The sequence below is a fragment of the Diospyros lotus genome, chromosome 15 (genome assembly GCF_014633365.1).
Source record: "Diospyros lotus cultivar Yz01 chromosome 15, ASM1463336v1, whole genome shotgun sequence".
NCBI classification, from domain to species: domain Eukaryota; kingdom Viridiplantae; phylum Streptophyta; class Magnoliopsida; order Ericales; family Ebenaceae; genus Diospyros; species Diospyros lotus.
This window is the reverse complement of record NC_068352.1, coordinates 14,682,388-14,754,476: the sequence shown is the minus strand read 5'-3', so window position 1 is coordinate 14,754,476 and position 72,089 is coordinate 14,682,388. Positions and strand designations below refer to the sequence as shown.

Sequence of the window (72,089 nt, the reverse complement as noted above, 5' to 3'; positions counted from 1 at the left end):
CAAGGTGAGCTACAAAGCTCAGCAAGTAATAAACTGGAAAGGAAAAACTGAAGCTGAATCGAGAAATATCGATACTGATTAAAACTTACTAAACTTGTACTGAGAGATATAATAATCACTAGATGGCATTATAAGATGTAATGTACATAAACTATAAACTAAATGCAGGTATGCAGCTTTGGCACGTAGGCCCACATAACTGTAATACATACCTGGCTGATCTGAATCCTGCATACACAAAAACTGTAAGCACATACTGTGGGCAATATGCCCTTTGCTCCCTGGTCGACAACAGGCGAGCAAAACTAAACTGGTGGGATCCCCGCGGGCAAGCCGCCTGGCGCGCTTAATGCAATGTTGTGCACATATATATGCTGGCACACAATATGTAGTGCTCCATATAAAATTGTGCCAAATGTTCATACCAAAAATGTATGCACATAATCTCACAAATAATGCTGACCATGTCATAATAATATACTAAACATGTAATCTAATCTTCAATGTATTAGAATACAAAGATTCCATGAACTATGTATTATGGTATGGGCATGATTAGCTCAATATAATCTGGCATTTAAATTCAATAGGTGTATTGACTATTTTATTGAAGTTAAACTTGAATTGGACTTTCTGGAAGCCTACTTGAAATTCTGAGGGGACCCATTCGGATACTAGAAAAAAGGCATACGGATACTCTGAAGGGTATTTGGATAATCTGGGATAAAGGCTTTCGGATACTAAAAGAGACAACTTTAAGAAAACACGGAATTCGGGACAGATTGTTACCCTTTCGTATTTTAGCCATAACTCTCTTCTCTGAACTCTGATTGATCTGATTCAAATTTATATGGATAGAAAAGAGGAAGAGCTACAACTTTAACATTTTTCATTTTGCGAGATTCAGGCTCCATAAAGGTCAAAATTGGCCCATAAGAGAACAAAAGCTTTCTGGAATGCTGAGTGGACAGATTGATACCCTTTTGTATTTTTGCCATAACTCTCTGTTCTAAACTCAGATTGATCTGATTCAAATTGATATTGAAATATTAGAGGAGGACCTAAAACTTTCATGTTTTGTTTTTTTCTAGATTCGGGCTCCATCAAGGTCAAAATTGGCCCGCAAAAGAACAAAACTCAAAGAGACAACTTTAAGAAAACACGAAATTCGGAACAGATTGATACCCTTTCGTATTTTTGACATAACTCTCTCTTATAAACTCCGATTTAACTGATTCAAATTGATGTGGAAATAAAAGAGGAAGAGATACAACTTTTATGTTTTTAAGTTTCCGAGATTCGGGCTCCATAAAGGTCAAAATTGGCCCGTAAGAGAACAAAAACTTTCTGGAATGCTGGGTGGACAGATTGATACCCTTTCGTATTTTGGCCAAAACTCTCTCTCATGAACTCAGATTGAACTGATTCAAATTGTTATGGAAATAAAAGAGGAAGACCTACAACTTTTATGTTTTGAAGTTTCCGAGATTCGGGCTCCATCAAGGTCAAAATTGGCCCGTAAGAGAACAAAAATATTCTGGAATGCTGGGTATCCGAATACTGAATTCTTGTATCCGGATACCTTCATCTCCCAAACCCAGAAACGAGACACGGACAGAGACGCCATGGATTCAATTTAAATCTAAATAATAACACCATTCCTAAAGAAATCTTGGGAAAACAAGTCTCAATTGGTAAGAAACAATCATATGAATGAACAACGGATTGTTACGCTGATATATATGTATGTAAAAACTGATCTGCAATTCAATATAGATCCTACAAAAGTTGAGTTTGATTTCTACACATGCTCTCGTAAGAATGATTTACAAGGAGAAGAATTTGCCTTTTGATTTGATCAATCAATCGATGAAGACCAACGGATGGAACTTGGATGAACTCTAGGCTTCTTCAATTTGTTTTCTTTGTTCTTCACGACGTGACTCTATGCTAGAGTTTAAAGGCTTATATATATGTGCATATAAGTTGGAAATACAACCCTAAATCCCATAACTCACACTCCTTTAGTAATTAGGAGACTATAATTTAATCCCTCTTCTCGCAAGGATTCTTCCAGCATAATAACTCTAAATTAAATAATTTAATTATAATTAACAAACCTCTAAAAGACTTCCATGTCCTTATATTCAATCCTCACAATTTAATAAGAATCTAATCTATTTAAATATTATTTTCTCAAATAGAATCTCAATTTCCACATTAAGTAATTAACTCGCAATATCTTAAACTAAAAATTAATGAAATAAATTAATCAATGCTAAATAAATACTAAACCCTCTGATGGGTCGTTACAATACTGGTCTTCTTATGAGATAACCGTGACAACCTCAGGTCCAAGGATTTGTTACACCCACCTTGTATGAGAATTCCATCAACATATAACCAAAATGAATTCTCATGGCGAGTCATGTCTGGTGACACGTTCTCCAACATTGATCACCTATGTACTTGTCTAGACATCCCCATGCCTATGGGTGTGAGACCCCCATTGCTATCACATAGCAAAAACATAGCACATACAAGTCTTACCGCAATTATCAATGTCCATTCTTAACATTGGTACAACTTGGGACATTTAATGATGTCTAGAAACTATGATGCATCATCTCACATTTTTATAGATTAATCACAGTATACATCATATGGACTTCTATCTAGTTTCAATCGGTTATTACATTAATAACAAGAAACTAATAGAATGACTTCTTGAGAATTTGAACAACTCCTTATTCAAATAATAAATATGATTACAATTGTCAGTGTACAACATGCCCAATCTGATTGGGTCTAGAGCACCTACACTAACATTCTCCCACTTGCACTAGAGCCAATCACTCATGTATCTTGTACATGATGATCGAACATGACTTTCATGTTTCTCATGGGACAGAGCTTTAGTCAAGGGATTTACGACGTTATCATCCGCCGATACTTTCTCTATATATGTCACCTTAGTTGATAATCTCCATTATCATATGGTGATGTCGCAATACAAGTTTGGTCTGTTGATGAGACCGTGGTTCCTTCACTTACGCGATGGCTCCATTGTTATCCCAATAACTGTTATTAGATCAACAATGCTGGACACCACTTTAAGTTCATCAATGAACTTACGGATTCATACAACCTCCTTAGCTGCTACGAAGGTTGTTATGTATTCGACTTCAGTTGTTGAATCTGCCACTATCTTTTGTTGGAACTCTTCCAACTCATGGCCCAACTACATAGACAAAATATGAATTTTGACTGTACGTGATTTAAAATCATCATGGTTGAATTGGAAACTAGCATCCACGAACCCCTTCATGGTATGCTCTCATTCTCCATATGACAAAAACATCTCTTTAGTGCTTCGCAAGTACTTAAGAATGTTTTTTACAGCAATCCAGTGTTTTTCACCTGGATCAGCTTGATATCTACTATATATGCTCAAAGTATATGTGATATCAGGCCTCGTACATAACATGACATACATGATCGAGCCAATAGCCAAGGTATATGGTGCTTAACTCATCCTATCTCTCTCATCTTGTGTCTTCGAACACATAGCCTTGGAGAGATGTATTCCATGTGACATGGGAAGACTTCTCCTCCTAGAATCTTCCATGCTAAACCTCTTTAGCACCCTGTCAATGTATACGCTATGGGAGAGTGCTAGCAACCTCCTGGATCTATCTCTATAGATCCTTATTCCCATAATATAGGATGCTTCTCCCAAATTCTTCATGGAGAAAATATTTTGAAAGCCATATTTTAACTAATTGCATCATGGGAACACCATTCCCTATGAGCAATATATTGTCCACATATAGGACTAAAAGGACCACCACGCTCCCACTAACCTTCTTGTAAACACAAGGATCAACTTCCCTTTTGTGAAAAATCAAACTTTTGATCTTTTCATCAAAACATTGATTCTAACTCCGGGATGCTTGCCTTAGTCCATAAATGGACCTTTGCAAGTTGCAAATCTTATTTGCATGTTTATGAGTAACAAAACCGTCAGGCTGTGTCATATACACATCCTCGACCAGGTTTCCTTTAAGGAAAGCTGTTTTGTCATCCATCTGCCATAACCCAGAGTCAATGTCAGACATTGCCTCATCATAGGTAGTAGGCTCATCGTTCTCAGCTAGAAGCACATCTCCATGTGCCAAGATGAGAAATCCATATCTCTCTTGCTCGCAACGAACCCTTATCGATCTACAAGGTTCTTGTGTAGAAGGTTAGGGAGTTGACACAACATCTTGTGTTTGATCTTTCTCGGGTTCCTAGAGGGGAGTATTTGTTTGTGGTTCGCCTCGAATTTATTCGAGCTTAACATTCCTCCCACTAGCTACAGCATTTAAGAATTCCTTCTCAAGGAATACCACATGCTTGGCAATATAACACCTTTTGTTCATATGGGTGGTAAAAGTAATATCCATTTGGATATCCCACAAACAGATATCTCGTCCATTTGGGTTTTAACTTATTATTATCAACACGTTTGACATAAATTTGACAACCCCAAATCTTAAGGAAAAATAGATTTGTCTTCTTCCCTTTTCCATATTTCATATGGATTATGAGTAATTGACTTACTTGGAACCTTGTTCAAAACAAAGATCGCGGTGAGGAGTGCGTATCCCCAAAATGAAATGAGGAGTTCAGTGCGACTCATTATGGACCATACCATGTCTAACAAGGTCCTATCCCTCCTTTCAGACACAACATTCATCTCTGGTGTTCCAGGTGGAGTCCATTGTGAGAGAATCTCATTTTGCTTTAGATGATCTAAAAACTCACTGTTTAAGTATTCACCCCTTCAATTTAATCGAAGTACTTTGATGATTTTCCCAGTTTGTTTGTCTACTTCAAATCTGAATTCTTTGAACTTTTCAAAAGCCTCAGATTTGTGTCTCATAAGATACACATAACCAAAACATGATCTATCATCAGTAAAAGTTATAAAGTAGACATACCCACCTCAAGCCTGGGTGGATATGGGCCCACACACATCAATGTGAACAAGCCCTAGCACTTATGTAGCCTCCCTTTACTTTAAAAAGAGACTTAGTCATCTTACCAAGTAAACAAGATTCACAAGCAACATATGATTCATAATCAAATGTGCTAATATATCCAGCTCTATACAAGTTGTATGTGCTAGTCTCATTTATATGGCCAAGGCAACAATGCCATAAATAAGTGCTATTTAAATCACCTGATTTAAGTCGCTTAATATTTATGTTATTGATAGGAGTATTAACATCAATGACATACAAACCGTTACATATTGTTGCTTTACCATAAAACAACTTAGTTTTATCAAACGAACAACTATTGTCCTTAAATAAAAATGAATATCCATCCTTGTCAAACAAGAATTAGAAATTATATTCCTAGTCAAACTAGGATTGTAGTAACAGTTATGTAATTCCAATACAAGGCCTGTGGTCAATGTCAATAAATAGGTCCCTACAACTAATGGAACAACTCTTGATCCATTTCTCATGTGTAGGTACACTTCTCCCATTATTAATCTCCTCGTACTCCTAGGCCCATACACGAAAGCATAAATATGAGCACTAGATCCATTATCTAATACTCATGTGGACTGATTAGAAGTAGATAGATTAATTCCAATAACATAAATACTTGAAGTGTCATGAGTAGAACTCTTCTTATTCTACACCTATCGGTTTATCACAGTGGAGATAGATTGCATCCTCTTTGCCCTTTCGGGTTTTGGTCTTCTGGACTTTTCCAGATTGCGCTATGGAAGAACTCTTCTTCCTTTTGGCTTTCTTACTCTTGGGTTTGCCCCTGTGCGCCTTGGGCCCTTCAACTAAGAGAACACTTCCCTTGGCCTATAATCAATTTTAGGCTTGGTCTCCCTAAGTATGGACAACCACTCTCCAAGAGTCTTTTCCATAGCCATTAGGGAGGGACTGTAGCACCAAATCTAGGGTAAGTTTCGGCATCCATAGATGATCTTTAAGCCTAGCCATGATCTCATAGGCATCATAACTCTTATGTTACAACCTATGTTTTGGGGTCATGGTAGCCAAGATGATACACCAAGCGATGATCATATCACCCTCGTGCATCGTTCAGGCCTTATGTGCTACTATTTACTCAACTGGTGGCTTCGTAAGAAGAGATCTCTCTATCGCATAGAGAATCTTATCATATGTGAGGACTATCCTCAAGATGATCTCCCAGTTATAGAAATTAGTCTCGTTGAAGGTATTATTGCCCTCGAGTATCGATCTTATTGACATGTTTCCAGACATTTTGGATCAACAACTGAATAGAGATATTATAATCATATTGAATTACGAAATCATAAATTGCAAGAAGTAACATTTTATGAGTGTTCCCACTATTTTCTGTGAGATTGCCACCCTCAAGACATAACTCGGGAAATCCCGTTGAAAGATTTCCTAGCAGGCTAGGATCCCATCTCCCCTTACACAACCTTGAGTGACTCAACAAATTATGCTAGGATCGATTAGGTAGGTACTTGCTACCAATTGCATCTCCATGTAACTCCTAGATTCATTGGGTTGACAACTCCTTGTCAAGCACATCTTATGTGACTCCCAATCTTTGCCTCTATACTCAGTAAGCCCTTGAGTGACTCAACGAACCCCACCTTTCTAGTTAAGTCTAACCCATCATTCAGGGACATCTCATGGCTCATGAAACACAGGTATCATAGGTGACACATAACCTTGAGTGACTCAACAAATCAAGTGCCAGCTCTATAATCCTAATGCATCATAATGATGGAAGGCAAGTTGTTTTAATATTAATGAGGGATTTATTATTTATTTATTTAGGTCTCATCACATGCAATTAATCAAATTAATAATGCATAATAAACGACTCAAACCGGTGTATGGTATGGATAACTACGGCTAGCCCCCTTGAACCATAGAAGGGAAGCTAACGGGTCAAACCTAGGTGAAGAATCACAACTTGCTTCTCAAGCACATTCTTCAAGCCTTCATTGGTCTTCGAATCTTGTCTTCAATTTGGCTCCATCTCTTTCTCATCATACAAACTACAACTATCACTACTCTATTCTATTCTACATACATTACATAGAATCAAAAATCCTGAGTTACATTCGGGGGGAGTGAGATGAGAAGAGAATGTACATCAGAGTATAAGAGAGGCAGGACACGTAGGCCCTATTTCAAAAACCAAATTTATAGCATTCATTCCCAACATAAAATAAATGGTCGACTCGATCCATACCATACACCCATGCAATCAATCACATTGATTTATTCACAATTATGTTAATTAATTGTCGCATTTATTTCAATTTTAATGAAACACTTTCAATAAATTTAAAATTTGTATAATTTTGAAAAAACAAACTTGTTTTAATTGTGTTGGGCTTGGGCTCCGTCCATTAGTCTAACTAACAAGGCTCAACAGGCATTGGATCAACCAATGTATGTCAAACATACACTAGCAGCCCAATAATTAATAAATAACCCAATTAACGGTCTTGGCCCATTTATAATCACGGCCCATAGGTGTTATACACTCATGGATCGAATAAAAATAATTAAAAATAGCCAAACAATTTGGCCAGCCCTACCTGAGGGAAGGAAACGCATTGGGCCACCGAAGGGTCGACCCGGGTGCTTCACGTGAACCCCGGGGAAGGGTCAAACCGAAGCTCGAGGGAGTGGGAGGGGCCGGGAGGCGGCTGGTGATGGCGTGCATATTTTATATTATTTATCCCTCTTATTCCATCTTCATTGCACTCTATTTATGTTATTTCATTTGTCTTATGTTTATTTTATTTTATTGGGCTTCACACTATTTTTATTCTTATTTGGCAGATTTGGGCCGCAGATTTGAGCTATTTCGATAGAGGCGCAAGTGGGCTTCGCAAAGTGGATGGACATCGATTTTGAAAGAGGCAACCATACTTCATTATGGGTTATGGGAGAATTTAGAATCCCTTGGGCCCTATTTAATTAATTAAATTATGGGCCATATGTAATAAACAATCCCTAAGCCCATTTAGCCTAGGTTTTTCTTTGCCAAAACCCTATAAATAAGAGCTAGCAAAGAGGCATTAGGGTGGCCGATTTTGGAGGATTTTCACCGCTTCTATGGAAGGCTAATTCATTTGTAATCTGCTACATTCCCGTACCCCTTGCTCGGTTTGAGTCTGGTCATGTAGTCGAATCCGGTTTGGAACTCGATTCTTAAGTTCTTATTGATGATTTCATTTCTTTTCCTTCTATAATCTTATGTATGTTTCTTTTACGCGGTTGTGTGAATGCATGCATGGTCTTTGGATAGGTTTAATTGACATACTCGATTGAGGCTTTGATTAGAAAGAAACGGCACATTATTGTATGAGCGATTGCTCGTTTTGATTTAATCTTTTACGGTTGTAGAAGAGTAGAATCAAACCAAACAGATTATTTTCATAAGTGAGACGGGGATTACCGCGGTAAGGAGGTAGGGTTTGTAGCGGGTTACGTTTTAGTTGGTCAGGAATTCCTCTTTGTTTCATTCTTGAGTGTTTTTAAGTTCGATTTTCATCATAACCCCCCCTCATTTAATCTTGTTTTGACAGTTCGTTGACAGTTCGTTGGGAGACGACCTGGGGAGCATCCTAGCTGCAAACCAGTCCTAATACATACACTAATCTGATCGGCTCGACAGCTTCGATCAGCTGGGCAGCCCAAAAAAAACAAGGGGCGCAGCTGGGGCCGCATGGGGCGCGCTTGGCGCACGCAACCGCGGGCGGGTCGGCCACGGGTGCGCGAGTCGCACCTGCGGGTTGCGCTCGCACCCGGTAGCGCCTTACGCGCGCGCGACCGCGCCTGGCAGTGCCCCAGCGCTCGAGGCACCGCCGGGCTGAGCCCTGCGCGTGCCTAGGTCGCCCTAGGCTGTGCCTAGCCTGTGCAGGCCCCGCTTGGCTGCGTCTTTCGATGCCCCGGTGCATCCGTATGCACCCCGAACCCTGTTTCGCCCTTTTTTGTGTCATACACGATCTTTTACCCTTCACCAAAAAATGTTTTGCAATCCAAAAAATACAAACACAACAATTAATTAATTATTTCTCAAATAACAACATAACCGAATCCGCACGTAAGGAATTGAAATATTTCGACAATGGCTCTGATACCACTGAAAGTAAAACAAGGTCGCTACGGGGCAAGCAGCATGGTTCAAAAATTTTGAACCTTACCTCGATCCCGACGATTGGATCGACGTCGAAATCAAATCATTCACAAACAAATAAATAAATCTAACCTTTAGATTATTGAGTCGTTCGTGGATTCGAGCCGTCCAAACGTCCGGCCTCTAACTTGTGATACGCGGCACGCGTCTGTTGGTAAGGAGAGTGGAATAGGAGTGCTAGCTCCTTCTCCTTTTCGCGACTTGTGTATGGACGGAAAAAGAACACTCTCGTTTCGTATTGATGCCAAAAGAAACAGGGGAAGAGTGAGCGACAATACATTTTTCAACTCTTGAAGAACGACACCAAAAACCCCTTGTGTTTTGGGCAACCCATAAATGGGTATTTATAAGGAGCTCTAGGGTTTCTTAAACCCTAAAGGATATGGGCCGGCCCATTTAATTTAGTTCAATTAAGAACTTAAATTAAATGGGTATATTCTAATCCAACTAGGATTATAATTAAATGGCTCAATCCTTTTATAGGTTTAAATATAATATTTTGGCCCAAATCTAATTCAAGCCCAAATATAATATTTAATATTTGGCCCAAATCCAATTTAGTCCAAATATAATATTTATTTTAATATTTGGCCCAAATCCAATTTTATCCAAATATAATATTTAATTTAATATTTGACGCAAATCAAATTTAGTCCAAATATTAACTTAAGCCCAAATATATTTTATTTCCTATTTGCCACTCCAACAAATAGAAAATTATTAAATTAGAAACTCCTTCCTAATTTAATCAATTGCCATTTTAGGAAACTCTTTCCATTATGACGACTTCTCGTCATATCAACGTCATTACATCTATTTGTTCTTTTTCCGTGAGAACCTACGACAGCACAATTTCTTACCGAAGTGTCTCACTTAACCATACGTCCACTCTCCTGGTTTAAGCCAGGGACCGTGCCTATTACGTATGACACATTAGGCTTCTGAATATGTTAGCAATGTGTTGGTACGAACACATAAGACAAGATTGGCCTCTAGCAAGGCATTATGCCTACCCAATTATTTAAAAGGATTCATAATCCGCAAATAACCTTTCACGAGCATGGTTACCGTGTAATTCGATCCTCTCGTCAATGTATCCTATGTGATCTCAAGTTGGCAATGTGTTGCTTGATTATGATCACATAAGTTTTTCTTCGGTCATCCGGATATCTTCACTTAATAGAAAGTGAATCAATAACTCCTTATTGTTCTCTTTCACCATGGCCATGGATTTAAAGTGAGTATCCACCGAAGGCGCCTTAGATACATCATCCTCTATCAAGGGATAGACAAGTCCCATCTTGGCTATGCACCTATCTCCATAAGCCTCACGATATACCTAACGATCGCCCACGTGCAGCCTTTGTCTAGGCCCATCGAAACGATGTCAAAGCATACCGGTCTTCTTATGAGATAACCGTGATAACCTCAGGTCCAAGGATTAGTTACACCCACCTCGTATGAGAATTCCATCAACATATAACCAAAATGGATTCTCTTGGTGAGTCATGTCCAGTCACATGTTCTCCAACATTGGTCACCTATGTACTTGTCTAGACATCCCCATGCCTATGGGTGTGAGACCCCCATTGCTATCACATAGAAAAAACATAGCACATACAAGTCTTACCACAATTGTCAATGTCCATTCTTGACATTGCTACAACTTGGGACGTTTAATGATGTCTAGAAATTGTGATGCATCATCTCACATCTTTATAGATTAATCACAGTATATATCATATGGACTTCTATCTAGTTTCATTCGGTTATTACATTAATAACAAGAAACTAATAGAATGACTTCTTGAGAATTTGAATAACTCCTTATTCAAATAATAAATATGATTATAATTGTCAGTGTACAACATGCCCAATCTGATTGAGTCTAGAGCACCTACACTAACAGGCTCCTCTCGACTCATGTATGTCAGCATATTCTCTAAAAATCGCTCCATTCGTTCAAATCGGTCCTCACTGGAGCTCGATTCCCCGACATATCTTCTGTTATCTCCTGAGTGATTCCTGCGATCACCCTGATCTTCAGGATTATTTTCCTCTCTTCTCCCATTTCCATCGTGAGCTGCATCTCGGAGTCTTCGTGTATTCACGATCTGAAGTGAATAACGAAAATAAGTTATGCACAAGACATGATCATTTCTTTACAAGAGGGACAGTTTTATTTCTTAACAGTGTCCCACAAAACATAACAGCTTAGCACAACCAAAAAGGAAATAGACATAACATCTTATTATATTATATATATATATATCTTCCTTCATCCTGTAGTTATCTCTTCAACCTTGTTCAGTAGTCCTTTGGCCTCCAGATCCACGACTCCTTGTGGTCCCCGTCACTGTCAAACGCCACCGAGGGTCCTTCGTCATCAGCTTGAGACTCCTGAGATTCCTCATCGGAACTGATGTCGATGACCTCATTCTCGGGATTTGCAAGGCCTTTTTCTTGATCTTCCTCATCCATGGCCTCCCCTTGCAGCTCCACATGCTCATCTTGCATCCTCGTATAGAATTCATGTTGGAGTCATATTCCTAGTCCTTCCATAACCACTGAGCAAAAGTCTTCCACTCCCCTTCCATCTGGTTAATAAGAAAACCGATCTGGTATTCCGACAGATCTATCAGTAGTCGGTAACTTGGAGCTACATCGTCAATGATTTCCTCCATCGCATTCAGAAACATATTCATATCTTCGTTTTGCGGGTTTCCACGTGCGTCGATCCTATTCGTCCAGTGTGATAATAGCACTTGGTCTACCATGGCTTGCTAATAACACACAAATGCTTTCTCAGTAACCTCGAATATGTGTTTCCTAGAGTTTCCATATGTCACTTAGAATCCATAACCCTATTCTAAGTTAACAATTCTAACCATGCTAAGTTTAATAACCTAGCCTAACCATCCTAGGGTTTTAACCTAGGGCTCTGATACCAATTGTAACACCCCGCCTTACAAAGATGCGTCACTATAAGGGAATCCCGAAAATCTTTTTTTTTTTCAAGTCTGTCACACGCGGCGCCATGAGAACCATCTTCACATGAAGATGAAACACTCGTCGCACACAATGGCCGGCGCCCGCCGTGAGAACAATCTTCACATGCAGGTGAAAATCCCAAGAACCCCAGTCTTACTCGTTTAACTAACAAGATCAATAGACTTAAAACTAAACGAGATATAATATAACACAATGGAATCATTAACATCAAAATGTCATGGCCTACCACGAGATTCATACAAGGTGTTCCCACACCGAAATTCGTGTTACAATGTTACAAAATGATAACAGCAGTATCATATAACTGTTCATACATATACCAAAATAAATACTGACATCTTCGAAAAGGTATAACAACTATCAACTAAACACCGTTGGCCCCACCGGCCACGTCCTCGACTTCGCAGTAGTCCCTGGCTGGAACGTTGAATGTTCCAGGGGCATAACCCAGGTTAAATGATAAAACATCTAAGTGATGGCATGAAATAGTTTACACAATGCATGAAAGACATATAAGGATGGCATATACAGACAAACGACAACAGGCAACATGTCTAACTTGAGAAATCTCCCTAACATACTCAACCTCCCATGGAAAACCATTCCACACACCATTGGGGTTGATCTTGCCGTGACATACTTAATCCCTCAAGTGCCCTACCGTGTCACTGGTTCACCAGGATTAACCTTGTCCCATTTCAAGAAGACCCCATCCCGTCCCATACGGACCCAACAACGACACGAACAATTGACACCCTGGTGATATGAAAATCAGACACCATGCACCGACTCCTTTGTAAGAAAAATAGTTGATGCAACAAACCCATGCTCAATATTCAAAAGATGTCACAAACACATAGGAGAAACGCCTTTGTAAAATAACCCAAGTTCTGGAGGGTATAACCGCTCACTAGAACTGGTCCAATCACGAATATCCTAAGTTCGGGAGGGTAAAACTGCTCGCCAGAACCCACTACACACACTCCAACACACATTCAAGAAAAGTCAAAGCTAGAATTAAACCACTCACCTTAATTCGGAAATGTTCAATTTTTGCCTCAAAAAAGTGTCATGCCTCGAAAAACATGCAATCCATCTTTCCAGCACACTAATCATCTTCTATTCACCATTAGGACCTTAAAAATCAATATTTCTATTTTTCCTCAATTTTGTCTATTTTTCTTCATTTTTAAACCTTTCTTACCTTCAAAAATTCATAAAAAAATACCTAACATCAGATTTCACCAAATATTTTTTCATGATAATTCCTAAAATAATTTACCAAAATTAAAAAATTAAAATCAAGGAAAAATCGTACCTCACGAGCCACCCAGGGGCTCGACGAGTGCAACCCACACCAGCCGGCCAAGTCGTCTTCTCAAGCCTTCTTCTCTAGCTTCGGCGATCTCCAATGCTTCAAACGAGTATAGGGGCTTGTAGATCTCTTCAAGACGACCTCGATGGTGTTGGAAATGTATGCCCTAAAGACACATTTTGTTTAATTTATGGTAATGATGTTTCTTTTATTCAGTTTATGGCACATATATTATTTGCATTTAATTGTTGGAAAAGTGTCCATGCTATTAAGTAAGTGATTCATGTGATGGGTCGTTCTTCACAGTTAGGCATGAATCATGGGTACTTAATAAGCAAGAAAATATAACTCTTGATCTTTTGATAGAACTGGGCATTCTATCATGATAAGATCATTGTGCAATAGATCCTAATGGAGGATGGCTTGCCTTAGCCAGTAAACAGTCTATTTACTCTAATTGTACAAGCGCATTTGAAATGCGTAGAGTGGACCTGTGATAGAAGCTAATGACAAAGTACTAATTATCATGGAACTAGTCTATCACTGCTACTACGTGGACGAGTACTCTAATACTTGAGTATTAGTTGGTGGTCTAGTGAACCTAGAGCTATATTCTTAGATTCATTGTAGGTGAGGTCTGTCAAAGATCAATATCCTTTTGAGTTGGGAGTATGGTTTCTAATTAGCTAAGACAGACTAATACAAGATAGTTTCTGTGATTCACCCCCTTGTGATTGTCCAAGAATAATCGAATAATCCAGGGCCCTGGGAACGTGACTTAAGAGTGTGTGCTTTTGGGTAGCTCCCAGTGATAAGCAAGTACATTCGAGTAGTCACGGATTATTGGACTAGTGATCTAAGGATGGTAGAAGTCATTTAGAAAGGTGTTAGTACATTATTCCTTTCTAAATGATGGGTGTTACGCAGAGGGGTATTTTCGTCATTACACTAGTAGGTCAAAGACATGGCATATGCAAAATTATTCGTGGGGTCAGTGTTACCATATGGTGATAGTTGGAACACTTAGAATGACAAAATATAGCTACTAGGTAGTAGGGATATTTTGGTCATTTTAGTAGCCGTGAATAATTTGTCTTTTGGTCCCCGGGGTAGCTCGATGTAACTCATGTATTTTTAATACATTTGGCTTGTTGGATGAATCACATTGAGAGAGAATTATTTTATTCAGAATGGTCAATTGGGCTAGAATAAAATAATAGTTCATTAGGGTTTTTAATTAATTAATTGGGCTAACCCAATTAGAAAATTAATTAAAAGATCTTGGCCCATTAGGGTTTGGCCCACTAGGGTTTTAACCCTATGGTTCTCCCTATATATATCTCTCTTTAGTTGTTTTTTCATCTAAGTCGTTTTTCATTCTTCTTCACCGAAGAAAGGCCACGAGTTCGAGTCATACTCCGGAAGATCGAAAGGGTGCGTTTGAGTTCTGATGCGACGAACTCGAAGGCTAGCAGGACAGCCGTCGTCTCCACAACGCGAAGAAGCTCCCATCGCTCCATTCCGTCCGGTAATCTGCCGCAAAAGTAAGTCTCCTAGATTCTTATCAATACGAGGAACGGTTTTGATTTTAAACCGCTTCCGCTGCATGCTTTGTTTCCTCGTTCATGATCCTTCAGTTGGTGGCGCTCGATTGATTGCGCCACCTGATGACTCCATTGTGATTAGGCTCGGGGTTGAGAGTTGCCACTTCTGGTTGCCCATAGAATTCAAAGTTCATCGAGGTTGGTTGGCGACTTTCTTCCTAGTGAATCGGCAAACGGTCAAGGTTGTAGTCCTATTGTGATAGCATGTAAAGAGACCACTAGGTTAGATCCTTGATTTGGATCGCCTCTCACTTAAATTGATTCATGAAGGCCCGAAGTGGCTCGCGTTCTCCTTATTTCAGGTTAATCAAGCCGGTGGAAAAATGTGTAAGGAAACGGATTATCAACTCGGAGAAGTTGTGAATGGAGTTCGGTTCCAAGAAAGAGAACCATTATAATGTGGACTTTTTGAGAGTACTGGAGAAAGCTCGGCACATGATTGGATCGATGCCTCCACTTAGAAACATCATGGAGTTAAACATGGACAAATGCTCTTGGGGGGTCGGTGGTGCCATCATATAGTTCCAATGTGTCGGGGAGGCGAAAACCGCCAGGTAAGGGTACAAACATGATGAACTCTGAAAAATGATGACTTGGAGTATACAAGGTGGTGGAAGATGGTGGAACAAAGGTATTGTAATACCCCGGAATTTCTTAAAGTTATAAATGATGTTTTATAAAGGGCATAAATGGTATTTTTTGAAAAATGAGGCTATAGGGTACACTATTGCAGTTTAAAATGACCAAAGTGATTGGAGGGAGTACCCTAGACCCTAGAAGATTAAGGAAAATGGTATAGTAAGGACGAGTGATTCAAGTTATGATTTTAGGTGATAAAAGAAATGGGATCAGGAACAGTTTTCGGTATAGTTGTCGACCGGGTTGAGAAAACTGAATTGACGTAGGGATCATCCAAAAAGTCAACGGAGCATGTTGGGGACCAATATTTTATGTATAGAATAGCCCTTGAGTGATTTCAGGTTGAAACGAACAGATTTAAGGTCAAATCAAACAATCGGGCCTAAGTGTAATTTTCTAATTTTGCCCGAGAGAGGTCAAAAAGGTAATATTTTAGGAATTTCGAGGGTGAAATGAGAATTATATAACTTGTGGGCCTTAATGGTGGTATTGGATTTATCAGGGGTGCATTGGAAAGGCCAAAATGAGATTGGAAAAAGTTAGGGGGGTGAAAGTGCAATAAAACAAAAGTTAGCAGTGTGAACGCACCAAGGAATTCGGCTGCCGCAAATCCGCCGCACGTGGAGGCTGATCTCGGCGATGGGACAGCCAAGGAGGAGTTGGCGGAGGTTGTATACAGCATGGGGAAACTTGGTGGCCAAGGATTGACCGCTGACTGATCGGATTTTGGCCGAAAATTGCCTATAAAAAGGGCAAGGGTTTGACCAAAACTTAGCAAAGAAATTGGTCGCGTTTTAGTGTGATTTTGGGAGCTTTGATAAGGGGCCATTGGTCTCGAGGCATCAAGGAAGGTTTCTGGAGCATTTGGAGGATTTTTATCAAAGTTTGGATGTTGTTTCGAGCTTTGTCAGAATCGGGTGGCGTTCGCCTAGGGCTGACCTGCAACTTGACTTTCGGTGGTGTTTCGACCTGAAATCGGTGGCATCGTGATCGACTTTGAGTGGGCTTTAAGGGGATACCCTTTTCGTGGCCATTGGAGCATTCGTCGACGGTAAAAAAATCGAAGAAGACGGTGGCGCGTGGCTACAAGCGCCAACTTTCAAGCATAGCCACGCGCAGGGTGGGTGAGGGCGGGTCAATAGGGGTATTTTGGTAATTTTTCTTCTAGTATTTTTATTAATTTATTTTAGGATTTATCATGTGGAAAAATTCGAAAAAATGGTTGAGGAGATAATTATTTTAGAATTATCGAGGTGAAAATAGAGAAAATTATGGAAAAATTGAGAAAAATGGATTTTGATGCTTCCTTAATTAAATATGGTGTTTAGGGTCTCTCTTGGCTTGAGGTTGAGAATAAATTCAAGTGTTTGAGATTTGACACGCAAATCGAGGCAGTGCACAAGGATCGAGGCAATTTGAATACATTCAATGTGAGTTTTCACCCCCAAAACTTGGTTTTAAGTTATGAGTGTTCTACCGAAAAACTTAATTTTGACTTGTGAGTGGTTATCCCCCAAACTTATTTACTGTGGGTGTTTCTACCCTAAAAATTGGTATTTGTGTTACCTAAATGTCTTGTGGTTTTATGCAAAACAATTTTATTGCCTGCAAACGGTAACCGGTGATGGTCGATTTTATGAGGGAGGTTTGTTGTAATACCCGGTATTACATGGTATTGAAAATAAGTAATTTTTGGATTTATTTTGTCAGGCCTCAAGAAATTAATTAATAAAATCGTTGAATTGATCGTAGGGAGTGCCTCGGGACTTGGATGTCCAGGCGAGAGGGCAAGGGATTGGTAAGCGTCTCGAGATGAGGATAGTGACGCTGGAAGCGGTCCAACCGGGAATAATTTTCGGAATAAAATCTGTATAAGCCCGAGTGGGTGCCAATACCGAATAATCGGAGGGGACCTTCTGGAAGCTGAGGGGACCCTAGGGGTGGTTCGATTTTCTGAGTAAGGCAAACCTTAGGTGTTTTCGGGTTGAATAAAAGTCCCGTGCAGGTGCAGGGACTAGGTCAGTATTCCTGAGTAGCGGTCGGTTATTAATTTTGATAAATCGAGATTTGGTGTAGCTTGGTGGTATAATTTAAAGTCTCGGGAGGGTCCAAGAGCAATTATAGAAAATCCCTAAGTGTGATTACTATATTCCTTAAGTGGAATTATGATAAATTGGATGGATTAGTGTGTAATTTATAGATATATATATATATATGTAGGCGCGCTTTGGAGCAGGTTGCTGTAAATTTGAAATTAAATTTCAAATGTGAGAGAACAGGGCCGAGAGACAGAAAGCTCGTGGGAGGCTGAGGCATTGCGAGAACAGAGAGTAACAGAGGGACAGAGAGAGATCGAGAGAGAGAGAGCATGAGAAAGAGAGTGAAAGAGAGGTAGAGATCGGAAGAGGAGGCCGCGGCTAGCAGCAGCGTTGGAAGCTGCCATGGCTGAGGAAGTAGCAGCGGGCAGAGCTGGAAGTGGCGGCGTTGGCCGGCAATCCAAAGGCTGGTCGAGGTCGCACCAGCGTGAGCGGCCTGTGGCGGAAAGAGGCGGCCGACGATGGTCGCGGCCGAAGGCTGGAGAAGCGATGGTCGGCCATGGAAGCACGCAGGTGGTTGCGGGCGATGTTGCTTGCCGGGGTGGCGACCGATAGGGGTAGAGCACCCATCAAGGATGGCGGGCGGCCGCGGAGATGGCCGCGGAGGCCAGGCCGGGCGGTGGCTGTGCGCGGAAGTGGCCAAGGGCACGTGGGAGGTAGGAGACAATGAATAGTGGAGGAGAAAAAGAAAATAAAAAAAATGAAAAGAAATGAAAAGAAAGGAAAATCTGGAAAAAAAATGGGAAAAATAGAAATAAATTCCAGAAAATTCTAAAAGAATTCTAGAAATTATTTTGGGGCTTGAGGAGTGTGTCGGAAGCTCGAAAATGGGATTTGGGCATAAGATTTGCAGCCTAGGAGGCAATGCCGGGTGAGCGTTTTCCCAATGTCTTCTCTAGAATTAATTGAGGTAAATTAATTTAATTATTTTCATTATGTGAGATAATGAATTGTGTAGTATTAGTTGGATTAAACCCTGTGTTGGGGTTATTTGAAATTTGTTAATGGATGATTTAGGTGATGTGCAGTGTAGTTGAGGGCATTGGTTTAATGCCGGAGGTTAATGGAGTTGGGATTTTTGTGTGTTTGCCTCTAGGTTCGACCGGGAAGGCGATAATCCTAGAAGAGCTTGGAGTTCGGGCTGGCGTTCTCACCGAGGTAGGGATGAGGCTTCGAGTCAGGTAAGGGATGGCCCTACGTGGAGGTAGCCTTGCAAGTTGGTAAATATGTCTGATAATGTTTTTATGTTGCATTGGCATGTAATGGTTATATCTTGTGTGATGCAAGCTCTAGTGGACCTGTGGCCATATGGAGGACTAGTGTGGTGGGGGCTGATAGGTTGATGCCTCAAACCTTAGTGGGTTGTGAGGATGAGTGGGCCTAACCTTATTTGCATGCATTTGACATACATAAACATGATTATATTCATATTTACATGCATTGCACCCTTACTGAGTCTTTATGACTCATGAGGTTTTACCTCATGTGTAGATGATGCAAGTCCGGATGCAAGCAGGGATGGCGCCGGGAGGCCGTTGTGGCAACTAGCTGTGTTGCCTGAGTTATGTATTTTATTATTGCTTGTATATAGCCAGGGGGCGTTGTGTATGTATACCCTTGTGAGTAAAGGTATGTGTTGATGAGAGTGAGATGTATCTAATTATTGTAATCATCAGTGTGTTAGATGATTGTGAGTCTGGGTGATTTATTTGTGGCTTGAGTGGTTGAAGCCAAGTTCGGATCAAGTAAAGACCAACGAGGTATGTTCTCATAAATCCCTAATACTCAGTGATGTGTTGTTATGCTAGCTTTGTGCCTGGGTCACCTCTGGCTTGCTATAGGGCGAGATGAAGGGAGGTGAAGCTCACTTGGGTTTTGGGTCTCAGTCCGCTGAGTTTTTCTTGTTTGAGTTGAGACCGATTCCTGAGTAGAGCAAAGGGAAGGATGAAGCCTAGTTCCCACCTAGGGTGTTTCCTGTTGAAATATAGTCCAACTCTTCAGTTGTGGTTCGTCGGGTGAATAATCCGGTCAATTATTTACCGGTGGCGCCCGCAAGTGGGAGCGGGTCGTTACATTTGTCCCAAAACGTTTTGAATTTGTGCATTGTATTTTATAAAATGTTATTTATATGATGCATTGAATTGTGAAATGTGGCATTGTCTTGCTTTTTATGTGTTCGTACGGAATGTCAGCCTAAGATGTTGTCTGGATAGTGTAGTAATAATTCTCCAAGGGCATGATGGAATAATAAGTGTATCTTGTGCTGATGTGCGTGCGGGATAGCTGCCTTGGTTTTCGTGCCGGGTCGTTTAGTCAGGGAAGTTGCACTAGGATGACTAGGTGGTCCATATTGTGTTGTTCATATGGGATGTCAGCTTAGGATGTTGTTTGGATAGTGTAGCCATAATTCTCCAAGGGTGTGACGGAATAATAGGGGTATCTTGTGCTGGTGAGTATGTCGGGATAGCCGCCTTGGTTTTCATGCCAGGCTGTTTGGTTAGGAAAGTTGCACTAGGATGACTAGGTGGTCCATGTGAAATTTTGGAGTTGGGATTGTGTGGTGATTGTTGGATGCTTAGAGTGGAAACATAATCTCTGACGTAAATGTGGTGAGCCAGGTTCCTGTGTTGATGTGACCCTCCTGGGCTGGGAGTTGGTAACGATTGTTCCTGAGATGTTGGAGAGATGCATTGACTTGCCCCTCTTAAACTAGAATCGCATCGTGTCGATGTGTCGATATGGTGGCATAACTTTTAGAGAGATTGCTCTTTTCCCGTGGTAGGGTTAAACGTTTGGGATTTTCTTGGGCTAGGTCTTACCGGGTTTATTGGTTTTGTTGTTGCCAAAATACAACAATCTATTTTTAATTACGGACAAGTGCAAGAGTCTTGGGAGTCGTGCCTTCACTGATGAGAATCTTGACGAGCAATTAGATCTGGTAGAGGTCTAGATCTGGTAATCCTATAGAGCTGATGGTCTGATAAGGCTGATGATCTAGTGAGCTGATGATCCGGTGGGCTAATGATCTGGTGGCCACATGATCTAGTGGCCTAAATGATCTGGTGGCCCAAAATGACCGAGTGACCTAAGGGTGACGAGTGGCCAAGGTGACCGAGTGACTTGAGGGTGACGAGTGGCCTTGCTGACCGAGTGACTTGAGGGTGACGAGTGGCCAAGGTGACCGAGTGACCTGAGGGCGACGACTGGCCTTGGCGACCGAGTGACCTGAGGGCGACGAGTGGCCTTGCTGACCGAGTGACCTGAGGGTGACGAGTGGCCTACAAAATGAGAGCACCGTTAGGATGTGGGTGGGGGTCCCCGTGCAAACCCTCCGATGCTTAAGTTAGATCTCGAGAGAAAATGAGAAAATTATACTTCAATTACTCAAAATTGCGTCCCTTGTGATGAAGGCATGGTCTCATATTTATAGCGGAGGAGAGAGAGAGAAGACGTGCGAGAATCGGGTTGAGAATCTCACGGCTCATTTCGATAATTTCGCGGCCCATCTGAGAAGGAAAATAGGAGAGATTGGCCCAAGCCCACTCAACCATTACTGAGTGGGGGGTCACTCGATCATGACCAAGTGGGGGGCCACCCGATCATGTCTTCTTTTGCTCTTTTCATTGGCTCGATTTTGAGTTGTTCCCGTACCTCAACTTCATGCCCAATTTTCATATTGATTGAGCTCGAATCTCTCAAAACTCAAAACATAAAAGTTGTAGATAATTATCTTAGATTTCTATAGGACTTTGAATCAGCTTAATTGGAATTCATATGGGAAAGTTATGGCAAAAAAAAAAAGCAGTGTCGTGCCCACTTGGCATAACCGAGTGGGGTCATGAAAAGTTGTGGAAATTTGGTCTCCCCATGATCAAGTGAGGGGCCACTCGGTTATGACTGAGTGGGGGGCCACTCAGTCATGACTGAATGGGGGGCCACTTGTTCATGCCTTCTTTTTGGCTTTTGTCTTGGTTTGGGTCCATCTTCCTTCAATACTTGACTCTGAGCCTTAATAATGCAGGTGCATCAACTTCATGCCCTATTTACACCTTGATTTAGCTCGAATCCCTTAAAACTATAAACATGAAAGTTGTAGATAATTCTCTTATCTTTCCATATGACTTTGAATCACCTCAATCGAAGCTCATATGAGAAAGTTATACCTGAAAGCAGTGTCGTACCTACTCGACATAACCGAGTGGGTCCTCCCCACTTGGTCTCGGCTTGACCTCTTGCTCCATCGGCTTGTTTCCTTGATCTCCTACAACCCGATGGGCCTTTGGGCTTCATGTCCATGTCTCGCGACTCTTTTTGTTCTTGTGATTCTCCAAGTTTGCAGGGCATATCAATTGCTCCCTACTCTTTTAGTCGGGAGCTCCGGGTGAAAGAGTATCTTGTCCTGTAAACTTTTGAATATTACTTCTCTTTTACCTGCTTCATTTTCTACACATCCTCTCGAGTTTGGTTGCACACCATGCTTTTAAATTTCTAGGCTCTAGTGATTTTCAATTCCTTTGCAGAAGTATGAGGTAGATATACTAGTAAGTTCGCTTTCCATAGATGTCGAACTGTGCACCGAACAATGAGTTTAATTCTTCTCCCAGTTATGGTGTTGTGCATAGGACAATAGGTTTGCACTTTCTTTTCCCTTGTTGTCGGGCGATGAGCAGGACAATGGGCTTGAGTTCATTTTTCCTTCGTTGCCGGGCTGTGAGGAGGGTAACAAGCTTGAATGTACTTTTACCTCATTGCCGGGCCGTGAGCGGGGCAATGGGCTTGAGTTTATTTTTCCCTCGTCGTCGGGCAGTGAGAGGGGTAACGGGCTTGAGTGTATTTTTACCTCATTGTCGGGCTATAAGCGAGACAACGGGTTTGAGTGTACTTTTACCTCATTGCCAGGCCGTGGGGAAATGGGTTTGAGTTTATTTTTCCCTCGTTGTCGGGCCATAAGCAAGGCAACGGGCTTGAGTTCATTTTTCCCTCATTGTCGGGCCGTGAGCGAGGCAACTGGCTTAAGTGTACTTTTACCTCGTTGCTGGGCTATAAGCGGGACAATGGGCTTGAGTGTACTTTTACCTCATTGCCAGGCCGTGAGCAGGGCAATGGGTTTGAGTGTATTTTTCCCTCGTTGCCGGGCCGTGAGCAGGGCAACGGGCTTGAGTTCGTTTTTCCCTCGTTGCCGGGTCATGAGCGGGGCAACGGGCTTGAGTGTACTTTTACCTCATTGCCAGGCCGTGAGCAGGGCAATGGTTTTGAGTGTATTTTTCCCTCGTTACCGGGCCGTGAGCAGGGTAACGGGCTTGAGTTTGTTTTTCCCTCGTTGTCGGGCCGTGAGCGAGGCAACGGGTTTGAGTGTACTTTTACCTCGTTGCCGGGCTATAAGCGGGACAACGGGCTTGAATGTACTTTTACCTCGTTGCCGGGCTGTGAGCGGGACAATGGGTTTGAATGTACTTTTAGCTTGTTGTCGGGCTATAAGCGGGACAATGGGCTTGAATGTACTTTTACCTCATTGCCGGGCCGTGAGCGGGGCAATGGGCTTGAGTTTATTTTTCCCTCGTTGTCGGGCCGTGAGCAGGGTAATGGGCTTGAGTTCATTTTTCCCTCGTTGTCGGGCCGTGAGTGGGGCAACGAGCTTGACTTTGTTGTTTTTTCTTGTAAGCAGAGCATAGCAAATGAACTTTTATAAAGCAATGTGTAATGAAAACGCTGACATTTTTTTTGAAATAAGTTAGCACATCCACTGTTTCCTTTTGGGTCTTATTGTTGCCTCTGAGCATGAGATACACAGGTCATGCACAACTTCAAAAAGTTTAGTTTCTCGTTCTTTAACATAGGCTCTCTTCAATGTGTCTGAATTTTGCTCCCAATTTTCTCTTTGAGGGCATTAATGGTGGGTGACTGCCTTCTTCTAAGGGCATGTCCTTTCGTGGCTTGTCTTGATGGAATAAGAGGAGTCCCCTGCCATAGTTTCACCTCTAGAAATAACCTGGATGGCTTGGTGAATTGGTTTGTTATCTAGAGGAGGGTCTTGTCTGTGATCCCTCCCTCTTTCTTGTTGTCTTGGATTTTTTCTTTCTCACCTTTCATGCCAGTCTTCTCTTTATCGGGATTCCCTACCTTCTTTTTCTTCATTCCATACATATCTTTGTAGATGCCCTTCTCGGACGAGCATCTCAATCTGATTTTTCAATTCTCGGCACTAGTTAGTGGAATGATCACGTGTCCTGTGATATCTACAATATTCTTCTCTATTCCTCCCCATAGGATGGTCAACCTTTTTCGAGAGTCTAATGAGACTTGACCCTTCGATGGCTGCAAGTATGGTTGACCGAGGTTGGAGAAGTTTGGTGTAATGGTGGAATTGAAGTTGAGGTATATCTGATCCCCTAACCCGCCTGGAGTCCTCTTCAACATCGCTTTCCTTCCTTTTTCACTCTCTGCCCTCATTCCCACCTACAGCTCTCATAACTTCTGTATGGAGCACGTATTTATTTGCTTTAGTAAACAAATCTATTAGGGTTGTTGGTGGGTCCAAAGATAATGATTCCTGTAGGGTAGTTAGTCTCGTTCCGTGTAACATAGCAGACACTGCCATTGTAATTGGTAAATCATGAACTTCGAGGGTGGCGTTCCGAAATCTATCCACATACTGACGCAGAGTTTCTTTGTTCCCTTGTCGAATACTTAACAAGTATGTGGTGTCCTTTTTTCTTCTACTATTAATCATAAATGCCTTAACAAATTCCATTCTGAGCTAACCGAATGAAGTGATAAAGGCCTCAGGTAAACTGTTGAACCATGTCCGAGCATGCCTTAACAGAGTTAAGGAGAAAGCTTAGCACATTATGTCATCGTCCCATCCATGCAATATCATCAACGACTCATAGCTTTGAATGTGATCATAGGGATCATCCTTGTCGAAATAGGGGGTGATTTGAGGCATCCTGAATTTTCTAGGCAGTGGCTTCTCCAATAAATCTGTAGTAAACGGACATTCTCTGCCTTGTTGCTCCTCCGTGGCTGGGATCAATTTCTTTCGTTCAAGTACTTCTTCAACTACCCTTTTCCTGTCATCTCGTATACTTGTTGTTGTTTGGTTATCATGTCTTGTTGGCGTGCCAGCCTCAGTTTCATGGTATCTCCATCTTTGGGCGCTTCTAACCCTGTTTTCCATTCGTGGGCTCTCATTTCTTCGGGGCCTGGCGCGAGGATTCTTCCTTAGTGGTGGTGATCTATCCTCCAGACAAGGAGTGGATCGGGAATGAGAATCGAGAGTGGCCTCTTGATAGGAATTAGCTCCCACCTCGGGCTGAGGCTCAGGTGGTGGCATAAACTTTTCAAAGTATCGGGCAACGTCCCTCCAGGCATCATACCTTGTGGTATACTAGCCATGTCTCGAAGTGCCTGCATGCCCTCAACGTGTTGCTATCACAATGCTTCATACTCTTCCCACGGGACCGTACGCGGTGGCTGTCATGAAGTCCCAGCTTGATCAGTAGGAAGTAGCCTTGAGCCGATGTTAAGTGGAGGTGGGACTGATTGGTTCCCCACCTGCTGGCTGGGGGAAACGGAGCGATCACCTCCTTGTGGTTGAGCATTATAAGGGGGAAGAGGTGCTCCTTGTGGGTGAGAATCGGGAATAATGGGAGGCGCTCCCTGTTGTTGAGAGTTCCGTGGTGGTAGGCGCGTTTCTACGCCTTGAGAGAGAGTTCGTCAGGGTCCACAGGTGTTTTCCATTCTTAAGTTAACTTTTTGTCTTGCGTTTCCCACAGAGGGCGCCAATTGTTGTTGCCAAAATACAACAATCTATTTTTAATTGCAGACAGATGCAAGAGTCTTGAGAGTCGTGCCTTCACTGATGAGAATCTTGACAAGCAATTGGATCTGGTAGAGGTCCAGATCTGGTAATCCGATAGAGCTGATGGTCTGATAAGGCTGATGATCCGGTGGGCTGATGATCTGGTGGCCAAAAATGATCTGGTGGCTTAAAATGATCTGGTGGCCCAAAATGATCTGGTGGGATGATGATCTGGTGGCCCAAAATGACCGAGTGACCTGAGGGTGACGAGTGGCCTTGCTGACCGAGTGACCTGAGGGTGACGAGTGGCCAAGGTGACCGAGTGACCTGAGGGCGACGAGTGGCCTTGGCGACTGAGTGACCTAAGGGCGACGAGTGGCCATAGTGACCGAGTGATCTGAGGGCGATGAGTGGCTAAGGTGACCGAGTGACCTGAGGGCGACTAGTGGCCTTGCTGACCGAGTGACCTGAGGGAGACGAGTGGCCAAGGTGACCGAGTGACCTGAAGGCGACGAGTGGCCTTGCTGACCGAGTGACCTGAGGGTGACGAGTGGCTTACAAAACGAGAGCACCGTTAGGACGCGGGTGGGGGTCCCCGCGCAAACCCTTCGATGCTTAAGTTAGATCTCGAGAGAAAATGAGAAAATTATAGTTCAATTACTCAAAATTACGTCCCTTGTGATGAAGGCATGGTCTCATTTTTATAGCGGAGGAGAGAGAGAAGACGTGCGAGAATCGGGCTGAGAATCTCACGGCCCATTTTGATGATTTCGTGGCCCATCCGAGAAGGAAAATAGGAGAGATTGGCCCAAGCGCACTTGACCATGACGGAGTGGGGGGCCACCCGATCATGTCTTCTTTTGCCCTTTTCCTTGGCTTGGTTTTGAGTTGTTCCCGTACCTCAACTTCATGCTTGATTTTCATATTGATTGAGCTCGAATCTCTCAAAACTCAAAACATAAAAGTTGTAGATAATTCTCTTAGCTTTCTATAGGACTTTGAATTAGATTAATCGAAATTCATATGAGAAAGTTATAGCCAAAAAACAAAAGTAGTGTTGTGCTCACTTGGCATAACCGAGTGGGGTCATGAAAAGTTGCGGAAATTTGGTCTGCCCATGACTGAGTGAGGGGACACTCGGTCATGACCGAGTGGGGGGCCACTCGTTCATGCCTTCTTTTTGGCTTTTGTCTTGGTTCGGGTCCATCTTCCTTCAATACTTGACTCTGAGCCTTAATAGTGCAAGTGTATCAACTTCATGCCCGATTTACGCCTTGATTAAGCTTGAATCTATTAAAACTCAAAACATTAAAGTTGTAGACAATTCTTTTATCTTTCCATAGGACTTTAAATCACCTCAATCGGAGCTCATATGAGAAAGTTATACCCAAAAAACCAAAGCAGTGTCGTACCCACTCGGCATAATCGAGTAGGTCCTCCCCACTTGGTCTCGACTCAACCTCTGGCTCCATCGGCTTGTTTGCTTGATCTCCTACAACTCACTAGGCCTTTGGGCTTCATGTCCATGTCTCGCAACTCTTTTTGGTCTTGTGATTCTCCAAGTTTGTAGGGCATATCAGGTTTATTTCATGTCTTGCATTCATTCATGAAACCGTGGTTTTTGAACTCTCACTTAGATGATTCATCATCTAATATGGACTTTGTCCTTGGAATATTCAAATGTTTCAGGTGAAGGCAGCGGTGCGAAGGGAAAAGGAATTGCCGAGGAGTGATGGCGATTAGTGGATGTTTTATATTATGTCATTTCAATTTTGTTGTTTATTTTGAGGACATTGGTAAATGTTGGTTCGACTTTATATTATGAATAAAGTGGTTTAGGTTATGATTTATTGAGGTTTCGATCTAGCTTCCGCATTTGAGATGATGCACCTATCTTAGTTTATTAATGGTACATTGTTGATATACTGAGAAGGTGTAATGGGTGAAGGATTATAAACGAGGATACATAGCATGCAACGGAAGCAGTTTTTAAAAAAAACTTTCCTCGTATTGATTAGAATCTAGGAAACTTACTTCTCCTATGGATTACCGGACGGAATGATGTGACAGGTGGAGGATGGGCGGGATCTTCTTCTCGTAGTGGAGACGACGGCTGTCCTGCAATCCTTCGGCTCCTCCGCATCAGAACTTGAAGGCTCTCTTTCGATCTTCCAAGGTATGACTCAAGAACTCGTGGCCTCTCTTTCGGTGAAGAAGAGTAAAATCGACTTGGGTGAAAAACAACCAAGGAGAGAATATATAGGGAGAACCCTAGGGTTAAAACCCTAGTGGGCCAAACCCTAATGGGCCAAGTCCATTTAATTAATTTTCTAATTGGGTTAGCCCAATTAATTAATTAAAAACTAATGAACTATTATTTTATTCTAGCCCAATTAATTATGGACCATTCTGAATAAAATAATTTTCTCTCAATGTAATTCACCCAACAAGCCAAATGTATTAAATAATACATGAGTTATATCGAGCTACCCCGGGGACCAAAAGACGAATCATTCACGGCTACTAAAATGACCAAAATATCCCTGCTACCTAGTAGCTATATTTTGTCATTCTAAGTGTTCCAACTATCACCATATGGTAACACTGACCCCACGAATAATTTTGCATATGCCATGTCTTTGACCTACTAGTGTAATGACGAAAATACCCCTCTGCGTAACACCCATCATTTAGAAAGGAATAATGTACTAACACCTCTCTAAATGATTTCTACCATCCTTAGATCACTAGTCCAATAATCCGTGACTACTCGAATGTACTTGCTTATCACTGGGAGCTATCTAGAAGCACACACTCTTAAGTCACGTTCCCAGGGCCCTGGATTATTTGATTATTCTTGGACAATCACAAGGGGGTGAATCACAGAAACTATCTTGTATTAGTCTGTCTTAGCTAATTAGAAACCATACTCCCAACTCAAAAGGTTATTGATCTTTGATAGACCTCACCTACAGTGAATCTAAGAATATAGCTCTAGGTTCACTAGACCACCAACTAATACTCAAGTATTAGAGTACTCGTCCACGTAGTAGCAGTGATAGACTAGCTCCATGATAATTAGTACTTTGTTATTAGCTTCTATCACAGGTCCACTCTACGCATTCCAAATGCGCTTGTACAATTAGAGTAAACTGACTGTTTACTGGCTAAGGCAAGCCATCCTCCATTAGGATCTATTGCACAATGATCTTATCATGATAGAATGCCCAGTTCTATCAAAAGATCAAGAGTAATGTTTTCTTGCTTATTAAGTACCCATGATTCATGCCTAACTGTGAAGAACGACCCATCACATGAATCACTTACTTAATAGCATGGACACTTTTCCAACAATTAAATGCAAATAATATATGTGCCATAAACTAACTAAAAGAAACATCATTACCATAAATTAAACAAAACGTGTCTTTAGGGCATACATTTCCAACAATGGGATCTTCAGGAAATGGTTTTTTGTTGAGTTTCCGTTGATTGAAAAAAAAAAAATTCCCGAAATCTTACGTTACCTAATGCCCTGGGAAAGTGGGGTGTTACAATTGGTATCAGAGCAAAGGTTTGAAATTTAAGTGACTTTGATTAGAGCAAAGGTTATTTGAGGATTATAGACTTCATGGAAAATTTAGAAACTATTGATTCGAGGTCAATAGTTGAAATCCTTATATGGAATAACGGGATAACTGGTAGTTATCGGGAATGATCGAGTTAGAAATAATTCGGTTGGATTGAGGATCCTGGGGATATTAAACTTAGGATAATTCGATAAGTGTTGTGGAGAATCGAGTTTAAGGATTCTGAAGATCGATTTTGATGATAGGGATCTCAAAATAAATGTTGTGAGGATCGAGGTAGGGTTACTTGAAGGAAACGACTCATGGGAACGAGTCGAGTGTGTTAGTTCAAATGTTGAACTAGAGAATGAAATGGCTGGGATATAGGATTGAATCCCGTAAAGGTTATTGGAGACTAGAAATTTTGGCTACTCGTGAATTAAGATTTGGACAAGGTACCTCTGATGGTTGTGGGATCCGAAAGAACTGTTAGCAAGATTGAGATTATCTTTAAGTGAGATTTGCACTGATTAAGGAAGTGTTTTTCCTATTTCAGATGGTGAAAACTCGAAGAGTCACGGATCTCAATGAATGGGACGAGCAAGATGAAAATGACATTAGTAGCAGTCGCCGCAGTCGTTCTGCGAATTATGTCACGAACAATGGACGACAAGAGGAACGATTAGGTCCTATTGAGAATAGACTTGACTGAATGGAAAGAATCTTAGAGGGCATGCTGACACATGTAATGAGGAACGAGTCGCCGAGGCATACTACTTGTGTGTTGGATCAGTATCGCAGACAAAGACCCCCGGTGTTCAAGGGAAAAGTAGAAGACGACCCTTGCTTGGCTCCAACATTTGCAATGTAGTGATGAAGAGAAGGTTAATTGTGCTACGTTCATGCTAGAGGAAGAGGCTGTACGATGGTGGCAATCAACCCAACGAGCTTTGGAGAGGACACCTAGGCAAGTAGAGCAAGATCCAAGGCTGAGGCAAGCTAAACTTGTGACTTGGGCAAGATTCAAGGAAGCATTTGACACAAAATATTTTCCTCGGAGCTGGAGAGAATAAAAGACTTGGGAGTTCATGAAGTTGAAGCAGACTGACGAGATGTCGGTGACTCAATATGACGTTAAGTTTACTCAACTGATCAGGTACGTGCCTATGTACGAAGCCGATGAGTGGCAGAAGGCACAGAAATTTGTGGGTAGATTAAAAGTGGGACTACAACAAGCTCTTAGCTCATGGACAATGGACACCTGCAATGAGGCGTTGGATATAGCCTTATCCACGGAAACTAATTTACTGCGTGTTGGATTGATTAGATCGGACAAAAAGAAGAAAGATCTGAAAGGTGGAGAACACAAATCAGATGGAAGGAACTCCAAAGATAGTGGGCCGTGCTCCCGATGTAATAAGATACACTCAGGGAGACAATGTTTCCAAAGACATGTCCGCTGTTTTACATGCGGTGAAGAAGGACATAAGGAAAATGACTGCCCTAAAAATAAAGAAGCACCTTCAACTGGGAATCGAATAAGGATCACATGTTTCACGTGTCAACAACTTGGTCATTACTCAAGCGAATGTCCAAAGAGGCAGAAGGTGGAGCAAGTGGGAAAAGCAAATGAGGCATAAAAACCTCGCCCTGGACAAGTTTTCTATCTGTCAAGGGATGACGAGGATATCTACTCGACAATGGAGAAAGGTACACCGAGTTAGTTCAATGTTATCAATTTATGCGTAATCATATCATATGCATTAACATTAGAGTGGGTTGGGAGATTTAGGAGTCAAATGAAATGTATTTTGAGGACACGATTGGAAATGGAATTAAGTATTATGAATTATTTTGAGATGTGTAACCGCTTGTTTAAAGCTACAACGGGATATTTTGGAAAATAAGAAACATGTTTGGTAAGCATGGATCGTGTTAGGATGTATGTTAAGAATGATCATCAAGGATTAGGAATAATATATCTATGATATTTTTATTAGGAGTCATTAGCAATAGCAGTGATTCAATTATCACAGACCAAATTTCGAGGACGAAATTTATTAAGGGGGAGAGAATGTAATACCCTGAAATTTCTTGAAGTTATAAATGTGTTTTATAAAGGGCATAAATGGTATTTATGGAAAAATGAGGCTATAGGGTACACTATCGCAGTTTAAAACGACCAAAGGGAGTACCTTGGACCCTAGAAGATTAAGGAAAATGGTATAGTAAGGACGAGTGATTCAAGTTATGATTTTAGGTGATAAAAGAAATGGGATCGGAAACAATTTTTGGTACAACTGTCGATCGAGCTGAGAAAATCGAATCGACGTAGGGATCATCCAGAAAGTCAACGGAGCATGTTGGGGACCAATATTTTATGTATAGAACAAGCCTTGAGTGATTCCAGGTTGAAACGGATGGATTTAAGGTCAAATCGAACAACTGGGCCTAAGTATAATTTTCTAATTTTGCCCGAGGGAGGCCGAAAAGGTAATTTTTTGGGAATTTCAAGGGTGAAATGAGAAGTATAGAACTTGTGGGCCTTAATGGTGGTATTGGACTTATCAAGGGTGCATTGGAAAGGGCAAAATGAGATTGGAATTAGGGGGGTGAAAGTGCAATAAAATAAAAGTTGGCAGTGTGAACGCACCAAAGAATTCGGCCATCGCAAATCCGCCGCACGTGGAGGCCGATCTCGGTGATGGGACGGCCAAGGAGGAGCTAGGGGAGGTTGTATACAACGTGGGGAAACTTAGTGGCCAAGGATTGGCCGCTGATTGGTCGGATTTTGGCCAGAAATCGCCTATAAAAAGGGTAAGGGTTCGGCTGAAACTTAGCAAAGATATTGGCCTCATTTTGGTGAGATTTTGGGAGCTTTGATAAGGGGCTATTGGTCTCGAGGCATCAAGGAAGGTTTCTGGAGCATTTAGAGGATTTTTATCAAAGTTTGGAGGTTGTTTCAAGCTTCACCGGAATCGGGTGGCGGATGCCTAGGGTTGACCTACAACTCAACTTCCAGTGGTGTTTCGGCCTGAAATCAGTGGCATCGTCATCGACTTTGAGTAGGCTTCAAAGGGATACCCTTTTCGTGGCCATCGAAGTATCCGTTGGTGGTTGGAAAATCGAAGAAGACGGTGGCGCGTGGTTGCACACGCCAGCTTTCACGCATAGCCACGTGCAGGGCGCGTAAGGGCTCGTGGATAGGGGTATTTTGATAATTTTTCTTCCATTATTTTTATTGATTTATTTTAGGATTTATCATGTGGAAAAATTGAGAAAATTATGAAAAAATTGAGGAAAATGGATTTTGATGCTTCCTTAATTAAATATGGTATTTAGGGTGTATCTTGGCTTGAGGTTGAGAATAAATTCAAGTGTTTATGATTTGACATGCAAATTGAGGCAGTGTAAGAGGATTGAGGCGATCCGAATACATTCAAGGTGAGTTTTTGCCCCCAAAACTTGGTTTTAAGTTGTGAGTGTTCTACCGAAAAACTTGGTTTTGACTTGTGAGTGGTTCTCCCCCAAACTTATTTACTGTGGGTGTTTCTACCCTAAATATTGGTATTTGTGTTACCTAAATGTGTTGTGATTTTATGCATAACGATTTTATTGCTTGCAAACGGTAACCGGTGATGATTAATTTTATGAGGGAGGTTCTTCCCTAAACGTTTTGAACATTTGCATTGCATTTTATAAAATGTTGTTTATATGATGCATTGAATTGTGAAATGTGGCATTGTCTTGCGTTTTGTGTGTTCGTATGGAATGTCATCCTAAGATGTTGTCTGGATAGTGTAACCATAATTTTCTAAGAGCGTGACGGAATAATAGGGGTATCTTGTGCTGATGTGCATGCTGGGATAGCCGCCTTGGTTTCCATGCCAGTCCATTTGGTCAGAGAAGTTGCACTAGGATTACTAGGTAGTCCATGTTGTGTTGTTCATGTAGGATGTTAGCCTAGGATGTTGTCTGGATAATGTAGCCATAATTCTCCAAGGGCGTGAAGGAATAATAGGGGTATCTTATGCTGGTGAGTATGCCAGAAAAGTCGCCTTGGTTTTCGTGCCAGGCCGTTTGGTCAGGGAAGTTGCACTAGGATGACTAGGTGGTCCATGTGAAATTTTGGAGTTGGGATTCTGTGGTGATTCTTGGATGCTTAGAGTGAGAATGTAATCTCCGACGTAAATGTGGTGAGCCGAGTTCTTGAGTTGATGTGACTCTCCTAGGTCGGGAGTTGGTAACGATTGTTCCCAAGATGTTAGAGAAATGCGTTTACTTGCCCCTCTTAAGCTAGAATCGCGTCGTGTCGATGTGTCGGTATGGTGGCATAACTTTTAGAGAGATTGCTCTTTTCTCATGGTAGGGTTAAGCACTTGGGATTCTCTTGGGCTAGGGCTTACCAGGTGTATTGGTTTATTTCATGTCTTGCATTCATTCATGAAAACGTGATTTTTGAACTCTTACTTAGATGATTCATCATCTAATATGAACTTTGTCTTTGGAATATTCAAACGTTCCAGGTGAAGGCAACGGTGCGAAGGGAAAGGGAATTGCCGAGGAGTGACGGCGATTAGTGGATGTTTTATATTATGTCGTTTCAATTATGTTGTTTATTTTGAGGATGTCGGTAAACGTTGGTTTGACTTTCTATTATGAATAAAGTTGTTTCGGTTATGATTTATTGAGGTTTCGATCTAGCTTTCGCATTTGAGATGATGAACCTGTCTTAGTTTATTAATGGTTCATAGTTGATATACTGAGAAGGTGTAACGGGATCTTCGGGGAACGATTTTGTGTTGAGTTTCCGTTGATTGGAAAAAAATATTCCCAGAATCTTACGTTACCTAATGTCCTGGGAGAGCGAGGTGTTACAGGTATGGGCTGCCCTACTGTGTTGGTAGTGGCTACCTTGTGCATTATCATCAACCCGCTTGCTGCGTTGGTCACGCTGCTGATTGCAGGTTGACTCAGCAACCTGATTTTGGAGTTGTTAGATGATTTGGAGGAGGACTTCCATGATAGCTAGATAGTTTGGAGCTAGGTAAGGGTACGAACATGATGAACTCTGAAAAAGGATGCCTTGGAGTATACAAGGTGGTGGAAGATGGTGGAACAAGGGTATGCGCAGCTTGTTGGTGTTGGTAGTGGCTTCCTTGTGTGTTGTCATCAAGTCGCTTGCTGCGTTAGTCACGCTACTGATTGTGGGTTGACTCGGTAGCCTGATTTTGGACTTGCTAGATGGTTTGGAGGAGGACTTCCGTGGTGGTTACATTTTTTCGGGATGGGAGTGAAGTTGTTTTGGCTTTTGGTTCTAGTCATGGCTGGTTGAGGGGTAAATCAAGAGATTCAGGTGGATATATGGGGTAGGTGTGCTTTATCGAGCCCCACGATGGGAGCCAAATGTTCCTCCCGGCTTGAAGGGTTGCCGAATGGGGAGATTCTGGGGGCGTCGGAGCTGGTTCCTGAGATCCTAATAAGGGGATGGCGTCATTACAAGACACTTCGACGGTGAAGTGAGTAAGGAATTTAGTTAACAAAGTGTCTATGGACTAAAAAGAACATACCTTGTCTTGTGAGCAGATTAACTTATATAGAGTGGAAAAAAGGGTTCCTTGACATGCAAGCAAACCCTAGGTGTTACAGCGGGATGGGACGGTATCAGGTGCCAGGGAGACTCTCTGACGATGTTGTGGTGCCGATGGGACTTTCATTAAATGCCAATGGAACCTTTAGTGAGCACTGGAGTATTGTAGGTACAAAGGTGATGGTGATTACTGTTGGCAGGTATGGGGTCGAGATTAGGCTAGGAAGGCCGATAGAGGTATTGGGCCTCTATCAATACCTCTATCGGGCTAGGTCCGATTGGGCCAATATGGTCCATATCCATTCCTTGTTTTTTCTCAAGATCAACGTATCCATTTATATCTGTTCCCAAATTCATAGTTATTAGATTGGATGGTTTTACCAAATTTCTGTGATGCTTTACTTCAATTTTCCACCTTCTGTTACATGTTTTTGTGCAAAATCTTATTTGAGTTGTTTTGACAGTTAGAGACGTTCAAGAGACAACTGATGCAATCACTTAATGATGACAATTTATCAGTAAGATTTTGATGTTCTCAATAGTTCATGATTGTTATGTCTTTGTTAGACATACTTCTTGAGACTTATTTTATTATTATGTTCTTTGCTTCGACAGCAAGCTGAAACTGTTGATATTGTGACATATGAACAATCAATTCCCAAACCCTATCAAGTGAAAGGCACTTCAATCCAATTGCTTATGTTTGTTCTTTTCGTTATTTCAACGAACCATTTCCTCTTGTTATTCTTTCAATTTTTCTTGGTGCTTGTCGCTTGACAGATGAGGAGGTGAATAGCTATACAGCACACCATTATTTAAACATGTCTACAGAAAGTCAATACCCAACTGATGATGGTATTTGAACTTGACTCCAGCAGTTCATTTATTTTTTCATGCATGTCTTGTTCATAGCATGATCCCTGCTCCTTGTTTTGCTCACAGCCTCGAAGCAATATTTGCAAAGATTTTCTATCACACCATACATAACAATCTGGAACTCCAAAAATCACATCCACCACAGGATCTCCAGTAAGGTATTCGGCTGCCAGATCTCATCTGGAGACCTCTCGACTCTCGAGCCACCTCTCCTCCAAAAACTCAGCATGAAGGACTTCATGCATAGTCTACACATGGTACCCCTCAAGCAAGCAGTCATCAGCTCCAAACTCTTCTCGTGGACACCCAACAGCAGGTATTGAAAGTTGCAAATCCAGTCAGATTCCCAACTTTTAAGTGCTTTTTAACAGTTAAGTACTACTATTTATTCTTTTGCATGACCTTTGGAACATTGGTTGCTATGGACCAAACACAACTCAAATGAATTCTAGCTCCTGGTTCAGTTGGATATTTAGGCTATATTTTCTAGTTTCTTACGTGGCAACATAGAAGGAACAGTTTTAACTATAGTAGGCAATAGTGTTAACACCGGCTACATATTGTTATCATTTGAAAGAAAGGAAACCAACTAATGAAAAAACAAAAAATACTATCAGTTGGCGCCCACACCAAATATAAGTCTACCACACTTGAGTCTACTCTATGGTCACTCTTCTTTTGCAATTTCACATTCAACTATTTCATTACTTAATTATTCTGATTAATTTTTCCTGTACTGTTCTTCAAAAATGGTAAGCATGCCCCCCAAGAGTTTATGGAAAGGAGTTCTTCCGTCAAGCCAGGTGAGGAATCGTTATTCTGATTTATCTGCAATTGATTTTTCACCAACTACTTTGGCGGGACTGATATGGGAATTTTTTTGTTTATTTGTATTCCAGGAATCGTCTATCATATGAACAGTTCAGTGCATTTTTGGCAAACATAAAGGAATTTAATGCTCGAAAGCAATCGAGGCAGGTAATTAGTTGTTGATATACATGTAATCAAGTTCTAGATTGATGCACATCGTATCTATTTGTGCTCTGGCTTTTTGCTAGGAAAGTGATCTTTGTTTTCTCTTTCCAGGAAACTTTGAGAAAGCTGAAGAAATATTTGGGATGGATAATAAAGATCTTTACTTATCATTCCAAGGATTGCTTAACTTCAATGTATAAGAATCATTTTTGCTGAGACGATTTGTGATGATAGGCATGTGTATTCCTTCACTGCCCTTACAGTCTTTTCCTACATCCCTTTCCCCTTGAATCTGTTTAACTTACATAATATATCAGCAGGACAATGCACCAGATGACTTGGGACAACCTCAGATCCAGTTGCCTCGGAAGATGGCGCGTGGTGCTTCTCTATGAATTAACTTATTTCAATTTGCATATTAGCCAAATTATGCTGAAGGGACTGAAGTGTAGCAGTTCCAGGTTTGTTTTTTCTGTTTCTTCCCCGTACGTATGCCCGTAAACTACTGCCTTCTTGTTCCGACCTTTTCCTGCCATATTCAGAGAAAACAAATTGCACTAATTGTTGGTAGCGGTACATATCTATCGCTCAATGCAGTGTCACATAAAACAGTCCTCTTCTTTTTCAGTGCACCTCTCTCTTCTTCCCCCTCCCCCATATAACGCCAAGATATGGAGTCAAAACTCAGTACTCAATACTTGACAGGTATGGCGGAGAATTTAGATCTCGTGAAAGCCAATTATCTTAATTTTGAAAGGACAGTAATTGCGCTTTCCGTTATTCAGAGGAATTGCATGCGAGCAGTAAGATATTCCCAAGTCGAGAAAGTCCTAAGAAAAGACGCACAAATGATATGACCAATAACTGCATTGATGTGGGAACAGAAACCCAGATTGATGGGAGTTTTGAGACCCAATTTAAGGTTGTTTGGAAGAAAATTTACTCGTAAACATTCCATTTTAGTGGTTCCTATTCATGTGATTTAACAAAAATATCTATTAAGCCTTGGGCTTTTGCTTGTTGCCAAAGTGAGTGTAATATTTCATTTGTTATATGCAGGAAAAAAAAGCCGCTGTATATTGTTCGACAAAGGGATCAGCCTCCCGACTGATAGCGTGTTAGAGGATTGAACATGTAGAAGAAAGGGTAGACAAATCTCTGAGAAGGATCCCAGCCTGTTAAGAGAAACAAAAGAAGTGTACTGTACAGAACAAGAATAATTCCAGAACGGTAAATGATGGAAAAGCAAAAGTTTATGAGATATGTCTCTAGCGATCTTATACCCAGAAATCAGCTTAAAGATTCACTTCCAGGCAACATGCACCAACATGACCCTGTTGGAACATGAAACCACTTGAGAACGGAAAGTATGAAAAAAGAAGGAATTCTTGTCAGTTGATTAGGGATTGTAATCTCTCATTCCATTTTCCTTTAAAATCTGTTCGTGATTTGGTAGTCAAGATATCGGCAAACACACGCAAGCTATTCCGTATTCGCTGTTCCTGCTTTTTTTCCTGACTTTTGAAGCTCTGAGTGTCTCTACCTTATCTGTATAAATTTGTCATTTTGTATGCTAACTTCTGGGTCTGGGCTGCAATTATCCTCTACCCATCTGGAGTTCTTCGAGCTATTTGTTGTGTTCTACTTGGCTTGGCTTGGTGATTTTGTTTGACTAAAAATGAAAGGAAAATTGATCAATTCTTGATCTGTATAATGAGCAAATCACCTGACAAAACCCTTGGATTCATGTTTATTTGTTTCAATATGTTTTGTATTGTGCCATTTTGAACACAAGTGGGCACGAACTATGGCTAAGGCTTCCTATCTATGTTGGTTGATGGGATAGGTGGAGGCAAGCCATAGAAGCACCTGATACTTAGCTTGTGCATTGTTTAATTGCAAACCTCTTTCTCCTAATTTTGACTCACTTTGGTGGCAAATGGCTAGGGGAAAGCTAAAATCTTTAGTCACAGGGGAATCTCTTCACTCATCACTTGCAAAGCATTCTCAATCTACAAAATTACAGATTTATTAATTGTAGATAAAATTGTCAATGAAACCTGGTCCTTTCTTTGATGTGCTTTATGAACCCGATACCTTTTCAAACTGGAGAAGAAAGTTTGCTCCCCCGCCCGCCCCCCCCCCCCCTGAACTTTATGCTTCGACAAAAGGTCTCATCATCAAGAAGCCCTCCCTCATATATTTTTTGGGTTCTATTTCATGCACATAAATTGCTAATTAGGTACAAAGAGGGATATATATAATTCTAGCATTTAAAATCAAAATATCTAATTGAATGTGCTGCTCATAATTGATGGAAGATATTTTTAATCTGATGTGCGTAAATGTGTAGAATGATGCTATTGTTTTTTTTTTTTTTTTGACTGAAATAGCCATCCCATTCTGCCCTCGCATTTAACACCCAATACTAGATACCAGTGTTAAAATGCAAGGACATAATGGGATTTTCATTTCATTTAGCCCACTATTTGGTCTGATTTTGCAGGGTCCATATGTACATCGGGTTCATCTGAATTACAGCACAGAAATGTACCCGAAGAAACATGTTATGTTCCAGTTAAAGAGGAATATGGATAGCAGCAGTAAAGAGGTGGTTGCAAAGGAATTTAATTTGGGGGATATATTGCTGTACTTATTTTGGCGATACATATCTTGCAATCCCATGTGTTAGATTCTTAGCCTATGTGTAGGTTAGGCCTTTTGATGGTACTTGTGGTGTACAGCTTTAAACAGTATAAGAATAGTAATCAACATGAGTGCTTCCATTGATCACTTTTATCAAGGGATTCAGGGCTGTTCAGCCTTTTGCTTCTTAGTTTTCAAAAAAACAAACACACTTTCTTAACTTCTGCTAATCCTCCTAAACCCACACTAGACAGTCTTTTGGGTTAATCACAAGCACAAATTGTAAGTTAACTTCAATCATTAGGGCTTCAATTTTCCATCCAACGTTGATGCTTGGCATGCTTCTATCCATTCAAGAGCTTTTTCCTTGGGAGATTCTGATAACGTTGATGCTTGGCACGCTTCTATCCATTAAAGAGCTTTTAATTACTTGGGAGAATCTGATCACAATTTTTATCTAGTTTACCTTTCTCTTTACTTTCTCTCTCTCTCCCACATCAGAATTACTTCATAGAACAAATATTATTCCTTTCAAACTCATCCGTATTACCCTTCCATCTCTCTCTCTCTCTCTCCCCCACATCACAATTACTTCATAGAACAACTTATTATTCCTCTTCAAACTCATCCGTATTATCCTTCCATATATACCAGATGACATGTTGTTTTCATTTCTTTTGATTGAAAAATTCAACTGATCCTCTGTGCCCACTACAACAACAATTAATTTGCTAGTTAATTGGTAAATTGAATTCCATCCACAACCTTGTAACTTGAACCATTTTTACGCACATCTCATATCATTTACTTCTTATACCTTTTTAAACACCTCTCTTTATTTGGTCAAGAGACTCCTTTTGGTGATAGACATGACATCTACAGGAGCTCTTGACAAAGCAGAGGGAGTTGTTCCAAAGCAACATAAAACTCTAGGTATGAACACAGCATAGTAAGTATAAGTTAGAAATAACTTAAACCATAGGCAGTCTTTGAGTGAATATAGCTTTAGTTAAAATATATTGTAAGAGAATTTACGCGGCAACAAAACTTTGTATGCTAAATGCCTCTTTAATCCCTCTGGTTAATCATTATTCTAAATCGCTTTCATACAATGTTATATAAATAAAATGGAAGCTGGATTCTTATCAAGTGTGACAGTCACCTATAAAATTGTTAAAAATTTTGGCAGATAAAGAGTCAAGGAACAAACAACTTGCCAAGGCTGGTGGGGAACACACTATAAATTTGAAGGCTCAAGTGTAAACTGCCAGCCAGCCAGGCAGCCAGCCAGCCAGAACATACTTGGCTCCCAATTACACTTTCTTTCTACTCTCTTCAATGTCTTCCATTCCTCACTTCCACTCTGACCACATCTTCTGTAATGAATTCTGTGAATTCCCAAACCCTTTATCAGGCGGCAGCACTGGCGGTGCTCCTCCAATGTGGGTAGATCAAAGCTTACCCATCTTTGACAATGGAGCTCTTGACGTGGTGCCACAGCAGCCTGACTTCACATCATTTTCCATGACACCATTCCTGGAGCACTTCGGGGTCTCCGACATGGCGGTTCCTGTGCTGCCCGAGCTCAAAGCCGGGTTGCCTGACAATATCTCTGGAAGTCGAAGCTTTGATTCAGCTTCTGGATACTACAGGGATGTGTGCGAGCTGGGGGAGGAATATTGCAATGGTTTTGTTCAAGATTTCCACTCTGTTTATCCTGCTTCCAATGATAACTGGGTACGTAATCCTTTGAATCCCCATTTGTTCTATTGATTTTGTTAGCCTGCACATAATGTTCTAAATCTCATGTTTCTTCTAACAATATATATCTATATATATATATATATAGATATGTAAGTGCTGGTCCTGGGAATTTATGAGAGAAGTTTGAATTGTAGGGTTTTCAAGTTAGCACTCAAGTGCCAGTACTGGAAGAAACCAGTATGAAGGTTGGAAAGTACTCGGTTGAAGAAAGGAAGGACAGAATTCTAAGGTATCTGAGGAAGAGAAATCAAAGGAACTTCAACAAAACTATCAAGGTCTCCCTTCATCACTCATTGCATATAATTCCAATGCTTTTTCTTTTTATTTTTTCCTTCTTTTTCCATTTTCCCTCTTTTTATCCTTTAACATACATTAGCCTAAAGGGGTTTGCATGATCTAATGCTTCATTATTCATTTGTGTAGTATGCATGCCGCAAGACCCTAGCTGACAAGAGGGTTCGAGTTCGGGGAAGATTTGCCAGAAACAACGAACCATGCGAAGGAGAAGCAGCAACCAAGAAGAACAATAATCTTTATGAGGACATAGAATTTTGCAACAATGAAACTGTCAAGGTACATAACCAAATATTATGCGATCTACAACCATCTTGATGCAATATAATGCATCATCTTATGTTTTGCCTTGTCTTTCTTTGGCAGATTGATCACGACAGGGAGGATTGGCTACAAGACGCGATCGCGAGTCTCATGTGTTTGCCTTAGATTTCTGGGTGACAACAGAAATTAATGGAGCCATTGACAAAAGGAGAAACTAATAGACCAGATTCATGGTATTGAAGCATTTACCGAAGCTTTTACGTGATTTCAAAAAATGTAACATCCATAAACCATTGCTTGTTCTATAACTAACTTGGTTACTGTTTACATGTTTCGACCAGTTATGAAGATCAATGCCTAGTGATGATTAATTAGTGAAGCTAAAGTGTATATATTGGCAAATATTTCGAATATTTATGTGACTTCTTGACAAATATCATTGGCACATCTTATTTTTATCCTCATTCCCATTTCTTTCTTTTTTTCTTCTTTTTTCATGATTAAGTTTATCGTGTTTCTTTGTTGAATTATTTGCAATAATTCACAAATCACGTACTTTAAGTCAACATAAAAAATATTATAAGGAAAAGAAGTTTTGTTTGGGAGTATAATAAAATTTTGAATGGCCTCTATTTTAGATTCCCCCAAGTATAAGGATTTCACTTGAAAAAGAAATGGACAAATCAGTTCACAGCCCACAAATCAGAAGAAAAAAAAAAAAAAAAAGCACAAATCAGTCGACAACCAAAAAAAAAAAAAAGAAAATAAAATCACAAAAGAGGAAAAGATGTTAATTAATTCTATGCAAAAACAACTTTTCAATATCAATGTGATGTATGATACTTTCTACAATATTCGGAAGTTGATCTCTCTAGTTGTTGAAGTAAGATTTAAATTTACTATTTTACTTTTAAATTAGTTAGACAAAAAAAAAAAAGAAAAATCACCATTAAGATGATTGCTATTCTTATGCGGCGGTTAATGGTGGGTGATAAAATATAATTAATGTACTATTTTTAATAATTTTGTGGCGTTCTAACATAGATTTAACGAGTTAAGTTAACGCTACCAATGAGATCATAATCTCAACAAGGGATTTTACTCAAAAATAATTGACCATCAAAGTTTAAGATTAAGCTGAATTTATGTATAAAATACACCCATGAACAGCATCAAAGAACTTCACTAACTTCAATTTTCACGTAATATATTATATGCCAGCAAGTAGAGTTCTATTACCTCTTGGCAGTGAAGTTTCAGAAGAAACTGTCCATGTCAAATCCATTGAGCACATCTCTAAGAAGCTGCCACATTGATTTTTTGAACTAATTTTTATAGAAATTAAGCGATGTCTTCTTCCAAATTGTCACAGTTTATGGAAGAAAATAATTAATGCATGGAATTACAAATATATATATATATATATGACATTGGGAGGAAACATTTCAAAGCCAATCTTGGAGATTTGTTGTTCCTAATTTAGCAAGACAGAAACCCAGTTCTGAAGTGAGACTTATAAGGTTGGAGAATACGCATAGATATGCATCTGGTTTTACAACAACAAATTAATCAATGCCTTGCCCTCCACTCCCCTTTTAACGATGATGCGACGTATTGGAGATCGCATTAGATCTTTGAAGGTTCTTCTTCTATATGCTGATTAATAATATTGTCCTTTGTAGCTTGTAGGCGTGGACGATTTGATTTCATAGCCAACTTCAAGAGACAACACGTGGGTGCAAATCTTCTGGCTGCTGGTTGCTAGCCAGCTACGTACCTAGGTTAGAGACTTGGCATCTTCAACAGAAATTTGCTATTTCTCAAATCTAAACGTAATAAAAGATGTAATTACGCCTTACACAACTCTCCTCAGATTTAAATATAAAGTCTTTTAGATATATTCAATAATTTATGTAATGATATATATATATATATATATAGAAAGCAGAGCTCTCCAAGTGTAAGTGACTAATTACATGAAATAGTAGAGCTCTTGAAGCGTAAGTGACCAGCTACATGGAGTAAAGAGCATTGCCCAGAAGCGGGGGGAAGGGGGTTTATAGTTTTTCCATGCAACACTCTCAATTGAGTGGATTATACTATTGTTGTGAAATCATACAAGCACTCATTAAAATTGAATTATATTTTTATATTCTATTTTCATTTGACTTAGGTATATGATCTGATTGACAAGTTTCATCAGAAGTACCCTTATAAAATGGATGGATGGATGGATGAACAAAAATTTTCTATTTTTCAAAAGAAAACACATTTTAAGTAGTAATTTTTTTTTTCTCATGGTATTTTTTACAGAAAAGTGATACATAGTTGACTGGATATTTCACTCAATTAGCCCATTAATTTGGCGGATAATGTCGATATTAAAATACTTTTTCACAAAACTTTGAAGGTACATTATAATATAGCTTTTATATACATTCGTCTATTGATTTATTTGATTGTTAAAATACGTGAGGTCTGTTGGTAGGGTTAGGACATTAATATATATATATATATATAATAGACAATTGAAATGGGTTGTCACAAGCATGCATTCTTCCAATCGTAAGAAAGCACTAACAAGAAATGACTGCAACATCCTTTCGTTTCCACAAAGATGTCTTCCCATCACCTTTTGCGGCTTCCCAATTCTTTCCATCTGTTACATGGAGGACTTGCATTTCCCATCTCTCTTCATGATTGGTAAGTGAGAAAAACCGAAAAGAACTCTCTCTCTCTCTCTCTCGCTCTCTCTCTCTGCGTATGTGTGTGTGTGTGTGTGTGAATTTGAGAAAATGTCTCTGTCAATACAATACATAGACACGCACATAGTGATCATCATCGAGGGATCCAGAAATAGAAAATTAAGGTGACCTTTCAAGGGAGGTTAGGGTTGAGGTTAAGCAGTGGCACTCTTGACTTTGATAACTCAACTGTTGCTTGAATCAAAGTCCCAAATCGGATCTACGATTTGCTGGCAATGACTGGTATATAGTGCGGCCATTAGTGACCCACATGGGCGAGGAAGATGCAGCCATGGACACAACCTCGGTGAGGTTCGGGGCCCCAAAGGATCACTTAGCAACTATGCACTGGTTGACTCCTTCAAATAATGTTAGTTGAAATTAGAGGCAATTATAATCTTATTCTTGCAGGTAGAGAAGGTTGAATGAACAAATGATGGCTTATAGTTAATTCTTGATGAGCGACTTCATGTAGGATGCTTTCGGTGGCAAGGCTATAAGTGTCTTGTCTAGTCAACTGGATTCCAAGACATGACAATGATGTTAATGAGAGGGAAAGAACTCATGCCCCATCTGCTTGCCAAAGGTGGAACATTGGGCTACGTCTAGCTAGCTGCATCTTTTCTCCACTCCATTTTCCTCCTTTGTCCAGGCTTATGTTTGATGGAATTAAGCTTACATAAGAATCAAGGAGTTGCAAATGAATTTGGAAGAGAAGGAGATGGAGAGCTTCACCGGGAAATTGAAGACAAGAATCCACCACATTGGAAGATGAAATTGAGAAAGCCCTTCTGAATTTCAATAAAATCCCTTGTATTCTACATGTAAAGATAAGAAAAGAATTAATGTTTTTGAACCTTGCCTATAAAAGGTTGTGTAATCCGATTGATCAAATTATTCCACCAAGAAATACAATTCCTCTCCTCTGGACATACACACAAATGTTTGAGTGAAGAGTGAGGAAAAAGTGATACTCAAATTCCAACAATATTAAGGTTCAACGTCAGTTTTTTTTTTTGCTTATCATGAAATTAATTTCAAAAGGTAGCAACAAGCATAAGGGAAGAGATGGTTAAACTCATACAAGAAAATGCCAAACAGAGAAATAAGTGAAACGAGTGATCGGCCCATAGCTAAAACTAGAAAGAACGTCAACAAAGGCATGAAACCATAGAGTGCTGGGAGGCAATCAAGAGAAGATTGCTTGCAATGGACTAAGGGGTTACCAAAATATAAGTTGAAGATCCTTATGCATAGCATGTGTGATGCGAGCATAGGTAGATCCCTTTGGTTGCATCTAAAAGTCCACGAACAAGTTGAGCATCATCTCAAGAAAGCTAAACTAGATTCAAACAACAAAATAAAATACGAAAAATAATGATATAGATGCCACACTCCAGAATAAGAGAAGAAGAAGTTGGGAGTGATAAGCCTTGGAAATTGGACGCCACGAGATTGGAACAATCTTGATAAGTCTTGAGTTCTTGGAAAAACCAAGTCAGAAAGTTCTCCTTTCAATAATCACGGAAATTAACCAACCTTTTGAAGTGGTTACAATTCCTTTTAAATAGAAGAACAAATATGAAATAACTACCATTCTAAAATAACTACCCATAATCCCAATAACTACCCACTACCCAAATGCCTAATAACTACCCACTACCCAAATGCTTAATAACTACCAGCCATATACTCACCCCACTACCTTAATGGCTGGTGCCTTCTCTCTCCATAATACAGTTTAACAAATTAAACAACTATTTTGTTGGCCAACTACGCATGGGAATAAACTTTGATGCCACGTGTCATCTTCTAATTGGTTAGCATGATGATTAGATGGACATAGGCTTGACTTCCACTTGCTGTCTTCCAATTGGTAGATACATCAGTAAAGGCTTGTTTGGCTCGAATGTCTTCAATTAGCCCATCAAGTGTCTCTCTCATTTTCTTTGCCTTTGCTCGAGTGATTGGACCTCCTTGTAGGCTTAGAGGATCTTTCACATCTTTTACAGCTCCATTGATCTCATCAGTCCCTCTCTCCTCAAAAGGATTCGTCCACAAATCATCACCTATATCAAAAGGAGTTAAATCAAAAACATTAAAGGTGACACTTATATTATACTCACCAGGTAGGTCTAACTTGTAGGCATTGTCATTGATCCTTGTAATCACTTGAAATGGTCCATCACCCCTAGGATGCAACTTAGAACGCCTTTGAGCTAGGAATCTCTCCTTACGCATATGTACCCAAACCCAATCACCTGGTTCAAAAACTAGTTTCTTTCGACCTTTGTTGGCTTGAGTAACATATTGTTCGGTTCGTCTTTGAATTTGCTCCTGAACTTTCTCGTGCATGTGTTTCACCATTTCCATTTTTCGCTTTCTACCTAAATTGACACACTCAACAAGTGGTAAAGGTAATAAATCCAATGGAGTTAGCGGATTAAAACCATAAACTACCTCAAATGGAGAATGGTTAGTGGCAGAATGGACACTACAATTATATGCAAATTCCACATATGGTAAGCAAAATTGATGCACATTATGCAAAACACTTAGAACATTATGCAGATGCTCATCTAAGGTCTTGCTATAGATTAGGATGTCATCAAAGTAAACAACTACAAACCTGCATATAAAATGACGCAAAATATGGTTCATCAACCTCATTAATGTACTAGGGGCATTAGTTAACCCAAAGGGCATCACTAACCACTCATATAAACCACATTTTGTTTTAAAAGTGATTTTCCATTCATCTCCTTCCCTCATTCTAATTTGGTGATATCCACTTTTTAAATCAATTTTAGAAAAGATACATGAACCATGCAATTCATCTAACATGTCATCTAATCTAGGAATGGGATGGCGATACTTTACAGTGATTTGGTTGATGGCTCGACAATCCATGCACATCCTCCATGTCCTATCTTTTTAGGCACAAGTAAGACTGGAACCGCACATGGACTCATGCTCTCTCTTACATATCCCTTCGCTAAAAGTTCCTCAACTTGCCTTTGGAGTTCCTTCGTTTCCTTGGGATTGCTCCTGTAAGCTGGTCGGTTAGGAATTGATGCTCTTGGGATGAAATCTATTTGATGCTCTATTCCCCTCAAAGGTGGCAAACCACTTGGAATATCATTGGGAAAGACGTCATCAAACTCCTGCAAAAGAGATTTAACAACACTAGGCAAAGAAAGGTCAAATTCATTAGTATTTAAGAAAGCCTCTTTGTACAAGAGTACAAACATAGGCTGCCTAGCACAAAAAGCACTCCTCACATCTCCCTCTTTTGCATAAAAACTTCATTTTTTTCTCTCTATTTTTTCCCTTTCACTCTCTGAATTTCTTTCCTTTTTACTCTCATTGTTCTTTCTTCTCTCTGAATTTCTCTCCTTTTGAATCCCCTCATATTCACTCTCTTCTTCCTTACTCTTTTGCTCTTCCTCTTTTTTATTTCCCTCGTTCTGACTCCCTCTTTTCTTTTCATTCTCTTTTTTAAGCCTCATCTTATCTTCATATATCTGTTGGGGTGTCAAGGGTACAAGGGTAACAGACTTCCCATTCATTACAAAAGAGTATTTGTTAGTTTATCCATCATGCTTGACCCGCCTATCAAATTGCCATGGCCTCCCCAAAAGGATATGACCAGCTTGCATTGGCACAACATCACAAAGAACCTTGTCACAATACCTACCAATGGAAAATGAAACTAGCACTTGTTTATTTACCTTAATCTCACCACAATCATTCAGCCATTGTAGCTTGTATGGCCGGGGATGTGTTTGAGTTGGCAAATTGAGCTTCTCCACCAATTCCATGCTAGCTACATTGTGCAACTTCCTCCATCAATAATCATTCTACACACTCTTTCTTTGATGTGGCACCTTGTGTGAAAAATGTTGTCACATTGCACCTCATTCTCTTCTCTTGCCTGCAAGTTTAAAGCTCTCTGATAGAGCACATATTTTCATATTATTTAGCCCTCATATTTAGTCTTTTTGCACATTAGTTGTGTCATTTTATTCATCTTAATTTTATTTCATTTTTATTTTATAGGAATTGGGCTTCACACTATTTTACTTTATTTTTCCAGGTTTAGGGCTATGGGAGCATGAGATGGGGCATGAGACGTCTTGATGGCAATGAGATATCTTGGAAATTGGAGATAGAGAAGTAAGGGCAATTTTAGCAGATTTGACCTCCTTCACTTCCTTCAGTATTTTGGCCAAGATAAAATTCCAGAATGAAGATGATGTCTTCAGAGATACTGTAGATGACTTCTTTGGCTTTCTGGAATGGTATGGTTTGTCCAAATATGAGTTCGTTTGAGCCTTCAAACAGCGCTTCAAATTCGGGGCTAGGAAGTTGGGTCAAATTAGGAAAGCTGCACAGATGCTGATTCTTTAAAAGGCCATATCTTGGGCGTCCGATATCCAAATCAAGTGATTCAAAATCCCAAATTCATCTAATCTTCCTGATCTACAATTATTATGAAGAGGACGAAGCCCAGAACGCGCGTTAACCTATCCGAAATCGGTTGTGAAGTGGCAGTAACCTAGGGTTTCCTCCTTATCTCTACTTAAGCACCTTAAGAGGCCATTAAAAAAGGGGAGTATTCTTTTGAAGGGCATGAACAGTAGCCAGCTTTCCCTCTCTCCATTGTTCTTGTCAAGATGGAGGGCTAAGGATTCTGTAATCAGTTGCAATACCATCCTTGTTCCCGGTTTGAGTATTTGGTTTTAATGAAAATCTATTTTTTAGTTTTAACTTTATTGTTCTCTTGTTTCTGTTCTCTCTTAAATTTGTGTATGTGTTGATACCGGTTGGATGAATGCATGCATTGTCTTTGTTTGAGAATCCAAGGTATTTGTGCTCGGTTGAGGCTTTAACTAGAAGCAAGAACAACCTGTTTGGATGGTATTTCAATCAGTCTAGAATCTGTGCAATAAGGGGAATCAAAACTGATAGATTGAACTAAGAGGTTTCTGAAATCTTTTTATTGGTTTTCTTTCCAATCTTTGGCGGTTGTTAAAGGATTTTTCTGATTTTCGATTTGAGGATTAGAACTAAACAATTTGTTTATTGAGAAGGCGATGAAAACTGGGATAGAAGGTTGGTTTGCAACTGATTGCATCTCGATTTATTGTGCTCTTGCTTAGTTTGTTTTCTGTTTTTCATCAAAACTTCCCCCCCCCCCATTTAGCCTTGTTTTGACAGATCCGTTTGAGGTTCGTTGGGAGACGACTTTGGGTTGCACCCCTATTGCAAATCCGAATCATTATTTATCTAATCTATCGGTGTTCGACAGCCCCGATCAGATTTTGGCGCCGTTGCCGGGGAACCAATCTCGTTTCTGTCAAAAGAAGACTGATTCAAAAAAAAATATATATATATATTCCTTGATAATCTAATAGCAGAAATTGTGGTTGCTACTTGGTATATAGGTTGGAAACTAGCTGGTTGCGGGCTACCGGTCCAAAGCGAGTTAACCATACTCGGCACTGCTAGATACAACGCCACGTACCAAGTTTATGCCACAAATCAAGAAGTGAACATGCCTTCAGGAATAGCTGCTGACAGAAAACTCTTATTCTCTGTTTTGTAGTGAGACCAGCAAGCTGCATCCAAGTGCAAGAGATAGCAAAATTCAGCAGTTTTGACAGAAAACTCAGCAAACTCTTATTCATGCAGTTTTGACAGCCTCCATGACAGATAGCAAAATTTAAGGATTGAGAACAAGATACCGGTTCTATCCTCTTCCTTTCTCATCCTTACTTGATTTTATTTCATGTCTTTATGCCTCCCTTGATGTTTTCTTGCATTTAGAGTGGTCTTTGAGGCAAAATAGGAGCTGATTTGATAAAAAAAAAAAAAAACAATTTTGACAGTTACTGTTCACTGCTTCCCACTTTCTCGGATTGAGCTGAAACTTGGTGTCCAAAGAAAAGGGGGTGTGCTGAGCAATACTCACAGTGTTACTGTGACAAGAGCCTTTTTTGGCCAAATTCCAACGTTTGGACAACTTTTTGGCCACTTTTGTGATTTTCAGTGGCTGGTTTTGGTCCTTTTAGGGTCCTTAATGTGGATGTGGTGAAGTTTTGTGAAAAAAATGCTTAAAAAAATCATCTTAGGGCTTTTTGATTGATAGATTTTATGTGCCTTACGTTTTTGCATTTTTGGTGTGCATAGGCCAGTTTGTGTGTTGTTTTTTGTGAGTCATTTTGAGTGTGTTTTTGTGCTGATCTTTAGTGCATGACCAGGTCCTCTAAGGACATACCAATTGACCTAGACCTTGAAATAGAAAGGACCCTTAGGAAGCAAAGGAAGGCTAGAGAGTTAGAGCTTCGGATAGCTGATAATCCTCCTGCCTCTTCTGCCACTGCATCTGATATTCCTTCTGTTTCTATACCTACCCCTGACTTAAACACAATGGCGGGTAATGGGAATGAACACAATCGGAATGGAAATAATGGAAATAATGTAAATCATGGTCATTTGGATGGTAGAACCATTAGAGAATTGGCTGCCCCTGATGTGCACTACCAGTCTTTATGCATTCAATATCCCCAATTGGATGCAACCTTTGAATTGAAATCTAGGCTAATCCATTTGCTTCCCAAGTTTCATGGCCTTGCAAGTGAAGATCCGCACAAGCACCTCAAGGAATTCCATGTTGTCTGCTCCACAATGAGGCCACAAGGAGTTGATGAGGAGCAGATAAAACTTAGGGCCTTCCCATTTTCATTGGATGGAGCTGCAAAGGATTGGTTATACTACCTACCACCTGCTGCCATCACAAGTTGGGATGGGCTAAAAAGAATCTTTTTGGAGAAGTTCTTTCCAGCATCCCGAACAGCCGCCATTCGGAAAGAAATTTGTGGCATAAGGCAGAATCATGGGGAGACATTACATGAGTATTGGGAGCGATTCAAGAAACTCTGTTCTAGTTGTCCACACCATCAAATCAGTGACCATCTGCTTGTCCAATACTTCTATGAAGGTCTTATTCCAATGGATAGGTATTTGGTGGATGCAGCTAGTGGAGGAGCCCTCTCTGAAAAGACACCAGCAGCTGCTCAAGAGCTAATCTCCAAGATGGCACAGAATGCCCAACAGTTTGGTACCAGGTCAGCCACTCCCATGAGACAGGCCAATGAGATTGGTGTTGCTACCATCAATGACCAACAGAGGATAGAGAACAAACTGGAGGAATTGGCCTCCATGGTCAGACAGCTAGCCCTTGATAAAGGACAGTCCAAATCTCAGCAGGTATGTGGTATTTGTTCATTATCCTCCCATGGTACTGACCAATGTCCTCAACTGCAGGAGAATACAGAAGCCTGTGCTGGCATTTTTCTAGGAAGACCCTTCCAGCCACAGCAACAAAGATATGATCCATATGCTGCCACCTATAATCCAGGGTGGAGAGATCATCCGAACTTGAGGTATGAAGGTCCTTCCAACCAGCCATTCTGGCCACAGCAGCAGCAACCTCAGCAGCACAGATTCAATGCACAAAGACCAAGTCAATCAATGCAGCAACCGCAACCAGTACCTAAATCCGAATCAAGCTTGGAAGATATCATGAAGCAGCTCGTTGCCAACAATCTCCAGTTTCAGCAAAGGACCGACACTGCCATACAAAATTTGGAGACACAGATTGGACAGCTGGCAACCAACATCAGTGAGCTACGGAGTCAAGGTTCGGGTCAGTTGCCTTCACAGCCAGTTTCAAATCCAAGGGGCAATGTAAGTGCTATCGTTCTCCGCAGTGGTAAGGAGTTAAGCAGCACACCCTCTCCACAACCAGAATTTGGGCAGCAACAAGAAAGCCAAAAAGAAGATCAGCCTCTTCCCATTCAAAAGGACAAGCAGCCCACCACCATTGATCAAGATAGAGGAGAGACTTCTCACAACCATCTACTACCATTTCCTCACCGAGCCACTCAAAATAAAAAAAGGGCAGAAGCTGAGTTGGACAAGGAGATCATGGAAACTTTCAGAAAAGTTGAGGTGAACATACCACTCTTGGAGGCCATCAGACAGATTCCCAAGTATGCCAAGTTTCTCAAAGACTTGTGCACCCACAAAAGGAAACTGAAAGGAAATGAAAAAATCAACTTGGGAAGAAATGTGTCAGCATTGATTCAACCTGCCATGCCTTAGAAATGCAAAGATCCAGGGACTTTCACCATTCCTTGCACTATTGGAAATTTGCAATTTCATAATGCTATGTTGGATTTAGGAGCCTCTATTAATGTGATGCCTAAATCTGTGTATTCTTCTTTGCAGGCAGGTGCAGGCACATTGACATCTACAGGAGTGGTGGTCCAGTTGGCAAATAGGAGCACAGCATACCCTGAGGGAGTATTAGAGGATGTACTAGTAAAGGTAAATGATTTCATATTCCCTGCTGACTTCTATGTTTTGAATATGGAGGATGATCACACACCCGGACACGCACCACTTATTCTAGGTAGACCCTTCTTGAAAACTGCAAGGACAATAATTAATGTGCATGAGGGTACTTTATCTATGGAGTTCGCTGGTAACACCATTCAATTCAATATCATTGATGCCATGAAGTATCCCTTAGAAGATCATTCTGCCTTGCATGTTAACTTTATTGACTTAACGGTGGAGAAAGCATGTGTTGAGTTGTATAATCTTGAGTCTGAATTCCCCACCATCCATAATTTTCCTGATGATATGCATTGCCCTCAGAGTCATGACGGACTCAGTAAGTGTAGTGTTTGTTCTGAAATAGATGAGTTTTTGAGTATTGTTGAGAGTGCACCTTCTCATACTATATCCGATTCTCATGTGCCTCCCATAGAGGAAGTTTCTGTTGTTGAGAATGTAGTGCAGGTAGGTGGCAACATAAACAGACTGGTGCCTTCAATTCAACAGCCACCCACCTTGGAGTGTAAGCCCCTGCCCGAGAATCTGAAGTACGCCTACTTGGTGGATGGAGACAAGCTACCCGTGATCATCGCCGACAACCTTCAGCCTGACCAAGAGGAGAAGTTGCTGAATCTGTTGAAGCAACATAAGAGAGCCATAGGTTGGTCACTTGCAGACATTCCCGGTATATCCCCTTCCTTATGCATGCACAGGATTCATTTAGAGGAAGGAACTCGACCAGTGAGACAGCCCTAAAGGAGACTCAATCCCACCATTCTAGATGTGGTCAAGAAAGAGGTAAGTAAACTACTTTCGGCTGGCATTATTTATCCTATCTCTGATAGCAAGTGGGTGAGTCCAGTGCAGGTAGTTCCGAAGAAGACAGGATTCACAGTGGTAGCCAATGAGAGGATGAGCTAGTGCCCATGCGAGTGCAGAACAGCTGGAGAGTCTGCATTGACTATAGGAGGCTCAACCAAGCTACCAGGAAGGATCATTTCCCACTCCCATTCATTGATCAGATGCTAGAGAGGTTAGCTGGAAAGTCCCATTACTGCTTTCTTGATGGTTTTTCTGGTTATTTTCAGATTTGCATAGCACCGGAGGATCAGGAGAAGACCACATTCACCTGCCCCTTTGGCACTTTTGCATACCGGAGGATGCCATTTGGTCTATGTAATGCCCCAGGTACGTTCCAGCGATGCATGGTGAGTATATTTTCAGATTTACTTGAGCATTGCATGGAAGTTTTCATGGATGATTTTTCTGTTTATGGGACCTCCTTTGATGAGTGTCTAATCAGTTTGGGTAGAGTCCTAGAGAGATGTGTTGAGAAGAATCTTGTCCTAAATTTTGAAAAATGTCATTTCGTGGTTGAGCAGGGGATTGTTTTGGGTCATGTTGTGTCCAAGAGAGGTATAGAGGTTGATAAGTCCAAGGTCGATATCATTTCTTTTTTGCCTTACCCCGCGTCTGTGCGGGAGGTACGTTCTTTCCTTGGACATGCAGGATTCTACAGGAGATTCATCCAAGACTTCAGCAAGATTGCCCTTCCAATGTCCAACCTGCTTCAGAAGGATGTGGAATTCAAATTTGATGAGTCTTGTAAGATGGCCTTTGAGGAGCTCAAGAGGAGCTTGACTTCTCCACCCATCATCCAGCCACCCAACTGGGACTTGCCATTCGAGCTCATGTGTGATGCTTCCAATTATGCAGTTGGTGCCGTCCTTTCACAACGAGTGGAGAAGAAGTCACACGTCATTGCTTATGCCTCGCGCACTCTGGACAACGCCCAAGCAAACTACACCACTACTGAAAAGGAGTTTCTTGCCATTGTGTTTGCTTTAGATAAATTTCGCTCTTATCTCTTGGGTTCTAATGTTGTAGTGTTTTCTGATCATACAGCTTTGAAATATCTCTTGAAGAAGCACGATGCCAAACCCAGGTTGATACGGTGGATGCTCCTGCTTCAAGAGTTCAATGTTGAGATCAAAGATAAGAGTGGAGCTGAGAATCTTGTGGCTGATCATTTGAGCAGGCTTCCTTCCTCTTCAGATGCCACTACCATGGACTGTCAGCCTATCAAAGATGACTTCCCAGATGAGTTACTCTATCACTTGCATGGTACTGAGCCCTGGTATGCTGACATTGTTAATTTTCTAGCTGCATCTGATATCCCTGCCCATCTTAAGAGAGATCAGCTAAGTAAATTTAAAAGTCAGGCCAAGTACTATGTATGGGATGATCCATATCTATGGCGCATGTGTAGTGACCAAGTCCTTAGGAGATGTGTGCCCGATATTGAGTTTGCTTCAGTCTTGCATTTCTGTCATTCACTTGCATGTGGTGGTCACTTTGGTCCTCAACACACAGCTAGAAAGGTCCTAGACTCAGGTTTATATTGGCCATCCCTTTTTCGAGATGCTCATACATTTTGTAAGAATTGCACACGTTGCCAGCACACAGGATCAATATCACGTAGGAATGAAATGCCTCAGCAACCCTTACTATTTTGTGAGATCTTTGATGTTTGGGGCATTGATTTCATGGGCCCTTTTCCTGTCTCCTTTGGTTTTGTGTACATTCTTTTGGCTATGGATTATGTTTTGAAATGGGTGGAAGCTAAACCTACCAGGACTGATGATTCTTCTGTGGTTGCAGATTTTGTTAGATCTCATATTTTCTGCAGGTTTGGCATTCCCAAGGCCATCATCAGTGATCAAGGATCCCACTTCTGTAACAGAACGATGCAATCCATGCTCCGAAAGTATGGAGTTTTACATAAAGTGGCGAGGCCCTACCATCCACAGACCAATGGGCAGGCTGAGGTTTCAAACAGAGAGATCAAGCATATTCTAGAGAAGACAGTCCAGCCCAACAGGAAAGACTAGAGCAAAAGGTTGGAAGATGCACTTTGGGCCTACCGCACGGCCTACAAGACTCCTATTGGCATGTCCCCATATCGACTGGTCTTTGGAAAAACATGTCATTTGCCGGTAGAGATCGAGCATAAGGCCTATTGGGCGGTAAAGCAATGCAACATGGATATGACAGAGGCTGGTTCCCAACGAAAGCTTCAATTGCAAGAGCTTGAGGAATTGAGATTGGAAGCATACGAGAACTCCAGAATTTACAAGGAAAAAACTAAGGCTACTCATGACAAATTCATCAACAAGAAAGAGTTCGAAGTTGGCCAGAAAGTCCTCCTATACAACTCCCGTCTAAAACTAATGCCAGGTAAGTTGCGTTCTCGTTGGATTGGTCCTTTTGTGGTTACTCATGTTTTTCCTTATGGTGCAGTTGAGCTTATGGATGAGTCAACCGCAAGGCGATTCACAGTCAACGGGCAGCGGCTTAAGCCATTCTACGAGAGCTTTCAGGAGCATACTATGGATGAGCTGCATCTCCTCAACGCCGCCTACAATTGACAAAATCAGGCTGTTCTTCTCTCCTTATTTTTTTTATATATTCTTTACTTGTTCTATACCTGATTCTTGCTGCATGCTTACATTGAGGACAATGTAATGTTTAAATGTGGGGGGAGGAGTTTTAGAAAATTGAATTTATAAAAATAATAATAATAATAATAAAATAATAATAATAAAAAAAATTACAAAATGAGGCAAATTAAGTTTGAAAGAATTTAGCATGATTAGAAAGTTGATCTTATCTTTTTGGGCTTTCAAGTAAATTGGAAATGAGTTTGGCTTGGTGAGTTGATTGAGGTAGCCTTTGTGGGGATATTTGTGCATGTTCTTGTCCTTTCTTATGCTATGCCTGCATCCACTAATTATGGGTATCACTCCAGAGTTTGTTTTGAATCTTTATTGAAGCTATCAATGCTCATGCATGTGAAAAGATGATTAAGGCATTCTTTCATTTTACTCGTCAACCCAAAAAAAAAAAAAAAGTGATCTATCTTTTCCCTTCTTTAGGTTGAAGAACATTCATTGCATCCCTTGATTAAAAAAAAAAAATTTAAGCAAGTCCTTTGGAATCAAAAGAAAAAAAAAAATAGATAGAAAGGCCAAAGGCCAAGGTGAGATGGAGCGTAAAACGCACTCACCAAGGTGGGATGGAGCGTAAAACGCACCCACCATGCGAAAAAAAAAAAAAAAGGGTTCTATTTTTTTTGCTTGCTTAATAGTTCTTCATTAATCTTGGGATTGTCTTGAATGTTTTCTTTCTTCCTAAAGTTTACTTTTCATTGTTATCTTCCTATCCCTTTCACCTTACCATGTTTGAGCCATGGATAAAAGTCCTTTTGATTTGCATGCATAAAGCACTGAGAGTGGAGATTTAGAAGATGAGCATATCTGGTAGTGGAATTATGATTGGGTGGAGTTGGGCATAGCATTTGAGGAACTTGAAAGCATGTTCTTATTCTATGAGGGTCTGCTTATTTTGACTCGCCTTGCCAAGTAAAATTGCCATGCTACTTGTTTGTTTGGGAAGTGTAAGAATGATGATCTTTGAAGTGTTGAATTCCTATAAAACTTGCCATGCCTCTCATTTTGCATTCTTTGCATCCTTTTTGTTTGAAAGAGTGAATGTTAGTGTTTAGTGTTTTGCCCAGGAGTGCAAAAGTCCAAGTGTGGGGGAATTTGATAGAGCACATATTTTCATATTATTTAGCCCTCATATTTAGTCTTTTTGCACATTAGTTGTGTCATTTTATTCATCTTGATTTTATTTCATTTTTATTTTATAGGAATTGGGCTTCACACTATTTTACTTTATTTTTCCAGGTTTAGGGCTATGGGAGCATGAGATGGGGCATGAGACGTTTTGATGGCAATGAGATATCTTGGAAATTGGAGATAGAGAAGTAAGGGCAATTTTAGCAGATTTGACCTCCTTCACTTCCTTTAGTATTTTGGCCAAGATAAAATTCCATAATGAAGATGATGTCTTCATAGATACTGTAGAGGACTTCTTGAGCTTTCTGGAATGGTATGGTTTGTCTAAATCCGAGTTCGTTTGAGCCTTCAAATAGCGCTTCAAGTCGGGGCTAGGAAGTTGGGTCAAATTAGGAAAGCTGCACAGATGCTGATTCTTTAAAAGGCCATATCTTGGGCGTCCGATATCCAAATCAAGTGATCCAAAATCCCAAATTCATCTAATCTTCCTGATCTACAATTATTATGAAGAGGCTGAAGCCCAGAACGCGCGTTAACCTATCCTAAATTGGCTGTGAAGTGGCAGTAACCTAGGGTTTCCTCCTTAAGCTCTACTTAAGCACCTTAAGAGGCCATTAAAAAAGGGGAGTATTCTTTTGAAGGGCGTGAACAGTAGCCAGCTTTCCCTCTCTCCATTGTTCTTGTCAAGATGGAGGGCTAAGGATTCTGTAATCAGTTGCAATACCATCCTTGTTCCCGGTTTGAGTCTTTGGTTTTAATGGAAATCTATTTTTTAGTTTTAACTTTATTGTTCTCTTGTTTCTGTTCTCTCTTAAATCTGTGTATGTGTTGATACCGGTTGGATGAATGCATGCATTGTCTTTGTTTGAGAATCCAAGGTTTTTGTGCTCGGTTGAGGCTTTAACTAGAAGCAAGAACAACCTGTTTGGATGGTATTTCAATCAGTCTCGAATCTGTGCAATAAGGGGAATCAAAACTGATAGATTGAACTAAGAGGTTTCTGAAATCTTTTTATTGGTTTTCTTTCCAATCTTTGGCGGTTGTTAAATGATTTTTCTGATTTTCGATTTGAGGATTAGAACTAAACAATTTGTTTATTGAGAAGGCGATGAAAACTAGGATAGAAGGTTGGTTTGCAACTGATTGCATCTCGATTTATTGTGCTCTTGCTTAGTTTGTTTTCTGTTTTTCATCAAAACTTCCCCCCCCCCCCGTTTAGCCTTGTTTTGACAGATCCATTTGAGGTTCGTTGGGAGACGACTTTGGGTTGCACCCCTATTGCAAATCCGAATCATCATTTATCTAATCTATCGGTGTTCGACAGCCCCGATCACTCTCCTTGTCACCAAAACGACTCCATTCATAGGATGCTCTTCTCCATCACTCTCATCCATTAGTGGTAAAGATTTAGCCTCTGTCTCACTTTCAGTTTCAACCTCTCCATTGCTCCTTAAAACCATTGTCCTTTTGTTTGGACATTGAGATGCAATATGTCCCTTGCCTAAACACTTAAAACATTTTATATCCCGATTTCTATTAGATTGAGGTTCAAAAGTACCTTTCTCCTTACTAGGAACCACTTCCTTTCCCTTGTAAGGCTTAGGCTCAAATTTGGTTTTAAGATCTGCCTTTTTCTCCCTTTTGCTCCAATTTTGTTTCCAAGTTGAGGATGAGCCCGAAATCTGTCCCACCCGTATAACGCCTTTTCTTTTGAGCTGCCTCTCAACTTTCATGGCCATGTGTACCATATCCTCTAGCTCAACATAATGTTTTAGCTCTACCACATTGGCAATGTCTCTGTTTAGCCCTTGTAAAAACCTAGCTATGGTTGCCTTCCTATCTTCCTCCACATTGGCTCGAATCATGGCAACCTCCATTTCCTTGTGGTAATCCTCCACACTTCGGGCACTTTGAGTGAGGCCTTATAGCCACTGGTACAAGTCTCAATAGTAATGACTTGGAATAAACCTCTTTCTCATGATTAACTTCATTTGTTCCCAAGTGTCCATGGGCTGTTCACAGTTTCTTCTCCTATTCAAAACGACTTGATCCCACCAAATTATAGCATAATCAATAAATTCAACAGCAGCAAGTTTTACCTTTTTGTCCTCAGAGTAGTTGTGACAGTCAAACACAAGTACCACTTTCTTTTCCCACTCCAAATAAGCTTCTGGATCATTCTTTCCTTGAAATGAAGGAATATTCATTTTAATACTCCCCAAGTCACGATCATAGGTATCCATTCTTCCCGGATTCCTCCCACCAAATCTGTTAGCCCATTCATTGCCTAATTTGTTTGTGGCTTGATCCTCAAATTCTCGCTCATCATCTCCATCTCAATCTAGAGTTCTTGGCCTCCTAACATTTCTTCTTCCAAATCTGCGGCCTAATCTAGGCAAAGTAGATTGATCATCAAAGTTTAGGTCATCTTCTTCATCATCCTCATATCCATCAAGATGACTTTGTCTCCCCAAGTTAGCACTTTCACGAGCTGGTCTTCTTCTCACATCGGTTGGGTCAACTTCTTGCTTTTCTATTCTTTCTATTTTGTTAGTCAATTCTCCAAACATAACATTGAGGCGTTCAAAATGTTCTTGCATTGCTTGGATCACAAATGAATTGTCACTACTCCCCTCTTCTCTAACTCCTTTGTCTTTTGGGTCCATGTTAGTAACCTGCATAAAAATTCAACTATAACCTCACAAGCACTCCTTCACGTGTTTTCTCTCAATTTGTTTGATTCACTCAACCCTTATGTATAGCACTCTTTATTGGCTTTTTCTTTTAATAAGCGCACACTCTTGCCTTTTACCACTCAACTTTCTCAATTAGCTCTTGAAAGAACTCAACAACTATAATCAAGAAAGTTAAATCTATGGCAACCCAATTTGCAAAGAGTATAAACCGGGTTAGGTTGAACAAGGAACACATAATTGAGTAAATTTTGAACACAGAATTTAATCACAATGGATGAATTTAGAACATCGAAAAAACAACTAGATTTGTCAAAGTCTCCAAAGCCTTGTATGAATTAGGGGGGAAGTAAACTCTAGCTGTGTGTTGAAATGCTATGTACCCACTGATTTGTTGTGTATTTTTTTTTTTTTTTACGTGCTTGACTGAAACTCTTTTTTTTTTATAAGCACGAAAATTCCACTCTTTGAATATAGTTTTGATTCTTGAAATCTAGCACCTCTTTATGTATAGGTGTGTGGGTTTAGTTGATTAACACAAACAGCAACAATGAAGGTGATTAGAGTTCACAAAATCAAGATGAACAGATCACAAGGCATCAAAGTAACCAAGTAAGGATGTAATACCAATGGAAGAACTTAAGTATAGTCACAAATCAAGGAACGAGAAAAAGAATTACAGCAGGGATAAAGTCAAAGGATGGAAAATAGGAACAACCGAGAACAAAAATAAAAGGGTAGAAAAGAACACAAAAAAAATGAAATTTGTATATGGTCGAAGAAAACAACAAGAACAAAGGATGCAAGAATGCAACCTAATCAGAATATGGAAATTAACATATTCCAACAACTTGAAATGTTTTTTTTTTTTTTTTTTTTAAATGTGATTTCGAACCTGATTTAGAACCTGGCTCTGATACCAAAACTGATGCGAGCATAGGTAGATCCCTTTGGTTGCATCTAAAAGCCCACGAACAAGTTGAGCATCATCCCAAGAAAGCTAAACCAGATTCAAACAACAAAACAAAATAAGAAAAAGAATGATATAGACGCCACACTCCAAAATAAGAGAAGAAGAAGTTGGGAGTGATAAGACTTGGAAATTGGACGCCACAAGATTGGAACAATCTTGATAAGTCTTGAGTTTTGGAAAAACCAGGTGAGAAAGTTCTCCTTTCAATAATCACGAAAATTAACCAACCTTTTGAAGTGGTTACAATTCCTTTTAAATAGAAGAACAAATATGAAATAACTACCATTCTAAAATAACTACCCATAATCCCAATAACTACCCACTACCCAAATGCCTAATAACTACCCACTACCCAAATGCTTAATAACTACCAGCCACATTCTCACCCCACTACCTTAATGGCTGGTGCCCTCTCTCTCAATAATACAGTTTAACAAATTAAACAACTATTTTGTTGGCCAACTAGGCATGGACATAAACTTTGATTCCACGTGTCATCTTCTAATTGGTTAGCATGCTGATTAGATGGACATAGGCTTGACTTCCACTTGTTGTCTTCCAATTGGTAGATCCATCAGTAAAGGCTTGTTTAGCTCGAATGTCTTCAATTAGCCCATCAAGTGTCTCTCTCATTTTCTTTGCCTTTGCTCGAGTGATTGGACCTCCTTGTAGGCTTAGAGGATCTTTCACATCTTTTATAGCTCCATTGATCTCATCAATGTGAATGACCATGAAAAGCCGAGGAATAGTGAGGGGCAAGGGAATACCCCAAAAGGGTCGCATTCCTCGAAACAAAGAAAATCTTGTAACATCCTTTCCCAATAATTGAATGGCTAAGAGTCAAAGAAGAAGCCATAACCAACAACCATCAAAAAAAAAAGAGGCCCATGAGCATAGAAAGATCCAAAGAAACATGATGCAACAAAAGAGAAAAAACACTAAAAATGGAAAACAAAACTTAACCACTTAACCTAGGAGTCTAAACAAAAGAAAGATTGCAAACCTGACTTCACTTATATGGTCTTTATAATTGAATCTTGGGATCCCAAGGTTATTTCTTTTAAATGGACGTGTCCGTTGGAATCAAGGTAGATAGGTGGAAACGAAGCTATGAACATTATATTGCCTGAGGCCCTAGGTTCCAAAAAACCATTTGTTTAGCCAAAGCAAGTTGCTAAATCAACAAAAAAATTATAAAAATTGTATTTAATGTGACAAAAAACAATTAGATAATCGATACAATAATAAAACATCTAAAACACTTTCAAATGCAAATTCCTCTAATATTCTTCAAACAAAATGAACAACTTTGGGTTACCTAATAGTCATCATTGTTTATAGCTCTAACTTATACTTGTGTTCACTCTTGATCCCTATCTCCATTTCCTTAAAATGAAAAAGTTAATCAAATAAATAATGCATGTATTACTATTGAGTTTTATGTTATGAATATTTTAACGATGACTACTTTATGCCAAAAACTTTAATGTCCTCATATGTTTTTGTGAAAGTCATATGCTTTATTGTTATGTTTCTCTTTAGAGTCATCCTAAAGATAATGCACGAGCATTTTGTGGCAACTCATGATATACTCAAATGATGGTATTTAAGTGATGTAACGACCCGCTCCCACTTACGGGCGCCACCAATAAATAATCGACTAGATTACTCACCCGACAACCACAACTGAAGGGTTGGACTATGTTTCAACAGGAAACGCCCTAGGTGGGAACTAGGCTTCGTCCTTCCCTTCGCTCCACTCAGGAATCGGTCTCAACTCAAATAAGAAAAATCCAGCGGACCAAGACCCAAAACCTGAGTGAGCTTCACCTCTCTTCAGCTCGCCCCATAGCAAGTCAGAGGTGACCCAGGCACAAAGCTAGCATACAAACACTTCGCTGAGTATTGGGGATTTATGAGAACATACCTTGCTGATCTTGACTCGGTCCGAAACTTGGCTTTACCAACTATGCCACATTCAACAAGCAATCTCACAATCATCTATCACACTATGATGATTACACAATTAGATACATCTACGCTCAATAACACATACACTCAATTACATGAATACGCATAAAAATTTACAAGGGAATACACAACAACACATCTCAGGCAACAAATTTAATTGCCACAACAGCCTCCCGGCGCCATCCCTGCTTGCCTCTGGACTTGCAATATCTACACATGAGGTAAAACCTCATGAGTTATAAAGACTCAGTAAGGGTGCAATGTATGTAAATATGAATATAATCATGTTTATGTATGCCAAATGCATGCAAATGAGGCTAGGCTCACACATCCTCACAACCCACTAAGGTTTGAGGCATCAACCTATCAGCCCCCACCACTAGTCCTCCTTATGGCCATAGGTCCACTAGAGCTTGCATCACACAAGATATAACCACTACATGCCAATGCAACATAAAAACATTATCAAACACATTTACCAACTTGCAAGGCCACCTCCACATGGGGCCATCCCTTACCTGGCTCGAAGCCTCTTCTCTGCCTCGGCACGAACTCCAGCCTGAACCGCAAGTTCCTCTAGGATCACTGCCTTCCCAGTCGAACCTAGAGGCAAAACACACAAAACCCCAACTCCATTAACATCCGGCATTCAACCAATGCCCTCAACTACGCCGCACATTGCCAAAATCATTCATCAACAAGATTTCAAATAACCCCAACACAGGGTTTAATCCAAAAATTAATTATTCTACATTAACTCGCTTAATGTAAATAATTTGGGAAGAAATATTAATTTACCTCGGACAATTTGGAAACGAAAATCGGCCAACCGCTCACACCGGCATTGCCTCTCGAGCTGCCACTTGCGCTCAAAATCCCATTCTCGAGCTTCCATTATGCTCCACGAGTCTCGAAATAATTTCCAGAACCTTTTTGAAATTTTCTAGGATTTTTCTCCTATTTTTCCCCAAATTTCAGATTTTCCATTATTTCTTTTTCTTTTATTTTTTTTCTTTTCTCTTTATTTTCTTTCTCTTCTTCCCGCACCTCCCCCTGCACGCGCACTATTCATCTTCCTCCTCCCTGCGGCTGCTTCTTCCTCGCGTGCAAACAGGTCCGTTCCAGCTGCTGCGCACGGTCGTGAGCCATCTTCCAGCATTGCCTCCACCGGTCTCCACCATCACGAGCGCCAACGACCGTGGCCGTTGCTCCCGGCTCCGCCCGCTGCTACCGCAGCCGCCATGGCTGCCGATGCCTCACAGCTGATCGCGACCATAGCTGGTCGCTCCCCACGCCGCTGCTGCTCCGAGCAACCTCCATAGCCGGCTAAGCTCGCTGCAAGCGCTGCTGCCTCTGGCCGCAGCAACCGTCTCTGCCATGGCCGATGCTTTCACCATCGTTGCAACCAGCCATGGCCGCCGTTGCCTTTGCTGCTTTCGGCCTTCTTCAGCAAGCACATCGCCGCTCATCACCGCGGTGGTTGCTGCTGCTTCTTCGCGACCCCATGGCCGATTGGCCTTGCTTCTTTTGGTCATTGCAACAGCAGCTCAAGGCTGCTTCTTCCATGGCCGAGCGCAGCTACCTCCCTCTCGCGCTCTCACTCTCTCTCTTGCAAGCTTTCTCTCGATCTCTCTCGCTTGCAATCGCACGAAAGCTCTCCGCCCTCACTCTTTCTCTCCTATTTGATTTCAAATTTTGAAATGGCAGCAGCCCGCGACTCTGCCTATATATATATACCCACGCCTATATATATATAATTACATATATAAAGCTTTTAATCCCCCTATTTTATCATTAATCCCACTTAAGGAATTTCAATTACGCTTGAGACTTTTAATAATAACACTTTGACCCTCCAAGGCTTAATTAAAATATCATCAAGCCACACCACATCTCGATTTATGAAAAATTAATAGCCGACCGCTACTTGGGAATACCGACCTCGTCCCCGCGCCTGCACGGGACCTTTATTCGACCCGAAAACACTTAAGGGTTGCCTTACTCAGAAAACCGAACCACCCCTAGGGTCCCCTCAGCTTCCAGGAGGTCCCCTCCGACTATTCGGTATTGGCACCCACTCGGGCTTATACAAAATTTATTCCGAAAATTATTCCCGGTCGGACCGCTTCCAGCGTCATTAATCTCATCTCGAGACACTCACCAATCTCTTGCCCTCTTCCCTGGACATCCAAGTCCCGAGGCACTCCCAGTCGTCAATTCGGCAATTTTATTAATTAATTGCTTGAAATTTATTTTTGGCCTTCCTGGACCACCCGAGGTCCTGACAAAATAATCAAAATTTATTTATTTTCCAATACCATGTAATACTGGGTATTACAAGTGATTCAACTAAAAAAAATTAATTAAGTTGTTTTATCCTTCATGTTAAGGTTGTGTTAATAACCTTACCATATTTTGTTTGTTGTTAATCTTGCTCTTGTTTATGTACTTATTATGTCGATAGGTTGCTCTAGGATCTCAACAAATATCTTAAGTATCCTAATGCATTAGTGTCATGGATAAATGTCATATATCCTCATAACACTTAAAGTAAGCTTAAGGTTGGTGAATATTTTAATCACTCAAAATATGTGAAAGTATTTTCTCAAATCTATGAGCAATGTGTTTTATTTTCAATCATCTTTACTCTCAAGTAAATGTATTCATGCTTAGGCAAGTGATTCTAAGTTCTAATTCATAAAGTCTAAGTTATCTATTTGATATTTAATATCATATTCTTAAAGACTCTCAATGTTCTAAATTTTAATGGAAGAACATTTAAGATTCTATAAGTTGAATGTATTTATAGGTTTGTTGATTTCAAGCAATATTTGGTTAAACTGTTGAAAATCCATCTTCTTAAGCTTATAATCAAGTAATGGTTAATCACTCGAATAAAAATGAAAATGCAATTAAGTGGTATTATTTTAAAGCATCTAGATATAGTCAGAATAGTTCTTGAAAGAATTTAATTATTGTATGTTTTCAAGCAATACTTCCTAGCATTGCTCATGTTTAGGTTTAATGCATTTGAGTAATGAAATTCTAAAGTTTATGTTTTCAAAATTTACTCAAAATATGCATTAGTAGAAATTGTGTATAATGTTTTAGAGCTTAATATGATTTCTTTAGGAATTTGTATTTTGATTTTTGAAGAAAATATTTTTGAAAAATATATTTTCAGTAAATTTGGTTTGTTAATGATCTACAAAATATTTTATATAAATTATTTTAAATTGGAGAACTTCATGTTCATATAGTAATATATTTCAAAATCGTCAAGATTGGTTTTCTATTAATCTAGCATGATATAAAGCTCGTGAAAACATTCTTTAAAAATCAGCTAAGTATAAAAAGCCCTTTCAAAAAATCAATCGAGTATTGCTTAGTTTGTTTTTCAAAATAATTGATTAAAGTGACTCAATTGGTTATCATAAGTTCCTACTCGACTATGTGTTGCAAAAAAAATATTTCTTAAAAGCTTTAATTGAGTGTGGCACTTTCTATAATCGAGTATTGATCATTCATCGCTCAAGTAAGCTCTGGAGATTAATTGAGTATCTCTATAGCATTGAGATCTAAGCATATTTTAAATCGAGTAAAGCCTAAGTTCCAATTGACTAATGTACTTGAATAAATCGTGTATCTATATATGTTACTCAAGTGCTTTACACATCTCTTTGTCTTCTTTAAAATCCAATCGAGTAATGATTGATTTCAATCGACTAATGTGCTTCTGTGCTTCTGTTAATCAAGTATCTTTATGTATTAGTCGAGTGAAGATTGGGATATCTCTAACTAGGTTTTTGAACTTCAAATTTAATTGAGTATCAAATATTTGTACTTGAATAAATGTTTCTATTAGTCAAGTAAACCCAGCCTGGTAATCGAGTGATTAATGCATAATTTTGGTGGCTTCTAAGTTAGTCGAGTAATGACTTGGTCATACTCGAGTGAACCTTACATATAATTGACTACATGATTAGTTCAATCGACTGAGGTGTTATATTAGTCGAGTATCTCCATAACTCAAGCGAGTAACTGTTATTAACTTTTGCAAAATATAACTGTTAGACACATTAAATGCTTGATAGTTTCATATTTTTAGATCATTTAATGCATTTCAGACAATATGAGCTCTCTTGAATGAATAAATAAATGTTTTTAACATTCATAAAGACAAAAAGTGGCAGTTGTGACACAAATGGAACATTCAATTTGAATTCTGCCATGTCAACTAACTTTCAATGCAGGAAGTCTATAAATATGAGATGAAACTGCTTGAAGAAGGTTACCTAAGCTACATACACGATTAATACAAGTCTTATAGAGCTTCAAGAAATCCTCTTTCCTTTTATTCCTGCTTCTCACAAGTTTTTTTTCTTGAAAAATCCTTCTATGAGAATTTTAAAGAGCGTGCTTCATTCAAAAATCTTGTAACTCTCTATCAAGAGAAAAGTCTTAGTGCTTACTGTTTCATTCATATTTTTCTCTTGAATAAATATTTTCACAACTTCTTGTGAACTTGTAAAAGGTTACGCCTTAGCCTTTAAAAGATAGTGGTTGTGGCTTAGCCTTTTTGTAAAAAGCCTATTGTAAAGGTTACGCTTGGTCTTGTAAAAGGTAATGGTTTTGCTTGAGCCTGTTTGAAAAGCCAATTGTGAAGGTTTGTAGTTGAGCTTGTAAAAACTACAAGGAAATATATAATACACCTATTTGTGTGTTTGTAAAATCCTTGGTTGTGAACCGAGGTAGTGGATTAGGCAGTTGAGGCTAATGTCTTCAAACTGTGATTTAATGGAGATGGGTGTGATGTTTTACACTTGTGATTAGTTTTGATGATGAAAAACATCATTTGGTTTTGATCCCCAAGTATCGAGTCAAGTTTATGGTTTTCAACAAAAATCAATTTCAAGTACCTATGCAAAATGAAAACCGAATGATCTAGAATTTTTTTCTAAGTCTGGAAGATTAGTACATTATAAGGAGACATATATGAAAATATTTTCATTTTGAAAAAATATTTCCCGGTATTTCAATAACTAACATTCATTGGTGTTAAAATGATTTTTAACAAATTTTTCAAGAAATAGAAAGTGTATATCTTGAAGGTGCTAAAATCGTAAAATCCTAAGTTTGTACTAAAATCCAAATTCTACTTTCTTATTGTTATGGATTTTGATTTTTTTTAAATATTTTTATTGAATCCAAATGGGGGGTACTTTCTTATTTACATTTATGTATTAAAGTAAATGTCCTCATTTTATTTTATTTATGTTTTACCTTCTATTTACTTAAACTAAAGAAATATAAATATGTTGTGGATTGTATCATCAAAGTAGTGAATTTTTATCTTGGCAAACTGTCAACAGTTTGTTTCAAGATGTTGACAGTTGAATAGAAATTGTCGACAGTTTCAAACATTGCTCTCTGTATCTAATTGTCGACAGCTCTTGCATAAAAAATGTCGACAGTTCTTAAATATTGTCGACAGTTCTTCATCAAATGTCGACAGTTTATGTCCCAGACAGCTTCCAACGGCTAGATTCTCCACGTTCAAGTCTCCAACGGCTATATTTTTGAATGGGCTCGAGATGCTCTATAAATAGAGATCAAATGGGTGATTCAAAGTAACCAAGAGATTACATTTCAAGCTTCCAAGTGCTTACTCTATTGTGTGCTTAATTGGTGATTTTATTTCTCTCCAAAAAGGCTTTGTGCTTATCTTTGTAAATTTATCTTCAAGCCTTGTTGTATTATTGAGAGAATTTATAACTAAGAGTGATAACTCTTAGATCCTCTCTTATCTTATACTACTTTGTAAAATTACTAGCTTGTTGTGCTATATGACTTGCTTATTGAAGCAAGGGGTTGAAATACCTAACTTAGTGCTAGAGGGCTTGCTTGGTTAAGCAAAAGGTTGTATCTTCTTAGTTTGTTGCTAGAGGGCTTATTCGGAGAGATAGGAGGTTTTTAGTGGATCGATTGAAAAATCCTTAATGAGGAGTTAAGGTAGTGGATTAGGCTTGGTTTAAACCAAACCACTATATATCGTTGTGCCTCTTATTTGCTTGTGCTCTTTTTTCATTTATTGTTCCAAGCATTTCTTTAATCCTCACTTACACTAAAATCTCATTTTTCATCAAAAGGATTTTCAAATTTCAATCAAAATTTTAAAACAACCCAATTCACCCCCCTCTTGGTGTTGGTGTCATTGCCATTCAAACCTAACAGGGTGCATAACCAATAAGAGACTCATCTATCCCTTGATAGATGGTGATGTATCTAAGGCGCCTTTGGTAGATATTCACTTTAAATCCATGGTTATGGTGAAAAAGATCAATAAAGAGTTATTGATTCACTTTCTATTGAGAAAGGATATTCGGAGGATCGAAGAAAACTCATGTGATTGTAATCAAGGAACACATTGTCAGACTTGAGATCACAGAAAATACATTGATAAGAGAATCAAATTATACGGTAACCATGCTCATGAAAGGTTGTTTGCAGATTATGAATCCTTCTGAATAATTAGATAGGCATGACGCCTTGCTAGAAGCCAATCTTGTCTTATGTGTTCATACCGACACATTGAAAACATATTTGGAAGCCTAATGAGTCATACACAATAGGTGTAACATGCCAAATTTCTTGGGCATATTACAGCTTACGATTTTAGGAATTCTTTTTTTTTTTTTCACACCACATCCATTGATGTACAACATACAATCCCTAAAAATCCCAATTTAACATTCTTAGCCTATCAAACCCAATAATCAAATAGCTAAGATAGGTGTTATAATTACAAATGCGAAAGCTAGATCAAACCTAATATGGTATATAACCATAATGCTTTATTTATCATATGAGAAATCATTTAAGACGTCTACAAAACCAATTACATGGATATCATCTCTCGAAATGATAACAACGTCTCAAACATAACCAAAACATACTAAGGTTTGTATCAACTAAAATACTTAAAGATATGCTAAAACGTGCTACAAGCAGCAATATGAGTTTATTTTTCGGCTATCTCCTTTCCTTTAGAGCCGCTTGTTAAACCTGGAACGTTTGAATATTCCAAGGATATAGTTCAATTAGAAGATGAATCTTCTAGTGAGAACCCTAAAACAATTTATATAAATGTATGAATATGTATAAAATGTATGAGGAAAACAACGAGGATTGCTCCGAAGTGCCTCATGAATATGTCAGCCTCCTCCAACGAGAGCTTTCTCAACGGTGCACGCATAACGCCTCTTGGGGGATCCCTAACCATGTCAACTTGGTCCGACCTCATAGAACTCATGTAAACACCATACATATTGTTCCTTAGGCTCACGGTCTTCCCCACGAGAGCTTTCTCAATGGCACACGTATAACGCCTCTTGGGGATATCCAAACTTTTACCTTCGGGCAATAACAGATAGGTACAATAGTATGGCCACGTGAATTTTATAAATGCAACAGTTGAAAGCCAACAACATATATTTCCAATAAAACACATTTCATATATGCAATATGATTTCAAGCAAGAGAACAATAGGAGTTTGCATACAAGAACTTCAAAAAATACGTTTCATGCAACATAAGTCTCTCATAAGAGAAAATTATAAGATTTGGAGTTTAGCAGCCTCACCTCAAACTTAATTCAGGATTCCTTGAGATTCATGCCCGACCTCGATTCTCATGCTAGCTAGGAGTACTATTGCTCAACCTTGAGCCTCAACGATCCCTAGCCATGATATTTATTCAAAGGAATATCAATATCTATTAATTTTCTAATTTTTTCATAATTTTCCTCTATTCTTCTCATTTTCTCCTCAAATATTCCAAAATAAATACCTCATCAAGTATTTTTCCAATTTTTTCTCCACCATAAATCATAAATTATTTTTCTTAAAGTAATTAAAAAAATTCCAGACTTACTCTCACGCGCCCTCGTGTGCTGGGTGCATGTAATGCGCGTGGGTTTCGCGAATGTGATGTATGCACGTTTTCTTCTCAAGCGAACCCCCTTACCGCCGACGACTGCAAGGACCTCCGATGGTCGATTTTTCCCTCTGACCTTGGCTTACTCTTTGTTTCGATCATGAATACACCCTTGGATGCTCGAAATAGTGATTGGAGATGCCTCGATCAGGCATTTAAAGATCCGGCTCTAGCGACCTTCGCGTTTTCTAGCGAAGCTTAATACCCCATCGATTCACTTCCAAAGCTTCTCAAACTTACCATAAATGATCCCCAAGACCTCTAGAGCAAAAGCCCTCTATCAAATCTCTCAAAAATCTCCAAAACTTGAGCAATATGATGCTCCAAATTCGGCCAAAACCCTTACCTATTTATAGGCAAAATCTGGCCATTTCTCAGCAATCACCAGCCATTGCAAAACCCATACGCTTCCTAGGACGATGGTGGCTAAGGCTTGACAAGATCTGACCATCCTATCACCGGATTTGGCTTCCACATGCGGCGGTCAAGTTAGTCATGCCTCTAGTAGCTAGTTCCAAAAATTACACTTTGGCCAGCAGCTTATTTATTTTGCATTTTGGCCCTCTTCCTCAAGTCCCTAAACTTTGACATTTTCCCACATGAATGCCTAAGTCCCATGCTTCTCAATTGGCCTAAAAAATTTAGAAAAATATCATTTCCACCCCTTTTTCAACTAGAATTGAAAGTTACACTTAGGCCCTAAATGCATGCTTAAACTATAAACCCTTTTGTTTCATCCTGAAACCACTTAAGGGTTGTTATATTCAAAAAAGATGAACTTCCTTAGGGTTCCATTGATTTCCTGGAAGCCCCTTATCATCATTCGATTTTTCAGGCCATAACTTAGTTGTACAAAAAATTGTCTCGAATTTGATTTCTTTTTGAGTCATAAATCTCGTCTTGAGACGCTCATCAATGATATACCTTTTTCCTTAGGTATCTAAACTCCAGGGAACTCGCTATTGATTCGACGATTTATTTTGCTATCAAGCCA

The 72,089-nt window shown here is 39.9% G+C and overlaps 1 protein-coding gene across 1 annotated transcript; it reads left to right on the top strand.

The window, feature by feature from the left end:
- The first annotated feature begins 40,598 nt into the window (after positions 1-40,598).
- On the top strand, positions 40,599-42,105 carry LOC127792587 (transcription factor GHD7). Its single transcript, XM_052323132.1, has 4 exons — positions 40,599-41,088; positions 41,250-41,390; positions 41,539-41,688; positions 41,776-42,105. Exons 1-4 carry the CDS (start codon positions 40,690-40,692, stop codon positions 41,836-41,838), a joined length of 753 nt encoding a protein of 250 aa, XP_052179092.1. The 5' UTR covers positions 40,599-40,689; the 3' UTR covers positions 41,839-42,105.
- Positions 42,106-72,089: the final 29,984 nt, after the last annotated feature.

Coding starts and splice junctions, on each gene's coding strand:
- LOC127792587 (XM_052323132.1), top strand. CDS start 40,690: ATGTCTTCCATTCCTCACTTCCACTCTGACCACATCTTCTGTAATGAA. Junction 41,089..41,249: donor CTGCTTCCAATGATAACTGG/GTACGTAATCCT, acceptor TTTGAATTGTAG/GGTTTTCAAGTTAGCACTCA. Junction 41,689..41,775: donor GCAACAATGAAACTGTCAAG/GTACATAACCAA, acceptor TTTCTTTGGCAG/ATTGATCACGACAGGGAGGA.